Raw genomic sequence first — 72,089 nt, 5'->3', positions numbered from 1 at the left:
ACATTAAACATTTTTATGCGGAAACCACGGAACACCCCACCCCAAACAAATTTTTTACAGCAAGTAGAAAATTTGTTTTATGATGGGTCTTTACGGTCCAGTTCGAGACTTCCTAGATTACTATGTTTATTTTATTTTTATTTTTTATTTTATTTTTTAGAAGGAAAAACAATAAACAATAAAGACATAATTCACACCATAGAGAAACATGACTCAAAAATCCGAGAAAAACATGCAAGAGTGGAAGCGTGAACTATGTGAACCCGTGGACTTAGGATCCGGTACTTACAGCCACACAACTCCATAGGGAGGGCCGGTTTTCTTAATGGTGCACTCACCAATATATTAAAGTGAAAGGAAGTGCACCAAACACGAAAATTGAGTGGTTTTATAGTCGGATACTTTCGAGACTTTATCTAAAACATATGTATGAATGAATATCGCGGTTGATCATATATCAACAACGAAATAGTTGTGGATCATTCCATAAATAAATATCCGCAGAAAACATATCCAAACACAATGAAACACCAAATTTTCCCTATGACTCAACCTAGTGGAATCAAGCGTGGTCCGGATAACCACATTGTGTAACCTATCATGCACCTTCTTTTTCATTTTTGAATGAGTGGGTGTTCTAGTAAATAAGTGTGGAAAAGTGAATGGTTGTGGAGAATATGGTGGATATGGATAAGTTGTAGAAAGACGGCTTTTATTACCTGATGGGGATGTGGTTTTAGCACGAACTCATTCATTGTGTGTGTAGGGGGGTTCATCTCGATTCTGAAAATGAAGGTGTCAAATAGTTTGTCATACGAAGTATCTATTTTCTAGGAGGATTTAAAAATTATGAAAACCCAGGGAGAAACAAAGGATCGAGTGCAAACTTCGATATTCTTTTGAAAGGGTGGAAGGAGGGTCGAGGGTGGATGTTGTGCAAGTTAGTTCTTGATAGGGTGAATTGTCACCTACTCGAAAAAACTCATCAATTCCTCATCTAGATTGGTCATATCCACATTACTATGGTAGTCCTCTACATCTTTGAAAGTCATCTATCGATCCTCATCAATAATATGTGTATCGACTAGTGTAGGGATGAAAATGTTGGGTCGACTTTCCAAAGGAAAAGAATTTTGGGCATATGACTATCGGGGGAGCGTGTTGTTAAAATAATCTCGAACAAGCTCTCGATCATGCTTACCTCTCCATCCATAGAGCGAATCGGGTGCTGTGTCCTTGTTTTAAAAACATTGACTTCAACGACAAGATGGCCAAAAGACATGGACATTGAACCATCCGCGGCAATTAATGGCGCGTTGGCGGTTGCCAAAAAGGGCGCCCTAAAATGATCGGAACCCAAGTGGATTAGCGACTTCTACGTATCGAGGACTAAAAATCAGCGGATAGTAGAAATCCACGAACTTTTACCCGGCACATTTTCGACTACACCCTTAGGATGCTTAATAGACCGATCGACTAATTGCAAGCGTCATTTTAGTGGGTTGCATCTTGTCTAGACCTATTTGTCTATACAAATAAAATGGGAGTAAAGTTAACACTGGCCCCAAGTCTAATGTCTAATAGCGGTGCGTCGTTATAGGAATCTCTAAGGTGCATTATCTGATAGGGCGACCGGGTCCTTGTACTTAACAATTCCATTATTTTTCGGATAAGGTTGGGAATTGTTACATTAAAAATCTTTTGGTATATTTGTCTTCGCCTAGTAGTACCACAATTCCTTAAGAAACTTAGCATGATGTGGTAGCTTTTTAATAGCCGAGGAAGGAAGGTTTATAGTTAGATTCTTAAAAGCGTCCCTAATCTCCTCGTAATTTGTATCCCTAGTTAACATGGCTAATTTTTGTGGAAGCGGTGGTTTACTGTCTATATTTAGCAATGGTATCACTGGATGTTTAACCGTGGCTTTTACTGTTTCTTAGGTTGTGTTATGGCTGGTACCTCTCTCGATTGGTAGGCTCTTGAGTTTCTATTTAGGTATCTAGTAAAATAGTAGGTGTAGGGGCTCTTGGTGGGGGGATAACTATAGGCATAGTTACCTTGTTATCAACCACTCTGCCCGAGCAGTGGTGATGGCATTTATCTCCCCTACATTTTCATATTCATTACTAGTATTATCGGTTACCTCAAAAGCTGTGTTTGTTGTTTTAGGATTAGGTATTGCATGACACAGCAACACACCTTTGGTTTGGCTTTATCTTGAGCCAAGCTGTTGGGTTAAATTATTAGCGGATTGTAGAAGGCTGTTGGTTAGATTGAGCCATGGTTTGGAAAAGTTTTTGGCTCACTTGTATGAAGGTGTCAAAGGCGATCGGTTGTGTGGGTGTAGTAGTCCGGGTGGTGTATTTGGAACTATTTCCGTGTGAATTATTTATTGGTGGATTCTGATAATTATTATTGACGGAGCGATACCTCTATTAGCATTATAATTATTATAATTACCTTGACCTTGTGCTTGACCTTGTCGAGTTGCACTTGGTTGTTATAATTATTAAAATTACCACGACCACAATCCTTGTCGTAGTGGAGCTTGGTTAAAAGCTGTTAGTTAGCCCTAACATATTGATTATTGTACCGCTTGAGGTGTGACTTGTTGGTTATTTCTCCAACCGTGTTGGGATTTTGTCTCAAAAGCGTTAGGTTCACTATTAATGGAACAAGCCTGTTCATAGGCTATAGGGCCGATGAAATCGGGATGCTTTCGGGACTCAACCAGAAACTACATGGGTTTGAATTTACATTCATGGCGGGGATAGGCTTTTGTTGTCAGAAATGGCCTCTACCTTTTTAGTGAGTGATTCGATTAGAGTTTTAAGCTCGGAATCGTGTTTAATTTCAAACATACCGTGACTTTAAGCTGTTGAAGAAGAACTAGCGGGCCGGGAGTAATCGTCACTACCCCCATTATTATTTAAAACGTTTGGTCTTCTAAAATTTATAAGCCTCCTCGGGCTCCTTTGTAGAAACTACCCCATTCATTATGTCAAGGACTTCTTTATGGTGATGTTGAAGTCCTTTGAAAAAGGCACGAACTAACGCGTGTCTTTAAGCTAAGTTATGGTGTGGACACTCTATAAGCGGTCGGTGAAAAGCGATTCAAGCCTCTGAAAATGATTCATGAGGATTTTGTCGAAAAGAAATGAATCTTGGAAAGCATCTCATCCGTCTTTTAGGGGTGGGTAAAAATGTTCCATAAACAGTGAACAAGTTTAGCCCACGAGTCCACAGAATTAAGCTTGGGCGTTAACCAAAGGCGCCGCCTTATATCGGCTAAGGTGAAAGGGAATACCCTTAATTTAATTTGTTCCGTACCAACCGTAGGATGGTGGAATGTTGTTAGGACTTGTTCAATCCTACGCATGTGTTGATAAGGTTTTTCATGGTCTAAACCATGAAAAACGGGTAACAAATTAAAAATATTTGGAGGGATTCTGAAATCCCATTTGGGTCTGCTAGAAACGATGCAAGATTTGGGGCTATCGCTCAAGGCTTTGTAGAAGTCCGAGAGAGGAGTCTCTCTTTCTTCCCCCATTATATCAGGTGGTGTGTGTGAAATAGTAGTTAGAGGTGTAGTGGGTGGTATACTAGATAGATTTGATTGTTGATGTTGTTGTGTATTTACGTTCGGTGTTTTTGTTCGGCCGGACCTTAATCTCATGCAAGACTAAGTCGAGCTTAACTAAACATGCAACACTCCAAACAATTCTGATATACTAGTATAAACCTCTAACGAAGATCACGAGTATGGAAGAAAGGAATACGATAAGCGTCCTTGCTTAAGCTTATGAATAGCGTCTTGTTTACGCTTTGTTCGGTGTATAGAGCAGGTTAGAACACTGAAAAATATGAAAAAGATCAAAGTTTGAATCAAAGCTGTGGAAATCCGGAAATTTTATTATTGGGCTTTAAATCGCATAGAAGCCTTCGGTCGGCTCGGTAATTGTCAAATTACGGTGTGTTTTAGAGTCGCCCAAATGGGGACGCTTTCGGTGTGAAGTCGAGTTCGATGTTTGGGTCGGTTTGGTATGGTATGAGCGCTCGAGGGTTTGGTAAACGAAATTCCGGAACTTAAGCTGGTCGCTCCCTTGAAGCGCTGGTTCGCTCCGTGTATTTTCGCGAATTTGTCAATGCAGGCTGAACCAACCCGGTATGAAACAAACAAGGGTGGGTGGGTTTAATGGGACTTAAAAATGACTACTTCTACAAGGAAAACAATGCTAAAGTGTAACTAAGATGGCAGCGGTGCCATTTGATATAATGACAAATGTTTAGTCTACCTACGAAATGAGCGATGAATTCCTGGCGTAAGTAAACTAAAACTAGACTTTTACTATCTCAATTATCAAATCTTCTACTCTCGTCACGGTGCACTAAAGTGGAGTAGAGTGATTAGTTCCACTCTTAGTCCTTCCAAGTATGCTTGTTTTCTAGTCTCAATACTCTACTTAAAGTCAATGAGAGATTTACGAATTACGAACTAGACTACGATGCAACTACCCACGAAATGCAACTAGTCGATTATCAGACAACTAAGGGAATGCTACGTTGATTCGATGATAAGGAGTTAGAGGGGGATTGATTCCACCTTAACTCAACTTAATCCACTAACGGCGAAGTCGTTAAGTAATCGAATTGAGCTTCTACCGCGAACAATGGTTCTTCCTAATCCCTAATTACACATGGCATTTCTACCAATTTATAACTAGCATGTGAACAATTAAACCCATTCTCATGGTGAACTAATTATTTACAGCGTGGAATAGAAATTCACGACGACTCTCACGATAAAGTGGATCAAGCTTTCATCAAGGCTTGTCAACCCCCTCTAATGGAGTTTAGCCTTGAATCATTCCGCAATCATTCCCATTTAGATTAAAACTAAACATAATATAAAGCATTGAAATTTACTTAATTAAACAATAATGACATCTAAATTAATGACTAAAATGAAATAAGAACAAGAATTGAAATTAGATCTAGAAATGGAAGTGACAAAATCGAAATTGATAAAAAATACTACTTTATTGATCTAATTAAATGGAGAACAAGATTCAAAGGTTTAATCTAATAAAGGATTTGAAATTATTAAATAAAACAATTAAATCTAGATCTAGAAGCTATTTTAATGGCTACTTTCTATTCTAACCTATCTACCTAACCTAACTGCCATTAACTGCGATTCACACTGAGTCAAGCTTTTGTTTTTATACATCCAGATCAAAAAATCGTGCATGGGCTTGGAGCCATGTTTTGGGCGCCGGAGAATCGGGCCAAAAACCCAGTCTTCCATCCAAAAGGCCTCTTCAGCTGCAGTTGGCTTCCACAGACTTTTCGTCCACTTCTGCTCCTCTGATTGGGTCAAGGCTTGGACCATTGCAAAGCTCTTTCCGAGCCGGTCGTTTTGACATAAGGTAGGCCTCAATCCGAGGTCTGAGTCCAAAGATATGGCATTCGGAAGTTCTCAATGACTTTTGCTCCTTTATCTCGCTAAAGTGGCACATTTCTGCACATAATGGACTTTGAAGCCTGAAATGCATAAAAACACGTAATCGGTATTAACTCTTACTTATTATTCACATAATTGGTCTAACAGTATGATTATTAAGGGGTTAAAACTACAGTTTTGGGCTCTTATCAAACCACCCCCAAACAGCATTTTGCTTGTCCTCAAGCAAAGATGAGAAATTAGAATAAGTGACCAAAAATGGAGTTCTAACTACTCTCGTTTTGCTGAAAAGTCGCGATTGCATTGACCATATGCAACAAGGCCTTAAACCACTAGGAATTCCCTAGTGGATGAGTTATAACCTCGTGAGAGTTTTCGATGAAGGTACTCACAAACTTCATCTATACTCTGGCGACTAAGAAAATAAAACTATTGTTTCCTTATTCATGCTCAACTATCTATACATCTCTCTAGCAATTGAATAAGAATAACCAAGTCAAAACCTAAGTTAATATATGCATAATAATCTATCATCTACAATAAACATATACCTGATAGTAGTACTATAAAATGTTTAGCGGGTTTGTTTTAAACTTCGGAATAAGCGTCCTTAAGTAGGTTCTCACAATAATAGTCAAGAAACAACACTCTGATTTTTCCACTCAAGTTTAAGCTACTCCGATTAATGCAGTGGGCACACTTTACCTTACAATCTCAATGACACCGCAGAAGGCGGTCGATCAAACACATCTGCCACTTTACTATCACACTAACCTATTCCTAATTGAGCTAGAGGTCTTTATTAGGTGTTCTGAGGGGGATTAGGAGATGGTTTAAGAAGGAAGGAAATGGATATTCAAAAGGACAAGTCTGAGATAATAGAGTCTTCATATTATGTAACTAGAAAAACCTTGTTATTTACTTTTGCTTCTACACTTTGTTTCCATCCTTAGCCATATATATTTTTTTTTTTTCTTTGGCTTTTGACTCCTTTTATTCTATTTTTGGAGTTTTTATTTTATTTCTATTTTTATTTTTTCTTTTCTTTGGATGGAAACTTATTTTCTTTATTTTTAAAAAGCACTAACTAATTTTTGTTTTTACACAGGGTTTTCTCTTCTTCTTTCTTCATCATTCTATTCTCGGACTTATTCTAAATTGGGTAGGTTGATTTATTATATATATATATTTTTTTTTTTTGTTTTGTTTTTTGTAACGGGGTAAAAGGAATTGTGGTTTATGGAAGGCTAAAAAAAAAGGATTAGGGGCGACTAGCGGAAAATAATTCATAGGTTTGAATTTCTGGCTATATCGATCCAAAGAGGGCCTAAATTCTCGCTTAGGATATGGTTTAGTGATCAAGCAAGTGGACGTGTGATTTCTCTATCCGGATTTTACTTCTCCCTTGTGTCATTTCTCAAATGTTTCACTTTCATATAAGGCTTTAGGCTATATTCTCCACGGGATTTGTAGAATAAGTACTCTAGCCTAGATTTGAAAACTTCTTGCTAACAATCATAGATACTCATGTAATATATTTATAGATAGATGCTAAGATTATTATCTATATATTAACCTAAGTTTCTAACAATTATTACGATGCAAAAGCTATGTGAGACTTCTAGATTGTTAAGAGCATGGAGAAAGAAACAATACCAATATTCCTAAGTGTATAGCATAACTTATTTATTTATATTTTTAAATTTTTGAAATTTTAACTAGAAAACAAATGCATATTATATCTATCTATATCCTAACGGATGTCTTAATTACACGAGTTTCTATGCCCCAAACAAGAAGCATGCTTTGTCCTTAAAGCATTTAAATAAAGAGGGTAGGAAAAATACCATTGGGCTGCGTGAAATTCAGGAACATCTGTAAAACAAGGTTAGAACGCGTGCTAATATAGGAAATAAAAACTCGACCTGACTCTATCTGAGTTCTACCCATTATGGGGTTATCGAGAATTAAATTGCTTGGGACATAAGCGGACACTAACGAAAACTAAAACTTACATCCACTCCATTTGTTATTAAATCATCTTAGTCATCCTCTACTTCTATAAAGAAGTGAGGCTCCTTCAGCGATCTGCCATGCTATGATAATTTGCGGGGCTTCACGCCATTTATCATCTATGTTTGCTAACCTATTAAGTGCCACTTGGTCTGATGGGGTGTAGGGTGCAACCTTGGTGAGGTTGTATCCGCCACCCTTGCCAAGTCATTACCGCGGAAAGATCGAATAATACTATTGGTGGGTCGCGACCGTGTCTACCGTAATCCAATCCATGAAATGTGTACAAAAAAACAGGAAAGAAACATAGCATAATCATTGAAATTAGAACGGGCATAAGAAGGTACTTATGCCTCATGGTATGGGCTCGTGCTAAACTAGACATCAAAGTTAAGGGAAGGTCATAGAACCCGGCGTCCGTGGCTAAAGCAAGGAAAAGCGCTGCAAGTGGCGTCATTCACGAAAAAAGCGCCATTCCCCTAAAATGTTTAGCATAATCCAAAACATAACGGTTCCTATGTTCATGGACCCGGGCTACCAAAGGGCAACGTTATAGTCCCCTTGGTCCTCAATCTGGAAAAATGCCTGCCCCATAAGCCTCGTGCAAAACTTCATAAGTGTAGACATGCATATTATCGACCCAATAGCACCATGGGTCTTGTATCTCGGCGGGCATAGCAAGTCCAAGAACAAATGCTAGCAAGAACACGGTAATTTCCATTGGTTCATCGTCAATGTTGATGGAGAACACTTGTTCTCCATCCGGTCTCTCAAAGAAAATGCGGTTATTATAAAAATAAGATGCAAGTCTTTGGAGAATAAAGTTCAGCCGGTCTTACCATAAGAGGTTCCCAGCCAACGTATGTGATCACCTCATGAAACCAAGCACCGTAAGTAGTGCTTTGGAACAAATCTTGAAAAGACTGTTCGGTATCAATGTTGGAGATGTCATCTCAAAATTACGCTTTGGAATAGCTGCGAATGATCCGGATACTCTGGCGAAAAACTGGAAAATTTCTGGTCCACGCGGAGTCGGTAGCGGCCATTAACTAACTAGGCGCCGTTTCTTGTATTTTGGAATTCCGGTGTTTTTAGCGAAGTCGCTTTAGCTTGAAGCGGCGCTCTAAAAAATTTTTCGTCGAGGAAGTGTAGAGGGGCGGAGCCTCCGGTATCCGTAGTTCTTGATTTTGCAAAAAAATAAAGTCGAAAACGTGGGAATCAGCGGGTGTGAAGGGTGAGTGATGGAGTTTAGGTGTAGTGTGAGTTGTGAGGATAGTTTGTATCAAGTTTATATAGGTTTAAAGTTGCTAAAATGGATCGGAAAAGTTGCCAAAACTAATTCACGGCGGTTCAGGAAATCCTAAAATTTCCAAACTTCAGCGGAAACAACTTCATATCACGGATTGTAATTCAAACCCGGTATCTTTAGGTTGATTTTATGATAGAATGTACCTATTTAATCTAGATTTCATCCTACAATGATACTTAATCATATTTACGCCTAAACATCCATATTTTCACCTTGACTCCACAATTAATTCTAATCTGAGGGTTATACAAAAATAGTGCTTGAATTGATAAAACCACCCCCAACAAGTTGGGAAGGTGGGGTCAATATGAAACAACCATGCATAATGAAAATAAGCCCTTATATTAAAATTTCATTGAATTACCACTACAAAATTCAAATTACGAAATAAAAGTTACATTACAATAAAAACACAAAAATAAATAAAACAACAACCACTATCAAACCTCGGACTCTCTAAACACCTGCTTGCTTTGGTGGCGGCGAGGGCACTCTCTCTAGTGGTGGCTCACGGGCTCCCGAAGGTCCAGCCAGCGATCGTCCTTCGTCGGCGGCGCTCATGCCTCGTGAGGCTGTGTCCTCGAGCGAGTCCGTATGAGGTGGGAAGCGTGCAAGCATATCCATCTAAAGCGGGGCTTCCATCCATCCCTGCGCTGTTCCCATCTCTCATCCTCTCTCTCGGGTGCGGATCTCGAAGTTGTGATGAATAGTCGCCTCGAGTCCGGAGGTCTGTCTGAGATAGTGTTTAGTGAACGCGATGCCCCTATGAAGCACAGCCATGCGTTACGCATCGGACCAACACCTCTGAAGGCATCTGCATCAAAGCGGGTCAAGTCTTCCTCATCCTCGGAGGCATCCCGATGTCCCCGACCTCCTCTTCATTCTCGGCTCCACCATCCTCTTCTTCTTCTTCTCTATCCTCAGCCCTCCTCCAAACTTGTTGGACACACTCCCTATAGATCACGCGTGTTACGGTGCGGGGTAATGTAAATCCTCTCCGGGGGCCGAGGCTTTTTCTTCTTCATGATCTTGGTGATTAACACGGGGAAGAGGTGCCAAAGACTTTCCGACCCCCTAATCATGCTTCAGCAAAAACTCCGGGATCTGAGAAATCGTGCTTCTGCTCTGGAGTACCCATAAGACGATGGAGGCAGGTCGGACCGATGTCACCGACCTTGTCCTTCCCTAGGACATTCCGACCAATCCAAATGTAGCCACCGGTTGGTCCCGAGGGATTCTGGCGAACCAATGGGAGTTTATATTGTAGCTCCCATTGATGGCGATCCACGCCCATCGAGAGGCTCTACCCGTCAAAACCGGGCTCTGTGTAGAGTGACATCGGATGGATTCTAGGCGGAATGCCTAGAATCTCGACCAACAAATCGATGAGTCAACTCCTCCTCTTCTTCCTTACCATCACAAAATCCTACTCCCCTCAACTCCCCGGTGTTGTAGAACCGTCGGACCAAGTCTTCGTGTGGTAGAAGGCTTGGTCGAAAATACCGAAGACTATTCCAGTCTCTACTAGCCATTTCGTCACCGTAAAAACGGTAGCGAAGTGGTCGGCAGTGAAAACTTGCTCCGGTATAATTCGGCGTTGTTGAGCCATCTAGTGTTTGGAATGGAGTGAGGGTTTAAATATGATGTGGTGGTGGTGGTTTAACTTGACCGACTGAAAGAACAGTGGTGGTGGTGGTGGAGTGGTGGCGAGCAAGCAAAAATTTTGAATTTTTAGTTGGGTTTTGTTATTTAAATCGGTGGGGGTTGTGGTGGTTTGGTTTTAGAGAAGATTTGGGGTTAGGATTTGATTTTGGGCGTGGGTTTATTGTATTTCTTTTTAATTTTTATTTTTGTTAGGGTTTTGAAGCTTTGTTAATGGCGGTGGAAGATGAAAAAAATGATGAACTGTTGCTGAGAATGTAAAAGGCCGAAAGGCTACCGTCGATGGTGCGGGTTGGGCCCAAGCCCAAAATCGAAATTTTGATTTTTTTTTCGATTTTTTTTGAACTTCAATTCAAAATTCCCGCTTCGTTACCGGTCCGATTTTTGCGAATGAGATATGGAAATGATCAGGAGAGAATTTCCTATCCAATGATCCATAAAACACTCTATTCCGACTTCAGGTGACATACGAGATAGTGGAAAACGCCTCGAAGTGCGTGCATGGCGTAAGTTATCTTGAACGAATGAACTCTAAATTATTAGATTATGTCAATCCGAATCGTAATACATTTAAAACGGCCTAAGCAACTCTAATGGGACATAAAACATTTTAGTGCGGAAACCACGAACACCCACCCCAAACAAATTTTTTACAACGAAGCTTAGAAAATTTGTTTTTTAGCGATGGTCTTTTAAAGTCAGATTCCCGAGACTTCCTAGATTACTATGTTTATTTTTATTTTTTTTTATTTATTTATTTTTATTTTTATTTTTATTTATTTATTATTTATTTATTTTTATTTTTTTTTTAGAAGGAAAAACAATAAGCAATAAAGACATAATTCACACCATAGAGAAACATGACTCAAAAATCCGAGAAAAACATGCAAGAGTGGAAAACGTGAACTATGTGAACCGTGGACTTAGGATCCGGTACTTACAGCCACACACTCCATAGGGAGGGCCCGGTTACCTTAATGGTGCACTCACCAATATATTAAAGTGAAAGGAAGTGCACCAAACACAGAAATTGAGTCGTTTATAGTCAGATACTCGAGACTTTATCTAAAATATATGTATGAACATGCAGTTGATCATATATCAACAACCGAAATAGTTGTGGATCATTCCATAAATAAATATCACAGAAAACATATCCAAACACAATCAAGCACCAAGATTTCCTACGACTCAACCTAGTGAAATGAAAGCGAAGTCGGATTACCCTATTGTGTAACCTATCATGCACCTTATTTTTCATTTTTGAATGAGTGGGTGTTCTAGTAAATGAGTGTGGAAAAGTGAATGGTTGTGGAGAATATGGTGGATATGTATAAGTTGTAGAAAGACAGCCTGTACACAATGAGGATGTGGTTTTAGCACCGAACTCATTCATTGTGTGTGTAGGGACTGTCTCAATTCTGAAAATGAAGGTGTCAAATAGTTTGTCCTTCTGAAGTATCTGTTTGCTAGGAGGATTTAAAAAATTATGAAGCACAGGAGAAACAAAAGGATCGAGTGCAAACTCGAGATTCCTTTGAAAGGGTGGAAGGAGGGGAATCGAGGTGGATGTTGTGCAAGGTAGATCTTGATAGGGTGAATCGTCACCTACTCGAAGAAACTCATCGAATTCCTCATCTAGATTGGTCATATCCACATTACTATGGTAGTCCTCTACATCTTTGAGAAAATCATCTATCCCTTCCTCATCAATAATATGTGTATCGACTAGTGTAGGAATGAAAATGTTGGAGTCTGACTTTCCAAAGGAAAGAATTTTGGGCATATGACTATCAGGGAACGTGTTGTTGAAATAATCTCGAACAACGCTTTCGATCATGCTAACCTCTCCATCCATAGACGAATCGGGTAACTGTGTCCTTGTTTTAAAAACATTGACTTCTTCAAAATGGCCAAAAGACATGGACATTGAACCATCCACGGCAATTAATGAGCATTGGCGGTTGCCGCCGAAGGGCGCCCTAAAAATGATCGGGACCCAGTCGTTAGCGACTTACGTATCGAGGACTACAAAATCAGTGGATAGTAGAAATCCTAAACTTTTACCAACACATTTTCGACTACACCCCTTAGGATACTTAATAGACCGATCGACTAATTGCAACGTCATTTTAGTGGGTTGCATCTCGTCTAGACCCTTGTTTGTCTATACAAATAAAATGGGAGTAAGTTGACACTAGCCCCCAAGTCTAATAACGCGCGGTCGTCGATAGGAATCTCCTAGGTGCATTATCGATGGGGCGACTAGGGTCCTTGTACTTAACAATTCCATTATTTTCAGATAAGGTTGGGAATTGTTACGTTAAAAATCGTCTTTTGGTATATTTGTCTTACGCCTAGTAGTACACAATTCCATAAGAAACTTAGCATGATGTGGTAGCTTTTAATAGCTTCGAGGAAGGGAAGGTTTATAGTTAGATTCTTGAAAACGTCCTAATCTCCTCGTAATTTGTATCCCTAGTTAACATGGCTAATTTTTGTGGAAACGGTGGTTTCGTCTATATTTAGCAATGGTATCACTGGATGTTTAACCGTGGCTTTGTTTCTTAGGTTGTGTTGTAACGGGTACCTCTCTACGTGGTAGGCTCTTTTCTATTTCGGTATCTAGTAAAATAGTAGGTGTAGGGGACTCTTGGGTGGGTAACTATAGGCATAGTTACCTTGTTATCAACCACTCTGCCAAAATGGAGAGTGGTGATGGCATTTATCTCACCTATATTTTAAATTCATTACTAGTATTATCCGTTACCTCAAAGGCTGTGTTTGTTGTTTTAGGATTATGTATTGCGTGACTTGGCAACACACCTTTGGTTTGGGCTTTATCTTGAGCCAACCTGTTGGGTTAAATTATTAACGGATTGTAGAAGAAGTTGGTTAGATTAGATTGAGCTATGGTTTGGAAAAGTTTTGGCTCACTTGTATGAAGGTGTCAAAGGCGATCCGGTTGTGTGGGTGTAGTAGTCACGGTGGGTGTGGTGGAACTATTTCCGTGAATTATTTATTGGTGGATTCGATAATTATTATTGACCGGAACGATACCTCTATTAGCATTATAATTATTATAATTACCTTGACCTTGTGCTTGACCTTGTCGGTTGCACTTTGGTTGTTATAATTATTAAAATTACCCGACCACCTGTCCTTGTCGTAGTGGAGCTTGGTTAAAGTTGTCGTTGGCCTAACATATTGATTATTGTACCCTTGAGGTGTGACTTGTTGGTTATTTCTCCAACCGAGAGTTGGGATTTTGTCTCCAAAGGCGTTAGGTTCACTATTAATGGAACAAGCCCTGTTCATAGGCTATAGGACGATGGGAGTCGGGATGCTTTCGGGACTCAAACAGAAACTACATGGGTTTGAATTTACATTCATGAGGGGATATGCTTTTGTTGTACAATGAAATGGCCTCTACCTTTTAGTGAGTGATTCGATTAGAGTTTTAAGCTCGGAATCGTGTTTAATTTCAAACATACCGGCGGCCTTAACTGTTGAAGAAGAACTAGCGGAGCGGGGGATATCATCACTACCCCCCCCAATTATTATTTAAACTTAGTTTGGTCCTCTAAAATTTATAAAGCCTCCGAGGCTCCTTTACTTAAGAAACTACCCCCATTCATTATGTCAAGGACTTCTTTATGGTGATGTTGAAGTCCTTTGAAAAAGGCACGAACTAACGTGTCTTTTGCTAGGTTATGGTGTGGACACTCTATAAGCAGATCGGTGAAACGATTCCAAGCCTCCTGAAAAATGATTCATGAGGATTTTGTCGAAAAGAAATGAATCTTGGAAAGCATCTCATCCGTCTTTAGGGGTGGGTAAAATGTTCCATAAACAAATGAACAAGTTTAGCCCACGAGTCCACAGAATTAATTAGGCAGTTAACCAAGCAGCCTTATCGGCTAAGGTGAAAGGGAATACCCATAATTTAATTTGTTCCGTACCAACCGTAGGATGGTGGAATGTTGTTAGGACTTGTTCAATCCTACGCATGTGTTGATAAGGTTTTCATGGTCTAAACCATGAAAAACGGGTAACAAATTAAAAATATTTGGAGGGATTCTGAAATCCCCCGCTGGGTCTGCTAGAACGATGCAAGATTTGGGGCTATCGCTCAAGGCTTTGTAGAAGTCCGAGAGAGGAGTCTCTCTTTCTTCCCCCATTATATCAGGTGGTGTGTGTGAAATAGTAGTTAGAGGTGTAGTGGGTGGTATACTAGATAGATTTGATTGTTGATGTTGTTGTGTATTTACGTTCGGTGTTTTTGTTCTACCAGACCTTAATCTCATGCAAGACTAAGTCGAGCTTAACTAAACATGCAACACTCCAAACAATTCTGATATACTAGTATAAAACCTCTAACAGGGAGATCGAGGGTGTGGAAGAAAAGATACCTGATTGCGTCCTTGCTTCGCTTATGAATAGCGTCTTGTTTACGCTTGTTCGGTGTATATAGCGAGTTAGAACACTGAAAAATATGAAAGATCAAAGTTTGAATCAAAACGTGGAAATCGGAAATTTTAACACTTTCATCTTTCCATAGATAGCCTTCAGCTCGAGTAATTTTCAGATTACACGTTGTTTTAAGGTGGGTCGTCGCTCCAAATGGGGCGGGGTCGCTCAGTCCGATAAGTTAGGGCGGTCGGCGCTCGAGGAGGTAGCGGCATCGCTTCAAATGTAATTTTTTGGCGAATTTTTCAACTCTAAAATGGACAACCACAGTATGAATCAAACAAGGGTGGGTGGGTGAAATGGGACTTTAAAAACAGTACTAACACTACGAAAACAATACGAAAGTGAAACTAAGATGGCAGCGGCGCCATTTGATGTAATGACAAATGTTTAGTCTACCTACGAAATGAACGATGAATTCACAACGTAAGTAAACTAAAACTACACTTTTACTATCTCAATTATCAAATCTTCTACTCTCGATGCGAATTGCTCTAAGTGGAGTAGAGTGATTCGTTCCACTCTTAGTCCTTCCGTATGCTTGTTTTCTAGTCTCAATACTCTACTTAAAGTCAATGAGAGATTTACGAATTACGAACTAGACTACGATGCAACTACCCACGAAATGCAACTAGTCGATTATCGACAACTAAGGGGAATGCTACGTTGATTCTATGATAAGGAGTTAGAGGGGATTGATTCCACCTTAACTCAACTTAATCCACTAACGACGAAGTCGTCAGAATCCGAATTGAAACTGCTACAAGAACAATCGGTTCTTCCTAATCCCTAATTACACATGGCATTTCTACCAATTTATAACTAGCATGTGAACAATTAAACCCATTCTCATGGTGAACTAATTATCCCGGCGTGGAATAGGAATTACGGCGACTTTACGATAAAAACGGAATCAAGCTTTCATCAAGGCTTCTCAACCCCTCTAATGGAGTTTAGCCTTGAATCATTCATAATCATTCCCATTTAGATTAAAACTAAACATAATATAAAGCATTGAAATTTACTTAATTAAACAATAATGAAATCTAATTTAATGACTAAAATGAAATAAGGACAGGAATTGAAATTAGATCTAGAATTGGAAATGACAAAAACGAAATTGAATACTAATAACTATTTTATTGATCTAATTAAATGAAGAACAAGATTCAATGGTTTAATCTAATAAAGGATTTGAAACTAATTAAATAAAACAATTAAATCTAGATCTAGAAGCTATTTTAATGGTTACCTTCTATTCTAAGCTATCTACCCTAATTCTCTACTATTAATCTACCATTAACAATGAGTTAAGCTTTTGTTCTTATACATTCAGATCCAAAAATCGTGCATGGGCTTGGAGCCATGTTTTGGGCCAGAGAATCAGGCCCAAAACCCAATTCTTTCAGTCCAAAAAGGCCTCTTCAGCTGCAGTTGGCTTCCACAGACTTTTCGTCCACTTATGCTCCTCTGATTGGGTCAAGGCTTGGACCATTGCAAAGCTCTTTCCGAGCCGGTCGTTTTGACATAAGGTAGGCCTCATTCTGAGGTCTGAGTCCAAAGATATGGCATTCGGAAGTTCTGCTGACTTTTGCTCCTTTATCTCGCTAAAGTGGCACATTTCTGCACATAATGGACTTTGAAGCCTGAAATGCATAAAAACACGTAATCAGTATTAACTCTTACTTATTATTCACATAATTGGTCTAACAGTAAGATTATTAAGGGGTTAAAACTACAGTTTTGGGCTCTTATCAGCCGTCATGAACACAATAGACGAACGAGTAGTGACTCAGCCATCAACCAGAGTTGCACTGGGGATAGGTAATAAGCACGTAAATGTTACATTATTTAAACCCAATTTTATATCAGTTAGTCTGTTTAATTTATTCGTTTGACTTAATTAGTGTGTTTTCGGTGATTTTGTATGAATTGAAGCGGACTTGATTAATAGTGTCGATATTGGCAGGAATCAGAATGGTCAGTGCGGGAGTTCAGGATTTGGTTGCCTTAGATTCTTCAGTTTAACAGGTGCAAGTATTGGCGAATATATTTTCTTTGTTTGATATGGATCGGCTATGGTTTGGGTTATTAGTTTGGACGTTATTCTTTTGTTGCTTAGTTGGGCCCAAAATAACAAGGTCCAAACCAATAACCCAAACCATAGCCGATCCATATAAAACAAAGACAATATATTCACCAATACTTGCACTTGTTGAACTGAAGAATCTAAGGCAACCAAATCCTGAACTCCTGCACTGACCATTCTGATTCCTGCCAATATCGACACTATTAATCAAGTCCGCATCAATTCCTACAAAATCACCGAAAACACACTAACTAAGTCAAACGAATAAATTAAACAGACTAACTGATATAAAATTGGGTGTAAATAATATAATATTTACGTGCTTATCAAATACCCCCAAACTTACATTTTGCTAGTCTTCGAGCAAAACTAAATCTAAACTAATAACAAAAATCCTAACTCATTTTCGTAGGAATTACGATTACACTTAGCATATGTAACAATCCTTTTAAACCTCCTAGGTTTACCCTAGTAGACAAATTTAGTCTCGTGAGAGTTTTCAGATAAGTTACTCACAAATTTCATCTACACTATAACGACTAAGAAATAACAGTAATGTTTCCTTAATTTATCTCAGGTGTCTATACATCTCACTAGCAAGGAATAAAGAATATTCATTTTAAAACCAAAGTTAATACATCCATAATAATCATATCATCTAAAAATAAACATACATGCAATGAACAATACTATGAAATGCAGTGGCAAGTTCGTTTCTGAAACTTTTGGAATAACGTCCCTAAGTAGGTCCTTACAAATGTGTCAAGACAAAAATACTCTTATTTTTCCACTCAGGTTTCGCTCACTCTAGTGTGCAGTGGGCACACTTTTCCTCTCAATCTTAATGACGTCCAAAGGAGCCGAGGTCGATCAAACACATCTGCCACTTACTATCACACCAATCTATTCCTAATTGAGCTAAAGGTCTTTATTAGGTGTTATGTATGGCTTAGGTGATAGTTTAAGAATAAATGGAATGCAAAAACAAAATAGACAAGTCTGAGAAAATAAGGTCTTCAAATTATGTAACTAGAGAAAACCTTGTTCTTGGTTTTGCTTCTACACTTTTGCTTCCATCCTTAGCCCATTTGTTTTGGCTTTTGACTCCTTTGATTTTGTTTTTGGAGTTCTAACTTTTTATTTTATTATTTTGGAAACTTTCTTTTCTTTTCTATTTCTTTTGAAGCAACTAACCAATATTTGTTTTTGCATAAATTTTTCTCTTCTCTTTCACTTCACTTCATCCTATTTCTCAAACTTACCTGAATGGGTAGGCTATTTTTATTTTTATTTTGTTTTTATAAAGGGTAAAGAATGTGTGGTTTATGAAAAGGCTAATTAAAGGCTCAGTGGGGCAACTAGCGGAAAAAATATTCTTTAGGTTTGAATTTCTGGCTATATCGATCCAAAGATGACCTAAATTCTCTTTAAGGATATGGTATGGTGATCAAGCAAGTGGGCGTGTGTTTTCTCTACTGGAAATTAACTTCTCCCTTGTGTCATCACTCAGATATTAACTCGTATTTATGAGGCTTTTAGGCTAGATTCTCACAGGATATGAAAATTAAGCACTCTAACCTAGGTCTCAGAAAAGTACTGCCAAATATAACCATGATGTTCATGCACGACATTTATGAAAAGACGCAGAGACTATTACCTATATATTAACCTAACTTTTTAATAACTACTCTTAATTCAAATGCTAACTGAGATATCTAGACTATAATCATCATAAAAAAGGAAACAATACCACTACCCCTAAGTGCATAGTATAAACAAGTTTTATTTTTCGCTAAACAAAACATTTTGTTCCCACCCCCAAACTTATTTTAGGCATTGTCCTCAATGTTGACATAGATGCTCAATTCCCAAAATTAAACACATGGATAAGTAAAAGAATATGGAAAGAAGTTACCAATAGCTCCATGATGAAAAATAAAACTCGAGTCACCTGTAGAAATTAATACCTTACTAAAGATAGAACAGTGATAATATAGAAAAAGGAACCAATGTACTACGACGACTACAATGTGTCACGTATCTCATTCCATATAGTTACACGTCTCCAAAAAGGCGGAGAAAAGGTGCTTAAGTGGAATGCATGACATATGTGCACATAAGACACAACAAAAATAAAAACATGGGTTGCCTCCCACAAGTGCTATAGTTAACGTCTCTAGCAGACGAATGCTTCACACAATAACCGATCGATTAAGCTCTGAGATAAAGTCATCAACGGCCAAATAAATCGGGGTTTTTTTTTTTTTAGAAGCTCGAAGCTCCACACGCTCGGTTTTTTTTTGCATTAAGCGGGACCCGCACTCTAGCCTTTTTCCATGACAAAAAAACTTTTTACAGAAAAATCCATTGTTGGTTTCAAACAAATGCTATGACACGTGGCTTTTCTGGAAAAATTTCGACATAGTCTACTATGTATTTTCAATATTTTATAAATATAAAACCTTTCATAACTCAGCAGATAGCACTCAGATTTCAACCAGATAATAGTCAAGTATTCCAATCTCAAGCAAAAGATCATGCAATGTTCAATGTAGAAATTGCCACCCCCAAACTGAAATAAAACACACCCAACCATGTATCACTTAATAAGATATGCAAATGCAAGGAACGGTAAGTAAACATGAGACCAGGCAGCTAAGAAATAGTAATAATGTCATCAGATCTTCGCAAATCAGATAACACTTTCAAATCATCTTTTCTTACCCAAATAGCACGAACCTTAGCTAAATGGTATCTAGGTTGTGTATGTTTATATTTCACTCCCATTATCTTACTATGATTCCTAGGCAAATTATAATCACATCTCATAGGTCTATTAGATAGACTAGATGTAACAACATCATTAGCATGGTTATGAGATGGAGCACATGATTGTGGAACCTGGTTCAAAAATGATACCGGGTGGTCATGACTAGTAGACTTATGCCAAACCTGAAAATTGGTTTTCCTAACATAACAATGATACTTAATATGACCTACACCTCCACAATAATGACCAACAATGCGAGGCCTAGGACTTTCAATATGAGTAGTGGAAAGGACAGTAGTTGGGACACGTTCTAGAGAAGATGGAGTTGACTTAGGACAAGTAATAATACTATCGTGATCACCGGAACACTCCCCTGCACTTGGGATCGTATCCAAATTTTTAGCACCATTACATAGATTTTGAAATGTCATATCGGAGTCGAAATTCTTTTGTAAAAGATCAAAATAAGTTTCAATAGATTTTTGACTTTTCTTAATCATGCGAAACTCACTTTCCAAATATTTATTCATATCACTAAGAGATTCATTTTCCGCTTTCAATTTATTAGCAACACACATCGTCTCATTAGCGTGAGAACTCAAAACAATGTTTTCACTCTCAATAGATAGCATCCTCTCAGACAACTTCTCATTTTCCTCAAGTAATTGCTTATTTTTCTCTAACAAATCAAGATAATCCTTAGGAAATTTCTCATGAAAGTCATTCACTACAACAACACAGCTATGGTCAAAACATGGAATGGAAGTACTAGAGAGAGGGACGATGGAATTAGAACACGAAGAGTTAACTTCAAGAGTACTATCAAGAGAGAGTTCATCAGATAGAGTATGCACCACCGCTTGTAGTACATTATCATCATCACTACCAGACAACCAAAAATCATCATCCAAAATCGAACTAGCGTCATTATTATTGCTTAATTGTTTGCTAGCAGTCTCGACCATATTAACCTCATATATATTCTCTAACTCTCCAAGTTGTTTGCTCACATCAAAAACATTAAGCTCGACTATCATATTACCAAAATAAATTTTCATGACACCATTCTTACAATTTATAATGGCATTAGCTGTAGCTAGAAATGGTCTACCAAGAATCACAGGAATATTTCCTTTAGAATTTTGGACAGGTTGAGTATCAAGAACCACAAAGTCCACTGGAAAATAGAATTTATCCACTTGAATCAAAACATCTTCAATAACACCATGAGGGATTTTAATAGATCTATCAGCAAGTTGTAGTGTTATTGGAGTGGACTTAAGCTCTCCCAATCCTAATTGCACATAAACAGAATAAGGGAGTAAATTCACATTCACTCCCAAATTAACTAAAGCTTGCTCTATCCTATGGCTTCCTATAACACACGAAATGGTGGGACAACCTGGATCCTTAAACTTAGGAGGAGTTTTGTATTGAATGATTGAGCTGACTTGCTCTGTAAGAAAAGCTCTCTTTTGCACATGCATCTTACGTTTCACAGTACACAAATCTTTTAAGAACTTGGCATAGGCAGGAACTTGCTTAATAGCCTCAAGAAAAGGAATATTTATTTGAGCCTTTTTAAAAACATCCAAAATTTCATTAGATTGTGTTCCTTTCTTAGCCGGAAGCAACCTTTCTAGAAAAGCAACTTTAGGTATATAAGATGGCATATGGTTAGTCTCCACAGTAGTAGGAGGTTCTACACCCTTCTTAGAAGTATTATGACTATCCGATTCACTCACATCACTCTCCTCCTGCTCACACTCTATAGGATCAGATCTAACCTCTACCCTAGGCATCTCAACCTTATTATCAACATGTTTACCACTCCTAAGTGTAGTAATCGACTTTACTTGCTCATGGTGGTGCCCTTGGCTAAAGTTAGAGCCTACCTCATGTTGACCATTTGGATTAGCTACTGGTTGACTAGGAAACTTACCCTTGTCCCTCTCATTCAAAATATTAGCAATTTGACCCATTCGAACTTCCAACTTGGCAATGGATTGTGAGTTCGAGAATAATTGTTGTTTGACATCTTTTTGAAATTGAAAATTGGTCTGTGTTAACTGATTAATGGCTTCCTCCATAGGTGAAAGTTTTGGTGGTTGGGGTACATACTGTTGCGCTGGGTTGGAGTTACTAATTGGACTTACCTGGTGTATACCTTTAGACCAAGACAAATTAGGGTTATTACGCCACCATTGGTTATAACTATTATTAGAAAAGGAGTTGTTGCTTGGGTTCTGGTATGTGTTAAAGGCATTGACTTCTGCAGTCACACCAGGGCAATTATCAATAACATGATCAAAACTATTGCACAAAAGACAACCCGTGGTCTCAACATTATTAACTTGAGCTGGAGATTTTGCCTCCTTTTCTAGCTCAAGAGCCTCAACTCATCTAACTAAGGCAGCTATTTTGGCATTCGCGTCAAAATCCTTATCAACTTGAAACATAGCATTATTTGTAGTACTACTAGCCACTTTCTTAGGCTCACGACTAGTTTCCCACTGCTGAACCTTTTTAGCAACGTCTTCTGAAAATGACCATGCATCATCCACAGTCTAATCACAAAAATCTCTCGTACTCATGGTCTCAACCATGGCCTTAGAATTAAAATCAAGGCCCTCATAAAAAATTTGTACTAGTCTACCTTTCTCAAGGCCATGGTTAGGACACTACAAGAGTATGTCTTTGAATCTCTCCATACACTTCCACAACGACTGATATATCATAAAAAGATAAAGTTTACCTACGAAATGAACGATGAAACTCAAAACGTAAGTAAACTAAAACTTATTTATGTGCCTAAATTTATCAAAGATTGTTCTACTCTCGATCTATTGAACATATATAGTGGAGTAGGAAGTTCGTTCCACTCCTAGTCCTTCCGCATGCTGTGTTTTCTAGTCTAATTACTCTACTCTAAGTCTAATGAGAGATTTACAAAATAATAACTAGACTACGATGCAACTACCCACAAGATGCAACTAGTCAACTATTTAAACTACTATGAGAATACTACGTCGATTCTATGATAAGGAGTTAGAGGGGGGTTGATTCCACCTTAGCTCAACTTAATCTACTAACGACGAATCGTCGTAATCCGAATTGAACTGCTTCGCAGAACAATCTGGTTATTCCTAATCCCTAATTACACATGGCATTCCTACCAATTCATAACTAGCATGTGAACGATTACACCCATTCTCATGGTGAACTAATCATTTCTAGAGTGGAAAGGAAATTACGACTATTCAACATTAACACGAATCAAGCCTTCATCAAGGCTTCGCAACCCCCTTTAATGGAGGTTTAGCCGAGAATCATCACGCTATCATCAAATTCAAACAAGACATGATATAAAGATTTGAACTTTACTTGTTTAAACTCAAATGGAAACTACTCATGCAAAAATTATTTCAATCCAATAAAGACAAATAATTGAATCTAAGAATTGAACTAAATAAGTAAATGGAAAATGAAACTAGATTACCAAGAACACTATTTTATTAATCTAATGAATAATAAAACAATGATTCAAATACTAAATTAATAATCTACTTTGTTCTAAAGTAATTAATTAAACATGAAACTAGATCTAAAACAAGATATGAAAAACTAATTAATTAACTAATTGAAATTCTAAAACTAAGTTCTAAAACTAATTAATGGAGGCTAACTAATCCAATTTTTAATCTAGTTCTAACTATCTACCATTAAAAAAGAGCTAATCTTTTGTTTTTATACTTTCAGATCCAAAAATTGTGCATGGGCTTGGAGCCATGTTTTGGGCCGGAAAATCGGGCCCAAAACCCAATTCTTTCAGTTCGAAAAGGGCTCTTCAGCTGGATTTGTCTTTAACAGACTTTTCGTCCACTTCTGCTCCTTTAATTGGATCAAGTCTTATACCATTGGAAAGCTCTTTCCGAGCCGGTCGTTTTGACATAAGGTAGGCCCAATTCTGAGGTCTGAGTCCAAAGATACGGCCTTCGGAAGTTCTGCTGACTTTGTGTCTTTGTTTTACCCCAGCGTCGACTTTTCAGCTTTTGACCAGGCTTTACAAAGGCTTTGTCTTCTTGAATCTTGGCCTTTAATCACAGAACTCCTTAGCAACTGACCTTTGCTCCTTTATCTCGCTAAAGTGGCACATTTCTGCACATCATGGACTTTGAAGCCTGAAATGCATAAAGAACACGTAATCAGTATTAACTCTTAATTATTACTCACATAATTGGTCTAAAAGTATGATGGTTAAGGGGTTAAAACTATAGTTTTGGGCTCTTGTCAAACCACCCCCAAACAACATTTTGCTTGTCCTCAAGCAAAGATGAGAAATTATAATAAGTGACCAAAAATGGAGTTCTATCTACTCTCGTTTCGCTGAGTGCGATTGCATTGACCATATGCAACAAGGCCTTAAACCACTTGGAATTCCCTAGTGGACGAGTTATAGCCTCATGAGAGTTTTCCAGTGAAGGTACTCACAAACTTCATCTATACTACAACGACTAAGAAATAAAAATATTGTTTCCTTATTCATGCTATAAATTAACTATACCTCTTACTAGCAATGCATATAGAGTAATCAAGTCGAAACCTAAGCTAATATATGCATAATAATCAATCATCTACAATAAACATATATACAATGAGTAATACTATGGAATGCCTAGCAGGTTCGTTTCTGAAACTCGGAATAGCGTCCTTAAGTAGGTTCTCACAATAATAGTCAAGATACAACACTCTGATTTTTCCACTCAAGTTTATTTACTCCGATTAATGCGGTGGGCACACTTTACCTTACAATCTCAATGACAACAAGGAAGTCTGAGTCGATCAAACACATCTGCCACTTACTATCACACTAACCTATTCCTAATTGAGCTAGAGGTCTTTATTAGGTGTTCATGGGGGATAGGAGATGGTTTAAGAAGGAAGGAAATGGATATTCAAAAAGGACAAGTCTGAGATAATAGAGTCTTCATATTATGTAACCAGAGAAAACCTTGTTATTTACTTTTGCTTCTACACTTTGTTTCCATCCTTAGCCATATTTTTTTTTCTTTTTCTTTGGCTTTTGACTCCTTTTATTCTATTTTTTTTTTTGAGTTTTTATTTTATTTCTATTTTTATTTTTATTTTCTTTGGATGGAAACTTCTTTTCTTTATTTTCTGAAGCAATTAACTAACTTTTGTTTACACAGGTTTTTCTCTTCTTCTTTCTTCCTCATTCTATTCTCAGACTTATCTAAATTGGGTAGGTTGAATTTTTTATTTTGTTTTCTTTTGTAACAGGGTAAAGGAATTGTGGTTTATGAAAGGCTAAAGAAAGGCTCAGAGGGGCGACTAGCGGAAAATAATTCATAGGTTTGAATTTCTGGCTATATCGATCCAAAGAGGGCCTAAATTCTCGCTTAGGATATGGAATAGTGATCAAGCAAGTGGAAGTGTGATTTCTCTATCCGGATTTTACTTCTCCCTTGTGTCATTTCTCAAATGTTTTGCTCAGATAAGGCTTTAGGCTATATTCTCACAGGATTTGTAGAATAAGTACTATAGCCTAGATTTCAGAAACTTACTACTAACAATCATAGATACTCATGTAATATATTTATAGATAGATGCAAAGATTATTACCTACATATTAACCTAAGTTTCTAAAAATTATTCTAATGCAAAAGCTACGTGAGACTTCTAGATTATTAAAAGCATAGAGAAAGAAAACAATACCAATATTCCTAAGTGTATAGCATAACTTATTTATTTATATTTTTGAATTTTTGAAATATTAACTAGAAAACAAATGCATATTATACAAATTTATATCCTAACAGATGCCTTAATTACACATGTTTCTATGCCCCCGCCCCCAACCAAGAAGCATGCTTTGTCCTCAAAGCATTTAAATAAAGAGGGTAGAAAAATATCATAGAAACGCATGAAATTCTGGAACATCTGCAAAACAAGGTTAAAACATACTAATATAAAAATTGACGCAACTCTATAAGAGTTCCTCCCATTATGGGGTTAACAAGAATCAAATTGCTTGGGACATAAGCAGACACTAACTAGAATGAAAACTTACCTTATCTCCCGCTTTATTCATCATCCTCCTCATCCTCTTCTTCTATAAAGAAGTGAGGTTCCTTCGCGTCCTGCCATGCCATGATAATTTGCCGGGCTTCCCGCCATTTATCATCTATTATTGCTAACCTATTAAAGCGCCACTTGAATCCGACGAGGTGTAGGGTGCAACCTGATGAGGTTGTATCCTCCACCCTTGCCAAGTCATTGCACGGAAAGATCGAATAATACTATTAGTGGGTCGCACAGTGTCGACCGTAATCCAATCCGTGAAACGTGTACAAGAAATAGGAAAGAAACATAACATAATACGGGAAATTAGAACAGGCATAAGAAGGTACTTATGCCTCATGCTATGGGCTCGAGCTAAACTAGACATCAAGGTTCTGGGAAGGTCGTGGCACATACGTCTCGTGGCTAAAGCAAGGAAGATGCTGCAAGTGGCATCATTCACAGAAGAAAAACGCCATTCCCCTAAAATGTTTAGCATGATCCAAAACATAACAGTTTTTATGTTCATGGATAGGCTACCAAAGGCGACGTTATATTCCCCTTGGTCCTTGATACGGAAAATGCCTGCCCCATACGACTCATGCAAAAACTCATAAGTGTAGACATGCATATTATCTACCCAATAGCACCATGGGTCTTGTATTTCAGCGGGCATAGCAAGTCCAAGAACAAATGCTAGTAAGAACCTGGTAATTTCCATTGGTTCATCATTAATGTTGATGGAGAACACTTATTCTCCATCCGGTCTCTCAAAGAAAATACAATTATCATAAAAATAAGATGCAAGTGCTGGAGAATAAAGTTCATCAGGTCTTACCATAAGCGGTTCCCAGCCTACGTATATGATCGCCTCGCGAAACCAAGCACCATAAGTAGTGCTTCGGAACAAATCTTTGAAAGACTGTTCCGGTATTATTGTAGGGGATGTCATCTCAAAACGATGCTCTGGAACAGCTGCAAATGATCCGGGAACAACATGCAAAAAACTGGAAATTTTTGTGTTTACGGAGGTCAAGGCTCAGGTGCGCTCTGATGATTTTCGAGTTCCAGTGTTTGGGCTCGAGTCGTGCTCACCTTGAGCAGCAGGTGCTTCCATCAAGCGCCAGAAAAGCTCGAGGTGCTGATTTGTGAAAATGGTGAAGAACAACCGGAAACGTGGGAGTGAAAGGTGAGTGATGGAAGTTAGGTGTAGTGTGGGTTGTGAGTGTAGAATGACTGAAGTTTTTATAGGTTTAAAATTGCTAAAACGGATCGGGAAGTTACCAAAAAGTTTTTACGGCAATTTTCGGAAATACTAAAATTTTCAAACCCGAAACGGAAACAACTCATATTCTTTATTCTAAAATAACCCTAGTATCTTTTAGGTTGAATTTAGGATAGAACCTACCTATTTTATCGAGATTTCATCCTAACCAATATTTATTCATAGATATGCCTATATCGGCAATATTCTCACCCTAACTCCGAAATAACTTCTAAAAATGAGGGTCATATAAAAATCATGCTGGAATAGATAATACCACCCCCAAACAATTTGGGAAGGTGGGATCAATATTAAACAACCATGCACAATGAAAATAACCACATTATATTAAATTTTTCATTCAAAGTACATTTCACTACAAAATTTAAATTACCGAATTAAAACTGACATTAAAATAACTAACAATAATAAAACTACAAATAAAAATCATCAAGCTATACTATCCCTAAACACTTCGGTACTGGTAGCGGAGGGCACATGCTCAAGAGATGACTCCTGAGCGTCCGATGGGCCAGCACCATTCGGCTTTCGGCGACGACACTCGTGCCTCAATAATGTATCCTCGGAAGGAGAATCCCTGTGAGGTGGGAAGCGTGCAAGCATATCAGCTCGGAACTGGCGCTGAGCTTCTAGCTTAGTCCTCATCTGTTCCCACCGCTCATCCTCTCGCTGGGTACGAATCTCGAAGCTATGGTGGATAGTAGCCTGTCAAGTCCGGAGGTCTTCGCAGATAGTATTGAGTGAACGCATGCCACGATGAATCACAGCCATGCGTTCTGCATCTGACCAACACCTCTCCAAAACATCAGCATCAAAACAAGTCAAGTCATCCTCATCCTCTGAGTCATTCTCATTTCCACCATCCTCCTCGTCCTTTACCCTATCCTCAGGTAACCTCCAAACTCGTTGGACACAATCCTTATAAATATGAGGATTTCGGTGTAGGGTGAGGTAAATCCTATCAGACGTTGGAGTCACTCTCAACTTCAGCATGATCTTGGTTATCAAAACAGGGAGAGGTGCAATAGACTTCCCTAGTCCCCTAATCATGTTAAGCAAAAACTCTAAGATACAGAACTCGTACTTCTGCTCCTGGAGTATCCATTGAATGTGGAAGCAGTTCAGACCGATGTCGCTGACCTTCTCCTTCCCTAGGACGTTCCGACCAATCCATCGGAACGCAATGCGGCCTAGTTGGTTCTGAGGGATGCCTGGCGAACACAATGCGAGCTTGTATTGTAGTTCCCTTCGGTAACAGTCGCGTTCATCAATGGCTCTACCCCATTATATTGGGGCTCCTGTAACGTGGCATCCAGATGGATTCTAGGCGGAAATCCTAGAATCTCAGCCAACAACCCAGCAGTTACTTCCTTCCTCCTTTTTGCCACCGTAACAAAAATTCTAGTCCCCTCCAACTCCCTCGTGTTGTAAAACCGTCGGACTAACTCTTCGTGGTAAAAGGCGTCAGTCGAGTACCACAAGCTATTCCAATCTCTATTAATCATTTCGTCACCGTAAAACGGCGCAAAGTGGTCGCCAGTAAATGCTTGCTCCGGCAAAATTCGATGTTGTTGAGCCATTGGAGTTTGAACTGATTTGGGGTTTGTAGAAGGTGTAGGAAGCAATGAGGAACAACCTCACTGGAACAACAATGGTGGTGGTGCGGTGGTGGATCGGCAGTTCCAATCTTTGGATTTTTCGGTGGTTTTTGGTTTTGCAAAAGGATGGAGGTGGTGGTGGAAAGATTTTTGAGAAGATTTTAAATTGATTTGGATGTGTGACGTGGTGTAGTTAGGTTCTTTTTTTTTTAAATTTTATTTTTTAGTTAGGGTTTGAAGCTTTGTTGGTCGTTAATGGCGGTTTGGAGAAGTGAAGAACGCGACTGTTGGTATGAAGGTAAGGGCGCAGGTGCGCTGCAGGTGCGTGCGGGTTGGGCCCAAGCCCAATTCGAATTTTTCGAATTTTGTCGATTTTTAGCGCAACTTCAAACTAATATTGCCGCTTCGTTACCGGTCCGATTTTTGCGAATGAGATATGGAAATGATCAGGAGAGAATTTCCAATCCAATGATCTATAAAACACTCTATTCCGACCGTGGATGACATATAAGATAGTGGAAAATGCCTTGAAGTACGTGCATGACGTACATTATGCGAACGAATGAACTCTAAATTCATAGATTATGTCAACCCGAATCAAAATACAATTAAACGGCCTAAGCAAATCTAATGGGACATAAAACATTCTAGGACGGAAACACGAACACCCCACCCCCAAACAAATTTTTTTACAACAGAGTTTAGAAAATTTGTTTTTTTTTTTTTTAAAAGTGGGTCTTTTAAAGTCAGATTCCCGAGACTTCCTAGATTACTATGTTTATTATTTAATATTTTTTATTTTTATAAAGAAAAACAATAAGCAATAAGGACATAATTCACCCCATAGAGAAACATGACTAAAAAATCCGAGAAAACATGCAAGAGGGGAAAACGTGAATTATGTTAAACGTGGACTTAGGATTCGGTACTTACAGCCACACACTCCATAGGGAGGGCCCGGTTACCATAATGGTGCACTCACCAATATATGGAAATGAAAGGAAATGCACCAAACACAAAAATTGAGTCGTTTATAGTTAGATACTCGAGACTTTATCTAAACATATGTATGAACATGCAGTTTATCATATATGAACAACCGAAATAGTTGTGGATCATTCCATAAATAAATATCACAGAAAACATATCCAAACACAATTAAGCACCAAGATTTCCTATGACGCAACCTAGTGAAATGAAAACAAAGTCGGATAACCCTATAACGTAACCTAGCATGCACCTTCTTTTTCATTTTTGAACGAGAGGGTGTCCTAGTGAATAAGTGTGGAAAAGTGAATGGTTGTGGAAGATATGGTGGATATGGATTAGTTGTAGAAGGAAAGCATGGAAAAAATGAGGATGTGGGTTTAGCACAAAACTCATTCATTGTGTAGGTAGGGACTGTCTCAATTCTAAAAATGAAGGTGTCAAATGGTTTGTCCTTCTGAAATATTTGTTTGCTAGGAGGATTTAAAAAATTATGAAGCACAAGAGAAACAAAAGGATCAAGTGCAAACTCGAGATTCCTTTGAAAGGGTGAAAGGAGGGGAGTCGAGGTGGATGTTGTGCAAAGTAGTTCTTGATAGGGTGAATCATCACCTGCTCAAAGAAACTCATCGAATTCCTCATCTAGATTGGTCATATCCATGTTACTATGGTAGTCCTCTATATCTTTGAGGAAGTCATCTATCTCGTCCTCATCTATAATATGTGTATCGACTAGTGTAGGGATGAAAATGTTGGAGTCTGAACTTCCAAAGGAAAGAAATTTGGGCATATGATTATCAGGGAACGTGTTGTTGAAATAATCTCGAGCGAAGCTCTCGATCATGCTAACCTCTCCATCCATAGACGAATCGGGTAAATGTGTCTTTGTTTTAAAAACATTTACTTCAACAGCAAGATGGCCAAAAGACATGGATATCGAACCATCGCGGCAATTAATGAGCGCAATGGCAGTTGCCAAGAAAGGACGCCCTAAGATGATCGGGACAGAGTCGTTAGCGACTTCAGATCGAGGATGACAAAATCAGCCGGATAGTAGAAATCCCTGAACTTTTACCAAAAGACATTTTCGACCACACCCTTAGGATACTTAATAGACCGATCAGCTAATTGCAACGCCATTTTAGTGGGTTGCATCTCGTCTAGACCTATTTGTCTATACAAATAAAACGGGAGTAGGTTAACACTAGCCCCCAGGTCTAATAACGCGGTCGTCGAATAGGAATCTCCTAAGGTGCATTGTACAGTAGGACGACTAGGGTCCTTGTACTTAACAATTCCATTATGTTCAGATAGAGTTGAGAATTGTTCTATTAAAAAGGCGTCTTTTGGTATATTGGTCTTACGCCTAGTAGTACACAACTCCTTAAGAAACTTAGCATGGTGTGGTAGCTTTTTAATAGCTTTGAGGAGGGAAGGTTTATAGTTAGATTCTTGAAAACGTCCCTAATCTCCTCATAATTTGTATCCCTATTTAACATGGCTAATTTTTGTGGAAACGGTGGTTTCTCTCTATATTTAGCATATGTATTACCTAGATGTTTAACCTTGGCTATCTGTTTCTTAGGTTGTGTTGTAACTGGTACCTCTACAGTAGTAGGCTCTTCAGTTTCTATTTCGGTATCTAGTAAAATAGCAGGTGTAGGGGCTACTGGTGGGGTAACTATAGGCATAGTTACTTTGTTATCAACCACTCTGCCAGAACGGAGAGTGGTGATGGCATTTAGCTCACCTACATTTTCATATTCATTACTAGTATTATTGGTTACCTCAAAGGCTGTGTTTGTTGTTTTAGGATTAGGTATTGCGTGACCTGGAAACACACCTTTGGGTTGGGCTATATCTTGGGCCAACTGTTGGCTTAAATTATTAACGGATTGTAGAAGGCTGTTGGTTAGATTGAGCCATGGTTTGGAAAAGTTTTGGCTCACTTGTATGAAGGTGTCAAGACGATCCGGTTGTGTGGGTGTAGTAGTCACGTGGTGGTGGACTGGAACTATCTCGCTGAATTATTTATGGGCGGATTTTGATAGTTATTATTTACCTAACGATACCACTATTAGCATTATAATTATTTTAACTACCTTGACCTTGTGCTTGACCTTGTCGAGGTTTCACTTGGTTGTTATAATTATTATAATTACCCCGACTCGCCCTTGTCGTGGTGGAGCTTGGTTATAACTCCGTAAGTTGGCCTAACATATTGATTATTGTACCACGGAGGTGTGGCGTGTTGGTTATTTCTCCAACCGGTTGGGATTTTGTCTCCAAGGGCGTTAGGTTCACTATTAATGGAGCAAGCCTGTTCATAGGCTATAGGACAGTGGGAGTCGGGATGCTCAGGACTCTAACATAAACTACATGGATTTGAATTTACATTCATGACGGGGATAGGCTTTTGTTGAACAGAAATGGCCTACCTTTTAGTGAAAGTGATTCGATTAGAGTTTTAAGCTCGGGATCGTGTTTAATTTCAAACATACCGGCGGCCTTAACTGCATTAGAAGAACTAGCGGAGCGGTGGATATCGTCACTACCCCCCAGTTGTTATTTCGCTTAGTTTGATCCTCTAAAAATTTATAAGCCTCGAGGCTCCTTTTACTTAAGAAACTACCCCATTCATTATGTCAAGGACTTCTTTATGGTGGTGTAGACGCCCCTTTGAAAAAGGCACGAACTAACTTGTCTTTCGCTAGGTTATGATGTGGACACTCTATAAGGAGATCGGTGAAACGATTCCAAGCCCTCCTCAAAATGATTCATGAGGATTTTGTCGAAAAGAAATGAATCTTGGAAAGCATCTCATCCGTCCTTTAGGGGTGGGTAAAAATGTTCCATAAACAAATGAACAAGTTTAGCCCATGAGTCCACGAATTAGCGCTTTGGCGCGTTAACCAAGACGCCTTTATCGGCTAAGGTGAAAGGGAATACCCTCGGTTTAATTTGTTCCGCACCAACCGTAGGGATGGTGGAATGTTGTTAGGACTTGTTCAATCCTACGATAAATGCCGATAAGGTTTTTCAAGGTCTAAACCATGAAAAACGGGTAACAAATTAAAATATTTGGGGGATTCGAAATCCCCAATCGGGTCCGCTAGAACGATGCAAGATTTGGGGCTATCGCTCAAGGCTTTATAAAAGTCCGAGAGGAGTCTCTCCTTCGTCGGGCATTGTGGTCGCAGAGTATGTGGATTAGTAGCTAGAGGTGCAATGAGTGGTATACTAGATAGGCGTGCTTGTTGATGTTGGCGTGTAATTATGTTAGGTGTTTTTGTTCGACCAGACCTTAATCTCATACAAGGTTAAGACCAAACTTAGCTAAACACGTCAACACTCCAAACAATCCTGATATACTAGTATAAACCTCTAACGTAGGAGATGCGAGGTGTGGAAGAAAGGAATTCCTGATTGCGTCCTTGCTTCGCTTATGAATAGCGTCTTGTTTACGCGTGTTCAGTGTATATAACAAGTTAGAACACTGAAAAAACTTGAAAAATCAAAGTTCGAATCAAACCTGTGGAAATCTAGCAAAATTCAGCTCAGGGCGCGGGTGCGCTCACTTTGGGTGCAGGTGCACTCAGTGTAAACTTCGAGTTACAGTGTTTGAGCGCGGGTCGCGCTCAGCTTCCAGTAACTTTAGCGCAGTTGCGCTCCGTGAAACCGAAACTCTTGTGACCAACTTAGAGTTTCCATTCCAAATCAAACACTGCCCTAACCAAACCTCTATATATACAAGGGGAAACAAAGAGAAGAGGGCTGGAGAATATCCAGAAGACAGAACAGAACACCGAAGAATGGAGAGCTGAAGGGCGAGAATTGGAGGGAGAAGAAGTAAGGCGAAGCGAAACTTGCTGTCGACATGAGTTTTTCCTCACCTTACTTTATTTTCAATTCGATTATTATGTGCTACTAAACTATTAGCTAGGGCTAAGATGAAGCCTTAGCCTTGATGTTATTATTTTGAGTTTGGGTTTTGATGATTTCACTTAGATGTTAACCGATTAATCTTCTTTCAGTATATTCACGATTGATAGTAGTTTATTCTTTCACTTTGTATGTCATGCATTCTTAGTCGTTTGAATATATATTGTTATTGATCAAAGCTTGATTTCATTGCAAATATTAAATTTAGATATTATTCGTGCAGTAAAAAGACGAGTATTCTTTTACGTTTGATCTTTAGTGCTGAATTTTGAAAGATGCTTTTATGTAACAATAGTGTTGTCACGATAAAATCCTGAGAAACACTGAATTCTCATTCAGATGTTTCTCGTATTAATTTGAAACATTGAAACCTAATCTTAAAATATTTACTAAAAGATTTAGTGGCGGAATCTAAAGTCCTAGTATTTCTCTCCAATCGTTCGTTTAATTTTTCAATTGTTTAATTTATTATTTTCGTAAACATAGTTAAAATAATTAGCTTTAGTTAATAGTAATTCCAAATTTCTATAAAACAACATTGTTGAATTAGGTTAGGTAATATTTTAGTATTCAATTGTCCCTAAATAGCAATCCCTGTGGGATCGACCTCGTTCTTCCGCACCTATTACAATAGACCTTGTGCGCTTGCGAGTATTATTATTATTAAAGTAGGGTTTAATTAGCCTGTTAATTTATGCCGGTTAAATTCCTATCAGCAAGCAAGCCTTGTCCCCATCCTTGGCAGAGATGTATGTGGGGGCAGAGTTAGGTTGTCCCCAAACCTCGTGATATTCCACATACCTATTAGCTCTATGTTATCTAGGTGTCTATGGACAGAAATGGGTAACATGACCATACACCTCTGGGTAAGACGGGTTGTACATAGTCTTGAGCATATGAGCGTTGTTATTTCTTGTATGCATATACTTCTGTTGAATGTTCTTCATTATAACTCATGCATTATTTGAATAACACTCAAACATGAAAGTTTCAGGTTAGAGAGAAAGAAAAAGACTCGCAATACCGTAGAGCCGAGTTGAGATTGAGTTGGTATTGAAAGAGGGATCCATCTCACCCTGTTTAATACTATGTTTGCATGCATTTATTGCCATCAATGAACTTAATTTCAGCACTAAGTGTTTAAAACAATAATGATTGTATGATATCACATTGATAATAGATGTTAGCATAAATAGATGCGTCCTTTGGTAGGCCGTGGTAGTAGATAGGGAAGACTTTTGAATCAACTGAGAAAGTTGTTTCTTCCATTATTTGAGAGGTTAAGCAAATGGGTATTGTATATACCACAACTAATTTTAGTCGAGTTCTAGGAGTAGAGATGTGTTTAACTCCTTTTCAACCACACTCTAGGGCATGGTTGACTGGGAAGAGAAGTTGGGCTAGTTTTGTTTGCAGAGGAGAATTTTGAGAATTGCAGGTCGAGGACATGAGCAAGAGTTGCTTAGTGGTTTTACGAGAATAAGACCAGGGTCATGTGAGTACAAGCTACGGGAGCCTCGGAGGGTTCGCCGCTACTAAGTTGCACGGTTCTCGTAGAATAAAACTACAACAAGACTACAACACATGTGAATGGATAAAGCTATTGCACTTTCTGAAATAGCACGGAGGGGTTCGAGAAGACCCTTCACAGATATGCTGTTACACTTTCTAAATGAGAGCGGAGGGGTTCGAGAAGACCCTTTGCAGATATGCTCTTGTGTGTTTATGAATGAGAGAAGAGGGGATGAAACCCTTCACAAATACGTTGCTGAGTTTTATGAATGAGAACGGAGGGGATGAGAACCTTCGTGGCATGATGATGAGTTTTAAGAGTGCGAGCAATGAGGAAGAGACCTTTTGCAAAGAATATGAGTTTTATGAATGAGAGCAGAGCGGTTCTAGAATACCGTTCGCAGACCCTCGTGTCCAAATCAAACTGGATAGCTTGTCCCTGAATATATTTTGTGCTATCTGAATGGATGCGGGTGGGAGGAGTCATCTGTGGATCCTCGTGTCCAAAACAAACATGGGTTGGACACCCCCTTAACTTGTCACATGGGTTGGATGCTCCCTTCAACTTGTATGGGCTAAAAACTTCAAGGGATGAGCTGAGAAACTATTAATGTGAGCCAAAATGACATAAATAGAGACATGTTCAAACTAATAGACATTTCAAGTTGGCACACCTCCATTAAAACTAATTTCAAATGACTTTATATTACAGAGCTAGTGTCAGAGGAATACACAAAAATATGAGATCAACTCATATGATACCGCGAAGGTTTAGAATTCAAGTACGAATACAGGAGATATCAAGGTCTTCTCGGGTCCAATGTCTTCTTCAATGGACCCAAGAGGGGGCATCTGTAGTGGCTATATTTATGACAAGTGACATCACATGTATAAGAGGCCTAAAGCATAACACTTGCATGAGATGGGAGCATAGGAACTTAACTCAGAAGGGGTAGAGAGAGACAAGTGGGTAATTTTGGACCATGAGATGGGAAAGAAGGATCAAGGGCAATGAGAAGACTTAAGGAAGGGTATAAAGCCCATAAGAAATAGAGTTTGAGGAGGAGGGGTCGAGAAAAAAAGGAGGCTAAGCCACAAGAAAGAAAAGAAAAGAGAGGAGAGAAAAGGGAGAACCGTGGCTTGATCCCCCGGTAAGGGGGTACATAGGCAACCCAAATGGGTTTAACCCATCAATTCAAATCATGATTATTTCTTATCTTCCTCATAAAATTGAGGAGTTGAGACATGTAAGATTAAAGGGTATGAATTGGGTTTATATATATATACAGTAATTCTCTAAAAAGTAGTTACTTAAGTTAACTTAAAATAACTACGTACGCAAAACTTCACCTACAAAATGAATTCAAACCTAATTTTTTGTGGTTATGAAGCACTCACTATAATGATTATCTTCCCAAAATTTCAGCTCATTTGGAAATCTCTAATATAGATAAAAATTGTTGTCATCTTTAAAAAGAAATCTAACGGTCCAGAAATGTTAAATTTTTGTAATTGTTTTTTGCCAATGTTAGAGGTTTCCAAATGAACTGAAATTTTGTAGAGATGTTCTTAATATTGAGTATATCATATCCACAAAAAAATAGGTTTAAATTCATTTTGTAGTAAAATTTTACTTACGTACTTATTTTAAAGTTAACTTAAGTAGCTACTTTGACTATATATATACGGGCAGGCTACGTCGACATACAGAAATGTCATACAGAATTAACATACGCAATCCTACTTACCTACATAATGAACTAAAAGCCGATTTTATGGGGATGTGATCTCCACAAAAAATCAGCTCCTTTGAACATGTCTAACCCTACCAAAAATTGAGTTCAAATTATAAATTTATCTGACGGTTCAGAATTTTAACACTCTTTTGACACTCTTTTGATAAGACTAGACACATCTGATTGAGCAGAGTTTTGGTGGAAATATTATCCATGGTAGAGAAATAATATCTACCAAAAATCAGCCCTTAGAGCACTGTGCAAATCCTCTTTTGGATTGCGTATGTCATTTCATGTCATTTCAGATGTCGACGTATATATATATATATATATATATATATATATATATATATATATATATATATTCAACAAATTTTGGGATCCCAATGCTTAGTCGTTTGCAAAATTTTGGAACCAGTTGGAATGGCCTCTCTTCCTTTCCCTTTCAATTCTACTAATGATGATTCTTTGAAAATTTTCTTTTGTTTGACTATCTTACAAAGATACTCTCATAAAGAAAACACTTGCTAAAGCTGAAAAGGAGATACAACTTCCCCAAACAATGAACCCTTTTCCATACGAGATCAAACACGAGAGGGAGCTCCACAATAAAGTGATGGACCAACATTGTCTGATAAACGGCATGTGACGAAGTGGAAGCTAATTGAACCAAAAAGGTACGATAAAAACTCTGTAAATTTTCGATATTGATCATTGAATGAATTGTCTACATAACTTGTTCTCAGGGCCGGCCCTGGGCCTATGCTGTCTAAGCCCTTGCATAGGGCCCCCAAATTAAACCGAAACTAAAGGCCCCATTAAACTATACAAAGCCCACTATGGTATTAAAACCCCAAACAATAGCTCAGAAAAAGTAAACAAATAGGCCCCATGTTGTGGACTTTGCATTGGGCCTTTGGAAACTTAGGGCCGACCCTGCTTGTTCTCCTTTTATAGAGTTCTACATTGGAAGTAGAAATAATACTAAAAGAAAGTAATATATAAACTAGAACTAATAAGCTAATAAAAAATAAAATACTAATGTCCTGCATCAGTATGATCCAACTGTACCACTATAACAACTCATTTTCATCATTTTTCTCATTTTGGATTCCACTGGAGTGAAATTCTCTGGCCAACTCCAGTTGACAACAGCAATGCTTACTTTGTTCTCATGTTCTGCGATTTTATAATACTACTAAGACGAATCTGTTTCAGGATTTGTCTTCACTGCTACACTTGCTAGGATACGAGCAGCTTCTCGTAGCAATATGGAAATAGAGCGTCTTCTATTAGGAGATCAGGGTGTACACAAGAATTCGATTCCCCAGTGCTTATTATATGATTATGAAGGATTTCATTTAGATGGAGCCGTTTCTTATGTGATAGTGCGTACTAAGCTTGGTGGAAAATCGGTATGACTGAACATCAGGACATTGTCTGTTTATCAATTTCCAATAAAGTACTCTACCAGGAAGCATTATGTATTTGGCTCGTGTATGACATTACAAGCAAGTCATCTTTCAACAACATTAAGAACTGGATACAAGATATTGAATCTTGTGCTCGTGACAATGTGTATAAGATGCTGGTAGGAAACAAGACTAGCAACTTTTTCTCAAGAAGGGATGTGCCTTCTTCCAAGGGCCAGACACTTGTCGATGAGCATGGCATGAAGTTTTACCATACTGGCGGCTCGTCTAATTATGAAGTGCAAAATGTTCTCTTTACAGTCATGTCAGATATAGACCAAAGGCTTCTTGGGGCTGAGAAGGAGAACAATTTTCACCCCCTCCAAATCAGTTTTTATATGATGTCAACACCAGAGGGATTTCTTTGACACTCTCTAGTGCCTCTGATGAAAGGTATGATCACTAGCTATTTGATTTTTCTTTGACAAAATTAGCGAAATGATACTGGTACTAAAGCGTATTTCACAATTTGGTAACCAAACCATTTTTTTTTACTATTTAGATACTTTTGATTTGATGTGTGTTTCCCTCTAAATTCAGCTGATGTTCCCTAACGACATACTAATGTGGCCAAACGGATTTCAAATTCCCTCCCCCGCCTAAAAAAACAAAATAAAAATCTATTCTCAAGTTTCTAAATCTTGGAAAGTTTCCTCATCTGTAATAATCAATTCTATGATGAAAGTAAACTGAAATACGTTATAACTTTCAAATCCTAACCGACTTATACCAAGTTTTTTATTTTATGTTTTTCTTTTTTTTGGCTCTATCAATCGAATTTGAATGGACACATGGTGGGGGATCAAATTGTAAAAAAAATTCATTAGTTTAACGTCACAATTACGAATGACTTTTTTGTGTACAAAATTGAGAAATACGAAATAATCAGAGTACTATTTAGCAATTTAGGGGTCGTTTGTTTTTCTGAGCCTATGAATGCTGAATGCTGAATGCTGAATGGCTCATCCTCTGAATGCTAAATGCTGATTCTTTGAATTCTAAAAACATGTTTGTTTTCCTGTTAGAATAACGGCTCAAGGTCAATATAAATCATTCGGACAATTTTACTCATGCTATCTATTTTAAACACTAACTTGATTTCTTGTTAAACAAAATATATATTATATTTGAGGAGAAGAGATGGATTATCAAAAAAAATAAATGATAAATAAATTTATTTAAAATATGCTTTCACAAATATATTTTAACGGTTTATTTTCATATTTTGTTTATTTTCATAATATATATATATGTAATTCTATTTTTAACAAAGTGGATATCATTCACCAAAAAAAAAAAAAAACCCATTTGCCAACATCAAATTTTGAAGAACCTATTTTGAAACCATAAAAGTTAAGGTAGGAAAGTAGATGGGTTCTTAAGATTGGGTTCTTAAAAAAAGACAAGAAGAGACTTTTTTTGTTTCAAGTATTAGAATTCAAAGATTCTTTTGGTGTGTCAATGCTAAAAGTACCACTTAATGCTTAAACTACTTAAAAAAACAAACAAGTTTTGAGCCTCCTGAATGCTTAAAACTTAAGTTTAAGAGGCTCTGAATGCTGAATTCAAAAAAAACAAACAACCCCTTAGTCTCGCGGTATTGCATGGATACGTACACAGGCCCTTTAACGAGATTAGGTCTTCCTATAGGCTATATTAAACTGGTGTGGTTCAGCTGGGATCTCTCATGCAAAGACGTTTCTCAATTTGCCATCGTGAGATCCCCATTTGAACGATATACTTTTGTTTCCTTATTATTCCAGCTTTACGTGTCTAAAGTTCTCAATGCTTTCTCAACAGATTGATGAAAAACTGATCGAGTTGAACATCGAAAGTCTTCGGCAAAGGCTTCATGATAACATTTATTTTACGTATTCTAACTATCTATGCGTAAACACAAATAATTAAAATACGTAAATACGTGTTTATATCAATATTCCTACTCTCAATAATGAAGTAATATCAGAGAGTCAGGATTCGTTCCACTCTTAAACCTTCAAGACTTAAATAAAATTCAACTACTCGACACAAGGAACAATGGTGAGAGTAATGTGTTATATGAAATATCTATTCTATGATTATACTACGGATTCAATTTATACTAACAAGATAATGATAATTCAACTACGAAATACTAACTGACTCTATGATAAGGAATTAGGGGATTGATTCCTACTTTAACTCTACTTAATCTACTAACCAAGAACTAGTCACTCTAAAATTGAAATGCTATCGCATAACAATTGGTAAATCTAATCCCTAACTATTCATGGCAATCTCTACCAAGTAATAACTAGCATGTGAAGCATTAAACCCATTCTCATGGTGAACTAATTACTTTTAGAATTGAATAGATTATCAGGACAAATTCTAAGCTAACAAAATCAAGTTTTCTTCAAGGCTTCCTCAACCCCTCTAATGGAGGGTTAGCCTAGAGTCATTAAACTATCATTTCTCATGGAATCTAAACAAGACATAATATAAAGATTTGAACTTTACTTGTTTAAACTCAATTCGAAACTACTCATGCAATAATTGAATTAAACTAATAATGACAAATAAGTAAATCTAAGGATTTAAGCTAATAAATAAATGAAAATGAAACTAGATTATGGAGAACTAATTAACTTTATTTATATAATGAATAGCAATAACAATAATTTAATACTAAATTTAAGGCAAGAATAAAAACTAATTAATTAATGTAAAACTAGATCTAGAACTAAGGTTTAATGGCTACTTTTCTTATCCTAACCTAATTTATTTTCTAAGCTAACTATCTACCATTAACAAAGAGCTAAGCTTTGGTTTTTATATGTTCAGATCCAAAAATCGTGCATGGGCTTGGATCCATGTTTTGGGCCAGAGAATCAGGCCCAAAACCCAATTCTTTCAGTCCAAAAAGGCCTCTTCAGCTACAGTTGACTTCGACAGACTTTTTGTCCACTTTTTCTCCTCTGATTGGGCCAAGGCTTCGACCATTGGAGATCTCTTTCCGAGCCGGTCGTTTTGACATAAGGTAGACCCAATTCCGAGGTTTGAGTCCAAAGATATGGTCTTCGGAAGTTCTGTTGACTTTGTGCACTGTTTCTGCCCGCGTGGACTTTGACTTTTCATCTTTTGACCGGGCTTTACAGAGGCTTTGTCTTCTTGGAAATTGGCCTTTAATCACAGAACTCCTTAGCAACCGACCTTTGCTCCTTTATCTCGCTAAAGTGGGCACATTTCTGCACATAATGGACTTTGAAGCCTGAAATGCATAAAAACACGTAATCAGTATTAACTCTTACTTATTATTCACATAATTGGTCTAAAAGTACGATTGTTAAGGAGTTAAAACTACAGTTTTGGGCTCTTATCACTTCACTATACAGATGATTACTCCAAAACATGTATGGGCGTTATGCTGGTGTATGACCTTACAAAAAAGTCCACTTTGAACAACGTTAGGGACTATGTAGGGGAGTGATATTCTCTATCCAACACGCGCATAACATGGTGGAAATGACACATCGACCTGTGGATCCAGGTCGCATCCATGAGCTAATAGAACGATACAGACAGGTCGCAGTAGCACACGAACTACGCTAGGAAAGTGACTCAGATACCCCTTCCAGAAGCAATCATGACTAAAGGTGTACTTGCACATATCTTGGCCGTCAGCCACTAGTCACGGCCGCAAGCTACTTATACAGACTGACACTCCACATCATTACAGCAGACCTATGAGGACAGTTCTCACATGTTACCCTGATTTCCACCCCTCGTTTGAGATACCCTTTACATGTGGAGGGCAAGGATACACTCTCGATATCTATAAATACCTCTCCTATGAACTACGCCAGACCTGATTCTACTCTCCCCACAAGAACCTAGAGTAAGATACGTAGGCAGTTCGCTCCCAAGACGAACTCGGTCCATCCAACAACCCATTCCAATCACCAATTGACTGTGTGTAAGGGAAAGCTAAATCACACATTTACATTGGCACCATCTGTGGTCTCGATTACTTGAGAAACCAAACCACTTCCAAACAAATCAGTAACCAAAACTCTCAAGCCCACGAAGCATGGCAAGCTTCGAAGCCCATCTCCACATGCTAGTAGGACAATTAGGCACAGTTAACGAGCAAATAGCTCAGCTCAGGCAGGAAAACATCACACTACGTGCACAAGTGGATACACAGAACCCACTAGGCGCCACTGCTGAGAACGACGTCATCAACGTCAGTCAATAGATCAACGAGCTGAGCCAAAGGCTCGACAAAAATGCAGTAAAGAAAGACTCCACCCTGATAGTGCAAAAGATGTTGAAAACCTACCGCGTATCTCCATTTGCTGCTGAGCTACTCCCCAAGATTTCTCCTTCATATTTTGTCCAACCACGGTTCCCAATGTACGATGGTCGTACACGTACATGCCCAGGTCAGCATATAGCTCGGTATGTTCAAAGTCTCGCACTCTACAGTGCATCAGAGTTCGACCACCTTCATTGCAGACTATTTCCTGCTAGTCTAAAAGATGGCCCACTCGACTGGTTCTTCTCCCTCGAGGCCGACTCGATAAAGAACTTCGAACCGCTCACCGACCTATTCGCAAGCCAATACGTCCATAACAAAAAAAGGCGATCTCAATTCACTCTTTCAGCTTACACTCGGCAAGGAGGAACCCTTCCGCTCCTTCTTAAGTCGGTTCAAAACCGAACTATTAGACATGGAGAGTGGCCTCAAAGAGTCATTCGCCGCAGTGGCTTTCACAAACGCCTGCCGCACCATGCAACATCAAGCTTCGCTAGGTCGCCCCGAAAGAACGGCCCGAACGCGTTGCCGAAATGCGCCGAGTCGATAGGTACAAAAGTTACAAGAAGGTTTGAAAAATCAGAACCAAGATGAAGAAGAAGTAAAAGAAGGAGAAGTTTACGAGGTATCATCATCCTCTAAAAAACGACCCCGACAACAAGGGCAGCCCCCCAAACTCAAAGCGAGCAATGACCGAGAATTCGCCGTACTCACTAGATCTCCTAGTTACATACTAGAGAAGATCAAACGAAATTACCTACTACCGACCGAGATCGGACAACCGGCGATCGCCTCGCCCACCCGCCCTATCAAGCGCTTTCCACCGAGCTAGGTGCCATGAGACCGATGTATGCTGGGGGCTAAAGTATTACTTGCAGGATCTCATAGAAGCCGGACACATCAAGCAATACACCAACATACCCGACGGCGACCTGCGCCACAAGCTCATGGCCCGCAGAGTACGAAGTAGATCCCCACCTCGACGTAACGATCAGAGGTCCCAAGGTCGCTCTCACAGCAGAAGACGTCTCCGAGACCGCTCTCGTCAAGATCGTCGCCAACCGTCAACAGGTCGGGAATAGGACAGAACCATTCACATGATCACACTTCAGGATGATTCTGTTTCCACATCTAGAGAGAAGAGAAGGCGCGTTGGCGCCCTTCATGAAGTTTACAACTTTTCTTCACAAGCCGCACCCGCACCACGCAGTTCAGGACGCAGGTCAGGAGATATCACCTTCTCGGAGGCCGACCTCAACAAGGTTTGCCTCCCGCACAACGACGCACTCGTGGTCCACGTCAAAATCAGTGATTGGAGCGTCAAGTGAGTTTTGATAGATCCTGGCAGCTCGTGCGATATTTTGTTCTACCATACCATCCAAGAGATGAACCTGCCAAATCGGTCTTCATAGACCCGATCGCGCCTCTCTTTGGATTCAATGGTTCCAGGGCAGACCCAATGGGAGACATCATACTCCCAGTAGAGAGCATCCCGCGCAAACAGAGCCAAGAGATCGCCCCGCCAGCTCTCATACCCGATTACCATCGCGAACAAACCATTCCAGCTTTCGTTTGTCACGTACCACGGTCACACGACTCGTTGTCGTAACCACAGAAGACACTCCAGCGCCTACAGCTACTACAGCTACTCACCAGACCAGCACAACATCTACAAAGTGCAATCCTCCAGAGAGCACTCAAACAGCACAGGTCTCAGCATCGACCGAAGAAAGGCAGCAAGTGAATCTGGGAACAGAAGACGACCCTAAACTCGTCTATGTCGGGGCTAACCTCGACCCCACACTTAAAGCTCATCTTGTAAACTTTTTGTCCATGAATAAAGATGTGTTCGCTTGGTCGTATATCGATGTACCTGGTATAGATCCTAGCGTTGCATGCCATAGATTAAACGTCAACCCTGGTGCCAAACCAGTTCGACAACGGCCTAGAAGATTGTCATTACGTTTTCAAAAAGCAGTGAACGACGAGGTCGACAAACTCAAGCAAGTCAGTTTCATACGGAAGGTCGATTACCCAGATTGGGTAGCAAACATTGTGGTGGTTCCGAAGAAGAACGGTATAGTCCGCCTGTGCGTCGACTTCACCAACGTCAACCAAGAAACACCTAAAGACAGCTTCCCACTACCTAGAATCGACCGACTAGTCGACCAGACTTGTGGGCACGAGCTGTTATCATTTATGGATGCATACAGTTGGTACAACCAAATACCACTCGCTGAGGAAGATCAGGAGAAGACCTTATTCATCACCGAGCAAGGAATTTATTGCTACAATGTTCTCCCGTTCGGACTCAAGAACACCGGGGCGACTTATCAATGACTGGTAACTGACATGTTCTAGGACATGTTAGGTGACACCATGGAGGTCTACATAGACGACATGGTCGTCAAAAGCAAAAAAAGCAGGAGACCACCTCACTCACCTTGAGCAAGCGTTCTCCAGATTACGCCAACCGGAATGAACCTGAACCCAGAGAAATGCCTCTTTGGAGCGTCCTCCAGAAAATTCTTAGGATATCAGGTCTCACAGCAAGGTATCGAAGCAAATCCAGACAAAATTCGGGCATTCTTAGACATGCCCGACCCACAAACAAAGAAACAGATACAAAAACTGTCAGGCATGGTCGCTGCACTCAACCGATTCATATCGAGAGCGTTAGACAAGTGTTGACCGTTCCTACAGATCCTAAAAAAAGGCGAGCAGTTCTCATGGAACAATCAATGTCACCAAGCATTCTCCACCCTCAAGGAATACCTCACAACACCTCCCGTCTTAGCCAAACCAACAGACGGAGAAACACTGGGGCTCTATCTGGCAGTATCAGACTTCGCAATCAGTTCGGTTCTCTTCACAAGTAAGACACTCACTCCAGCCGAGAAGAATTATTCCCACGTTAAAGAGCAATGCTTGCTTTATTATACTCGGCAAGAAAATTCAGACCTTACTTTCAAGCTCATCCAATCAGAATACTTAGCGACCTTCCATTGAAGCGGATCCTTCACAAAGAGAATAAGACTACTAGGATGGCGATATAGGTCGAAGAGCTGGGGGAGCACCACATGGACTTCGTCCCCTGCACGTCGTAGAAGGGCCAAGTCGTCGCAGATTTCCTAGCAGATTTTCCAGTCGACGACCCCAATTGGGAGCCAGAAGCAGAGGTCGCACCCACAAAAGCAAACAAAAAAACAGTCTGGTCCCTCTATGTTGATGGTTCCAGTAACCCAGGAGGCAGTGGTATCGAAATCATTTTAGTATCCCTCGAAGGAGCTATGATAGAAAAGGCAGTTCGCATAGACTTTGCAACCTCCAATAACGAAGCGGAGTACGAGGCATTAGTAATGGGGTTGCGTGCGGCAATCCAACTCGGTGTAAAGGAGCTCCAAATCTTTAGTGACTCGCAACTGGTCGTTCGCCAGGTCACAAAAGAGTACACTACCAACGAAGGTAACCTTTCCAAATACCTTAAAATTGTTAATGATTTACTTCCTTCTTTCAACAGAGCTACAGTACACCATTTTTTGCGTGACGAGAACTGTCACGTAGATAGCTTAGCATACCTAGCCACGCAGACACCGAACTGTGCCCCTAGACAACTGACCATTGAAGTGGTCGACCGACCAGCTTACCAAGCGGACCATGTCTAAGAAATCAGTGACCTGTGCCCACTCTCTGGAGACTAGATGAGTCAAACATGGATGCAACCTATTATATAATACATCCAACACGGTACGCTCCCAGATGAGCGTACCAAAGGCAGGAAGGTTCCGCACCAGGCACGTAGCTATTGTTTGGTAAATGACAGGTTATTTCGCAAATCTGCTGGGGGACCTCATCTGAGATGCATCGATCCGCAACAAGGTCGCTTAATTTTATTTGAGATTCATGAAGGAGAGTGTGGAAACCATGCTGGAGGTCGCTCATTGGCCCATAAAGCGATCTCCCAAGGATACTTCTGGCCCCGTATGCAGATCGATGCCAAAACATATGTCCTCAAGTGTGTCAAATGTCAAACATTTGGGCACAACATCATTCAGCCAGCCCGCAAACTGATCAACATCGCGAGCCCTTGGCCGTTCCACATGTGGGGCATGGACATAATGGGACCATTCATCCATCAGAAGAGCACCAGCTTCCGCTTTGTCCTGGCGGCCACATATTACTTCACTAAGTGGGTCGAAGCAGTTTCGTTGGCACACGTCAAAGAGTCACATGTCAGGAATTTCATTTGGACTCATATCATCACCAGATTTGGCTTACCACACACACTAGTGATGGACAACGGTTCCCAGTTCAAGGGCAAAACAGTCAAAGAGTTCCTAGCCAAGTGGAAGATCGTTCATACATTCTCCACTCCCCAGTACGCTCAAAGCAATGGACAGGCAGAGGCCAGCAATAAAGCCATTCTAAAGAACTTGAAGAAAAAGATCGAAAAGAACAAGAGCCAATGGCCAAACCAGCTCGAGAACATAGTATGGGCTCACCGCATCACCCGCTGCTCCAAAGACAGGCCCGAATCACCATTCTCCTTATGTTATGGCACGTAAGTCGTAATCCCCACCGAAATGACAATCACGCACAACTCGATCCAACTTGTCGAATCAGGTCATAATGACTCAGTACTAGCTCGAGAGGTCGATCTGCTGGAAGAGCGACGCGACCTAGCAGCTAGCAGAGTAACATCTTACCAACAGATCCTAAAGCGGTCCTACAACAAACGAGTACATCCTCGATCTTTTCAACCTGGAGATCTAGTCTTGAAAAAAACTCAAGATGATTCTAAACTAGCACCAACGTGGGCAGGCCCCTACATTGTGGAACGCGTCGTTGGCAATGGAGCGTACTGGATTAAAACCCAAGAGGGGAAGTTATTGCCACGGCCTTGGAACACGTACTTGTTAAAGAAGTTTTACCATTAGTTTCATAATGTTTTGTAATTTAGGTTTGCATTTGCTACAAATTCAAGTGCAAGATACTCAAGATTGTTATTATAATCTACGGTATTTACTCGCATCTCCAAGCCACGCCACTCGCACCGCAAGCACCATCAGTACATATGCACTGACAACAGGCTCATATCCTCTCCGAGTCTCGCTAGTCGTGGACCTATACTCCTAGGATCAACTCAGCGAAACGCCTCCGAGCAAAGACGCCCTCGGGGGCTACACGCCTCAAGCGAAGCGTAACGCCTCTCAGGGGCTTACAGGCTCATAGCCTCTCTGAGTCTCGCTAGTTGAGGACCTATACTCCTAGGATCAACTCAGCGAGAATGCTCTCAGGAGCAGCACGCCCTCAGGGGCTACACACGCTCTCAAGTGAGCAGAACGCTCTCAGGTGCTTACAGGCTCATAGCCTCTCCGAGTCTCGCTAAGTTGAGGACCTACACTCCTAGGAACAACTCCGCGAGAACGCTCTCAACGAGCAACACGCCCTCAGCTGCCCCTCACAGATGATCACCCCATGATTTGGTGGGCGTACCTATCGCTATAAACCAGAGCGTTCTGGTCAGGTTCATGGATCTCCAGACCGCTTACGGTTATCCCATATTTCTCTCTCAGATATGGGAACACCCTCAAAGCATGTCTATCCACAGCCCTAGGCGGCAGCCCGCTCGAAGACAACCTCTCACAGTGACCTGAAGTGCTAGCTTCAGCAACTACAGACGCAGATCGAGCCGCATCTTCCTCACTACTAGCCCCCTCAACCGCCTCATCTTCATCATCACCCTCAACCACCCCACACACAGACTCATCTTTCTCATCATCTTCGTCATCCCAGCCAAGAGAAACTTCACGGACCTCATTAGATCGAGTGTCATCGGAGTCAGACATTTTTCTCCTAACCCTAACGGGTCTAGCTACTAAGTAACTAACAGGGTATCCTAACAACTCTAGAACAGAGGCTAAGCAGAGGTTCAACAATGGCATAGAACTAACCTGAAGGATGATGCGGTAATGAAGTAGTGTCTACCAGACGAAGCAGCCAAATGAAGTTTCAAAAGAGCCAGCAAAATTTTTGAACAACCGCCCCTCCAGTTTCCAAGGCATCATGATTACACCCCAGCCCTAGCTGCCCACGACTTCCAACCAACTGTCCTGTCTTTTCACATCCCAAAAAAATGGGGCGGCACGTTTTTTCTCTGCAACTGCTCAGATCCTGTCATGTGCTGGACACGCGTCAAACGTTTGCACCCACCAGCTAGCATGGTTAACACGAGCCGCTCCTCACAGATCGTTGGAAATTTCCACCTCTAGTATGCTCCACGCGCGCGACCGATCTCTCTCAGCAAGTCATTTTCACAACCTACTGAGAGGGGGCTGTGTAGGGGAGTGATATTCTCTATCCAACACGCGCATAACATGGTGGAAATGACAGATCGACCTGTGGATCCAAGTCGCATCCATGAGCTAATAGAACGATACAGACAGGTCGCAGTAGCACGCGAACTACGCTAGGAAAGTGACTCAGATACCCCTTCCAGAAGCAATCATGACTAAAGGTGTACTTGCACATATCTTGGCCGTCAGCCACTGGTCACGGCCGCAAGCTACTTATACAGACTGACACTCCACATCATTACAGCAAACCTATGAGGATAGTTCTCACATGTTATCCTGATCTCCACCCCTCGTTTGAGATACCCTTTACACGTGGAGAGCAAGGATAAACTCTCGATATCTATAAATACCTCTCCTATGAACTACGCCAGACCTGATTCTACTTTCCCCACAAGAACCTAGAGTAAGATACGTAGGCAGTTCGCTCCCAAGACGAACTCAGTCCATCCAACAACCCATTCCAGTCCCCAATTGACTGTGTGTAAGGGAAAGCTAAATCACACCTTTACAGACTGGATTCGTAATGTTGAAGAGTATGCTATGAATGTATGTATGATACTGGTCAGAAATAAGGTTGACGTGGTTGAAACCAAAAGGGTTGTTTACTTCCGAGGGCCAGGCCCTGGCTAATGAGTATGGTATGGCGTCTATGAAGCACGGATACATCTGTATAGGTGAAGTATCTATGTCCGATACGTATCCGACATGGATACGCCTCGGATGCGTGTCGGATACGCGATTTAGAGTATCCGATTTTTTAATTAATTTGTTAATTTCCGATATGCGGGGGATACACGGGAATAGTAATCTCACAAAAAAAATTTGGAACTTGAACAAAAAAAAACAAGTGAAATAAAATCCAAGATAAAAAGAGATGCAAGAGAATAAAGATGAAGTGAATTAAGATGTACAAGATGACAAAGTTGAAGTTGGACAACTTGATTGACAAATCCATTGTATTGTTTTGAACTTTTTTGTTGACATTTGTTTGCAGTGTTATACACTTATACAAAGTTGCTGCTTAATGTGTTTGAATTGGTCATTTTATGAAGTCGAATGAATTTCTATTTTAATTTTAATTTGGTGAAAAATGCTCAATTACATAATATTTATATATATATATATATTATTCAAACGTATCCATGACGTATCTGTAAGAACCTAAACTAAGAAAACAAAGAAGATAAAAATAATTGTCAATTACAACAGTCAAGACCCAGATCTCTCTCTACTTTTTTTCCTCTCTTTTCACTCCTTTTTTCTCTCCTTTTCCGCCCCATTATTCTATCCACCTCCACTTCTTTATATACCCCTTCCTCCTTGATCTAGACCATCCATCCATTCCTCCATCTGACGGCCTTCCCTTTGTCGTACCTCGGCCACGTCTGCCCTTAGGGGTCCACGACACTGTCCCGCTGCTCCCCAACCTACCCACTTACCTTGCCTTGCCTCGTCCTATTTGACTTAGTCCTCTGGCATATAATGGGCCACTACAAATGCCCCTTCTCGACTTTGCGGTCATATTATTGGCCTGAGGTCGAGAACCTCCACCGTTCTATCTCTTTAGCATTGCATATCTGTCACTTTGGGACGCGTGTGATGGGACAGACACTCATCACGCGCGTATTTTTCTGGCGGCCCCTGGTTTCCAGTGCGTCCACGTGTCATCCTCTGGCTGGAGTCTTCGTTGATGCTTCGGTTTCCCCACTGCCCAAAATTACGGTTTTGCCCTCCACCTATTTAAACCCCTCTCCCTTCTTCTTCTTCCCTCACTTTCCCTTTTCTTCCTTTACTCAAACTCCCCATTTTTCCTCTCCTCCAACCTTCACCAGCGCACGCGTAGCTCCCTGTGGTGGTCTCCCCGGTGCTTTTCTTTCTCTTCGGCTGTCTTTTACGACTTCCCTATCTCCTTTTCGTCAGTGATCGGTACATTATCTTGATCCCTCTCTTTTTTAAGTGAACTATTTTCCCTTTCTCATTTTAAAATATTTCGATTCCTGGAGTCCGTTCATCTTCCTTCCGATGACGGACCGCGAATCTGGTGACTCTTCCTCTTCCCATTCAGCGGGCGTGTCTTCTTCCCCGCCCCCTGCTTCTACTGCCGTGCCCTCCACCTTCGGTCACCCCACCACTTTATTGCCGCCTCCACCCAGATCTCGTAAACCTAATTTGGACGCCCTTAGAGTCGCCTACGGTGTTCCAACCGACGTCGTACTAGAACACGTGCCCTTTGTCACCCACTACCGGGCTCTCTTGTCATCACCATGGGTCAAATGGTTGCCGGTCTGCGGCTTCCCCTCACTCTACTGGATGTTGAAGTTTGCAACCACTTCAACATTCCCCCGTGCCAAGGTATTGGGAATTTCTGGCTGATAATGTATGCCGCGAATTCCTATAACAAGTCCCATGACCCCAAGATTATCAGCCGCGACATCTACTCCCACTATTATCTCAAAACCAGCACCAAGGACGTCATTATAGGCTATCAGTCCTTCTGCGTTCGTCCTAAGAAACAATCTTTTCTCCTAAAGCTTACCATCTCAGATAAAGTGTGGCACCACTATCCGCTCTATGTATCAGGCAACTTTCTGTCCGCGGACATACCTCCTACCCTGACTCTTAACCACCTCGCACCTTCAGACTCCGCGGTGAGTATAATAACTCTTTCCCTTTTTTCGAATTGTTTTCTCTCTAATCTACTAACTCACCTCTGTTCTTCTTTGCAGGTTGGCGCCCAGATTCCAAATCCGGAATTTATGATAGTATCTCCTGTCCTATCTTTGCTCAAATCCGCGACCTTTGCCCTGCCCAAGCTGCCATTTTAGGTATTCATCCCACCACCGCTACTCCACTGCTGCCCATCCCCACCCTTAACACCTTCCACGGCTTAACAGGTCCCTTTTTGTCCTCCCCCTCCCAAGGAACGCAAGCCCCGTGCATCTCCCCCTTCCAAGAAGCGGTCTCGTTCCCATTAATCCCTTCGCCCCTCCCTCGATCTTCCTCCCATTCTTTTGCCTCCCGTGAACCTCAAGATCTCCACCCCTCCTACCACTCTATCTACCATTGGGATGACCAGTTCACCTCTCGCCCTTCACCTGCTGCAGATATGGACGTCCACAAGCAAAAATTGTTTGGTAGTGACTCTGATGACTAGGTGATGGAAGTTCCCCCCACCGCCATGCATGCTCCCGCCGATCAACCACCAGCCAAGAGGCCACGGCCATCCACCTCTGCTGAGCCTGTCCCCCCAACCCCTCAGGCTCCCCTGCCCGAAGGACCCACCCCTTCTTCTCCACCCTCTCATCTGGCTGCCTCTCCTCCCAGCACCCGCCGACTTGGCAAGGAGCCTACCTCCACTCTTGCTCCAGTTGAGGACTTATGTCCTATCTTCAATGTGTGAAATCAGAAGGTAAATGTCGCGGACTCCGCTCTGACAACTCTTCCGTGGCCTCCTCCTTGTTCTACAATGCCCATCTGCCCAAGGATATTGCTTATGCAGATGGAGGTTCATTTGATTCACATCGCACGTCCTTGTATACCAACTGGGAACGGGTACAACTTCTTCTCCATTTTCTCTTTTTTTTTTAACCCCTCTCCCTTTTTGACTCAGGTGAGCCTTGACGTCTCATTTATGATCCGCAGCCTTCTCCGCACTAGGAATAAGGTGACCGCTCTAGAGCAAGAACTCAACGACCCCTCGGGCTTGCGAGCGTCTTATGCCGGTCTTGAGTCAGACCTGGCAGCCGCCAATTTGGCCAAAGTCCAAGCTCAGGATGAGCTGATAGCGGCAGAATCTTCCCATCAGCAGTACATGGACTCCGTCAACGAACTCCTGCGCTGTCAAAGGGAAGAACTTCTCCAACACCATCTACTTGACTCGAATGCCTGCACCCAACAACACCAGCAGGCTGTGGACGCCCTCACCCAGGCCCACAAAGATGAAATCGCCAAAATTTTGGAGCAGCACCAAGGGGATATGACGATTCTTCGTGATCGTTTCAAAGCTTTGGCTGATAAGCGGGTGGCCCAGAAGGTTCAGGAGGAACTCGACCGGCTTACCCAAGAGGGCTGCCTTCTACCCCTTCAACCTACTGTCCTGGTGGCTAGTTCCCTTGAGGCCGCCGACCCCTCTATAGCCGCAGATCCCTCTGGAACCTCAAAACACCTTGAGATGGGCGCAAACCCCTTCCAGAAGCCATCCTCGAAGACCCCCATAGGGCCGTTACTGATGATGCTGTTGGAGAAGCCAACCTTGAATCGTCCACCTAGGGAATGCCCTAGTTTTTCTTATGTGTACAAAACTATTGTTAACTTTACAATTTTGCTCGCCTTTTCTGTTTTTCCACCACACTATTATTAACTTGCGATATGGCTCGCCTTGATTTAATATATTTTGCTATGTGATTGTGAGTTATATTCCTGCCGTCTTCCCTCCTGCCCCCTCCTTTCATTTATTATATTTGATTGTGTACCTCTCATCCATGTCTACCTCTCATCCCAATGTTGGCGACAGGCTTATCCCACTCTACAGGCTTGATATTCCTGCTGGGACAACTCCCCTGGCTCATGATCTGTTCCATAACTAATGTCAGCGAAGGGCTCACCCCCTCTGCTGCTTCTCTCTCTCTCTAGGGGCCAAAGAGGGTCCCTCTCATTGCCCCATGTATCTTTTTGTCTGAGGTCTACGAAGGACTCATCCCGCTCTGCTGGATCGCTCATTTTGCTCAGGTCCCCTTCCAAAGCTCTCTCTCTCCCGAAGCCAAACGGGGTTACTCTCGTTGCCCCATGTGCTTCTCAAGTTCGCTGTTTAAGGAGGGCTCATCCTGCTCTGCCGACTCCATCCCCCTGCTGGAGCAGCTCATCTTGCTCAGGATCCGTTCCCCAACTAATGTCAGTGAAAGGCTCATCCCCTTCACTGCTTCCCTCTCTATAGGGGCCCGATGGGGTCCCTTTCATTGCCCTATGTGCCTTTCAAGTCCGCCGTCTACGGAGGACTCATCCCGCTCTGCCGACTCCGTCCTCCTGCTGGAACAGCTCATCTTGCTCCGGGTCTGTTCCACAACTAATGTCAGCGAAGGGCTCATCCCCTTCCCTGCTTCCCTCTCTATAGGGGCCAGATGGGGTCTCATTGCCCCATGTGCCTTTCAAGTCCGCTGCCTGCGGAGGGCTCATCCCACTCCATCGACTCCATCCTCCTACTGGAGTAGCTCATCTTGCTCAGGATCCATTCCATAAGTAATGTCAGCAAAGGGATCATCCCCTTTGCTGCTACCCTCTCTATAGGGACTAGATGGGGACCCTCTCATTGCCCCAGGTGTCTGTTATGTTCACGTTCTCATTCCACAATTTTCGAATAATAAACATATTTTCTTTTCACAAAAGTGTTGTAGTTTTATATATTTACAAACAACTATAGTCCTCCGCTCGGGACCCTCTTTACATTGCTCTGAACTTCAGTACATTTACTCGTAAAACTTTTTCAACATTCTTACATTCCAGGGCCTTGCTATTAGCTTTCCTTCTATTGTTCGAAGCTTATAGGTTCCCGACCCCCCTTCCTCTATCACGGTGTACGGTCGTTCCCAGTTTGGACCCAACTTCCCGTCCTTTTCCTCCTTCGTGCTTGGCATCACCTGGCGAAGCACCAGTTCCCCTATCTTGAACTTTCACGGTCTAACCCACTTGTTGTATTGCCGCTGTAGTCTCTGATGGTACTCTTCCAGATGGATGCAAGCTAAATCTCTTCTCTCCTCTGCCAAATTCAAATCTCTGGCTAAAATGTGCCAGTTTGTTCCTTCTTTCACCGCCCTTGTTTTCCTAGTGGTCGCTACTAGTTCCGCGGGAATTACCGCCTCAATGTTGTATGCTAAGGCAAATGGGGTCTCTTTGGTGGTGGTCCTCGGGGTGGTTTTATAAGCCCACAGAACATGGTTCAGCTCGTCGGCCCTCGCGCCATTCCTATCTTCCAACTTCTTTTTCAGATTGTTTAATATTGTCTTGTTGGAAGATTCAGCCTGCCCGTTACCTTCTGGGTTGTAAGGTGCTGAAAACCCTTGCTTCACCTTGTAGGCTTCAAGGAACGATGCCACCTTTGCCCTTGTGAATTGTGTCACATTGCCTGCAATGATGGCATATGGCTGCCCGAACCGACATATAATATTCTCCCATAAAAACTTAATCACTGAACCTCCTTTATTTGCTGCAACGAGACGACTTCTATCCATTTTGTGAAGTAGTCCGTGGCTGCCAACATATACCTTCTTTTGTCGCTAGCCATGGGCAGTGGCCCCACGATGTCTAATGCCCACATGGCAAAAGGCCAAGGGCTGGACACGTTATGCAAGGGTTCCACAGGTGCAAATATCCGCTGTGCAAATCTCTGACACTTGTCACACTTTTTGGCAAATTCGACCGCATCCCATTTCATATGAGGCCAGAAGTAACCCTGTGTCAACAACTGATGTGTCGTGGTCCTCCCCGCGGAGTGACTCCCACAATACCCTTCGTGCAATTCTGCCAATACCTCTGATGATAATCGCGGCCCCAAACACTTCAGCAACGGTCCATTGAAATTCTTCCTATACAATTCCCCTTCCATCAGCATATATCTCCGAGACACTTGCTCCAACCTGATAAAACATAAAATTGATATAGTTTACCAACAAAATGAACGATAAAACTCAAAACGTAAGTAAACTAAAACTAATCTATGTGCCTATATTTTATCAAAGATTCTACTCTGAATCCTATGAGATATAGTGGAGTAGAGTGATTCGTTCCACTCCTAGTCCTTCCGCATGTTAATGTTCTCTACGTATAAGTACTCTTAACTCTAAAGTCTAATGAGAGATTTACGAAGTGGCAACTAGACTACGATGCAACTACCCATAAGATGCAACTAGTCGATTATCAAAATAACTATGGGAATGCTATGTTGATTCGATGATAAAGAGTTAGAGGGGGATTGATTCCACCTTAACTCAACTTAATCTTATTAACGACGAATCGTCGAAATCCGACTTGAACTGCTTCGCAGAACAATTGGTTCTTCCTAATCCCTAATTACACATGGCATTCCTACCAATTCATAACTAGCATGTGAACGATTAAACCCATTCTCATGGTGAACTAATCGTTTCTAGAGTGGAAGGGAAATTACAACGACTCTACGATAATCGGAATCAAGCTTTCATCAAGGCTTCTCAACCCCCTCTAATGGAGGTTTAGCCGAGAATCATTAAGCAATCATTTCCGATTAAATTAAAACTAAATATAATATAAAGAATTGAATTTACTAATCTAAATTAAACAATAATTAAAATCTAATTAATAACTAAGAATTGAATAACAAGTAATAAATGAAATCAGATCTAACACAAATGTAAATGACAATAATCGAAATTAACAAACTAGCTATTTTATTAATCAAACTAATTAAGAGTAATGATTCTAAGAGTTTAATCTAAAACAAGAATTGGATTTGAAACTAAACTTAATTAAAAACAATTAAATCTAGATCTAGAAGCTATTCTAATGGCAACTTTCTATTCTAAGCTACTTTTATTTTCTAACCTCCTATCTACCATTAACAAAGAGCTAAGCTTTTGTTTTTATATTTTTAGATCCAAAAATCGTGCATGGGCTTGGAGCCATGTTTTGGGCCAGAGAATCAGGCCTAAAACCCAATTCTTTCAGTCCAAAAAGGCCTTTTCAGCTGCAGTTGGCTTCAACAGACTTTTCGTCCACTTCTTCTCCTCTGATTGGATCAAGGCTTAGACCATTGGAAAGCTCTTTCCGAGTCGGTCGTTTTGACATAAGGTAGGCCCCATTCCGAGGTCTGAGTCCAAAGATATGGCCTTCGGAAGTTCTGCTGACTTTGTGTGTTGTTTCTGCCCGCGACGAATTTTCAGCTTTTGACCGGGCTTTAGAAAGGCTTTGTCTTCTTGAATCTTGGCCTTTAATCACGGAACTCCTTAGTAACCGACCTTTGCTCCTTTATCTCGCTAAAGTGGCACATTTCTGCACATAATGGACTTTGAAACCTGAAATGTATAAAAACACGTAATCAGTGTTAACTCTTAATTATTACTCACATAATTGGTCTAATAGTATGATATTCTGAGGGGTTAAAACTACAGTTTTGGGCTCTTATCAAACCACCCCCAAACAGCATTTTGCTTGTCCTCAAGCAAAGATGAGAAATTAGAATAAGTGACCAAAAATAGAGTTCTATCTACTCTCGTTTCGCTGAGTACGATTGCATTGACCATATGCAACAAGGCCTTAAACCACTAGGAATTCCATAGTGGACGAGTTATAGCCTCGTGAGAGTTTTCCAGTGAAGGTACTTACAAACTTCATCTATACTACAACGACTAAGAAATAAAGCTATTGTTTCCTTATTCATGCTCTAAATTAACTATACCTCTCACTAGCAATGCATATAGAGTAATCAAGTCGAAACCTAAGCTAATATATGCATAATAATCAATCATCTACAATAAACATATATACAATGAGTAATAGTATGAAATGCCTAGCAGGTTCGTTTCTGAAACTCGGAATAGCGTCTTTAAATAGGTTCTCACAATAATAGTTAAGATACAACACTCTGATTTTTCCACTCAAGTTCCGCTACTCTAGTGTGCAGTGGGCACACTTTACCTTACAATCTCAATGACAACAAGGAAGCCGGAGTCGATCAAACACATCTGCCACTTACTATCACACTAACCTATTCCTAATTGAGCTAGAGGTCTTTATTAGGTGTTGCAGGGATTAGGAGATGGTTTAAGAAGGAAAGAAATGGATATTCAAAAAGGACAAGTCTGAGATAATAGAGTTTTCATATTATGTAACATAGAGAAAACCTTGTTATTTTCTTTTGCTTCTATACTTTGTTTCCATCCTTAGCCATATTTTTTTTCATTTTCTTTGGCTTTTTACTCCTTTTATTCTATTTTTTTTTTTGGAGTTTTTATTTTATTTCTATTTTTATTTTTCTTTTCTTTGGATGGAAACCTCTTTTCTTTATTTTCTGAAGCAATTAACTAACTTTTTGTTTACACGTTTTTTCTTTCTTCTTCTTTCCCTCATTCTATTCTCGGACTTATTCTAGATTGGGTAGGTTGAATTTTTATTTTGTTTTGTTTTTGTAACAGGGTAAAGGATTTGTGGTTTATGAAAGGCTAAAGAAAGGCTCGAGAGAGGCTTAACTAGCGGAAAATAATTCATAGGTTTGAATTTCGGCTATATCGATCCAAAGAGGGCCTAAATTCTCGCTTAGGATATGGTTTAGTGATCAAGCAAGTGGACGTGTGATTTCTCTATCCGGATTTTACTTCTCCCTTGTGTCATTTCTCAAATGTTTTTCATATAAGGCTTTTAGGCTATATTCTCACAAGATTTGTAGAATAAGTACTCTAGCCTAGATTTCAGAAACTTATTGCTAACAATCATAGATACTCATGTAATATATTTATAGATAGATGCAAAAATTATTACCTACATATTAACCTAAGTTTCTAACAATTATTCTGATGCAAAAGCTACGTGAGACTTCTAGATTGTTAAGAGCATAGAGAAGGAAAACAATACCAATATTCCTAAGTGTATACCATGAATTTATTTATTTATATTTTTGAATTTTTGAAATTTTAACTAGAAAACAAATGCATATTATACATATCTATATCCTAACAGATGCCTTAATTACAAGTGTTTCTATGCCCCCTCAAACAAGAAGCATGCTTTGTCCTCAAAGTATTGTAAATAAAGAGGGTAGGAAAAATACCACTGAAACGTGTGAAATTCAGGAACATCTGCAAAATAAAGTTAGAACGTACTAACATAGGAAATAAAAACTGACGCAACTCTATACGAGTTCTACCCATTATGAACAAGAATGAAATTGCATGGGACATAAGCAGACACTAACTAGAATGAAAACTTACCTTATCTCCCGCATTACTCATCATCTTCCTCATCCTCTTCTTCTATAAAGAAGTGGGGTTCCTTTGCGTCCTGCCATGCCATGATAATTTGCCAGGCTTCCCGCCATTTATCATCTATTATTGCTAACCTATTAAGAGCCACTTAGTCTGACGGGGTGTAGGGTGCAACCTGATGAGGTTGTATCCTCCACCCGTGCCAAGTCATTGCACGGAAAGATCGAATAATACTATTGGTGGGTCGTACAGTGTCGACCGTAATCCAATCCGTGAAATGTGTACAAAAATAGGAAAGAAACATAGCATAATACGGGAAACTAGAACAGGCATAAGAAGGAACTTATGCCTCATGCTATGGGATCGAGCTAAACTAGACATCAAGGTTCGGGGAAGGTCATGACACATACGTCCCGTGGCTAAAGCAAGGAAGACGCTGCAAGTGACATCATTCACAGAAGAAAAACGACATTCCCCTAAAATGTTTAGCATGATCCAAAACATAACAGTTCCTATGTTCATGGACAGGCTACCAAAGGTGACATTATAGTCCCCTTGGTCCTCGATACGGAAAATGCCTGCCCCATAGGACTCATGCAAAAACTCATAAGTGTAGACATACATATTATCTACCCAATAGCACCATGGGTCTTGTATTTCAGCGGGCATAACAAGTCCAAGAACAAATGCTAGCAAGAACCTGGTAATTTCCATTGGTTCATTATCAATGTTGATGGAGAACACTTGTTCTCCATCTGGTCTTTCAAAGAAAATGCAGTTATCGTAAAAATAAGATGCTAGTGTTGGAGAATAAAGTGCATCAGGTCTTACCATAAGCGGCTCCTAGCCAACGTATGTGATCGCCTCGCGAAACCAAGCACCGTAAGTAGTGCTTTGGAACAAATCCTCGGAAGACTGTTCCGGTATCAATGTTGGAGATGTCATCTAAAAATTACGACGACCGAAATTTTTAAGGCCCCGGAAGTCGTGATGCCGAAAAGCCTCAAGATTTGAATTTCCAATGTTGAGCCGGTCGTCGCGCTCACCTTGGCTGAAAAGGCCCGACAAAAAATCTGAAAAAATTCGTGCGAAAGGCGCTTCTCTGTGTAGAAGCCCTGAAAATCTTTCGGAGTTAGTGAAACTTCGGAAAATGAGACTAAAACGGGGAATCGTGGGAGTGAAAGGTGAGTGATGGAGGTTAGGTGTAGTGTGAGTTGTGAGTGTAGAATGTATGAAGTTTATATTGGTTTTAAGTTGCTAAAACGGATCGGAAAGTTGCCAAAAAGTTTTTACGGCAGTTTTCGGAAATACCAAGATTTCCAAACTCGAAACAGAAACAACTCATTTTCTTGATTCTAAAACAAACCTAGTATCTTTTAGGTTGAATTTATGATAGAATCTACCTATTTAATCGAGATTTCATCCTACAATAATACTTATTCATATATATGCCTAAACGACCATATTTTCACCTTGACTCCGCAATAAATTCTAAGACGAGGGTCATATAAAAATCATGCTGGAATAAGTAAAACCACCCCCAAACAATTTGGGAAGGTGGGATCAATATTAAACAACCACGCATAATGAAAATAACCGCATTATATTAAAATTTTCATTCAAAGTACATTTTACTACAAAATTCAAATTACGGAAATAAAACTTACATGAAAATAAATGACAATAATGAAACTACAAATAAAAATAGAACATCAAACGATACTACCCCTAATCACTCCTGTACTGGTAGCGGAGGGCACACGCTCAGGAGATGGCTCCTGAGCTCCCGATGGGCCAGCACCATTCGTCCTTCGGCGACGACGCTCGTGCCTCGATGGTGTGTCCTCAGAAGGAGAATCCCCGTGAGGTGGGAATCGTGCAAGCATGTCGGTCCGGAACTGGCGCTAAGCTTCTAGCTCGGCCATCATTTGTTCCCACCTCTCATCCTCTCTCTGGGTACGGATCTCGAAGTTATGATGGATAGTTGCCTGTCGAGTCCGGAGGTCTTCGCAGATAGTGTTGAGCGAACACATGCCACGATGAATCACAGCCATGCGTTCTGCATCTGACCAACACCTCTCCAGGGCATCCGCATCAAAACAAGTCAAGTCCTCCTCATCCTCCGAGGCATTCTGATTTCCCCCATCCTCCTCGGCATTCTTGTTTCCACCATCCTCCTCGTCTTCTTCTCTATCCTCAGGCAGCCTCCAAACTCGTTGGACACACTCCTTATTGATGCAAGGGTTTCGATGTAGGGTGATGTAAGACCTATCAGACACCTGAGCTGCTCTCAACTTCAACATGATCTTGGTTATCAACACAGGGAGAGGTGCAATAGACTTCCCTACTCCCCTAATCATGCTAAGCAAAACTCCAAGATACGTAACTCGTGATTTCGCTCTGGAGTATCCATAAGATGTGGAGGCAGTTCAGGCCGATGTCGCTGATCTTCTCCTTCCCCAAGACGTTCTGACCAATCCACTGAGCTGCAGCCACCTGGTTGGTTCTAAGGGATGCCTGACGAACACAATGCGATCTCGCATTGTAGTTCCTTCGAATCGCCACGTTCATCAATGGCTCTACCCCATTATATTGGGACTCCTGCAACGTGACGGTTAGATGGATTCTAGGCGGAATGCCTAGAATCTCCGCCAACAACCCAGTAGTCACTTCCTTCCTCCTCTTCACCACCGTAACAAAAATCCTAGTCCCCTCCAACTCCCTCGTATTGTAGAACCGTCTTACTAAGTCTTCGTGGTAATAGGCTTCAGTCGAGTACCACAAGCTATTCCAGTCTCTACTGATCATTTCGTCACCGTAAAACGGCGCGAAGTGGTCGCCAGTAAAATCTTGTTCTGGCAAAATTCGGCATTATTGAGCCATTGGAAGTTTGAATACGGTTTGAGGTTTGTAGAAGGTAGGGGGAAGCAATGAGGGATACCTCACTAAAAAGAACGATGGTGGTGGTGGTGTGGTGGCGCGGCAGCACCAATTTTTTTTTATTTTGATTTTCCGGTGGTTTTTGTTGATGGAAATTGGTGGAGGTTGTGGGCGTCCCGGTTGGAGTCGATTTGGGTTGGGTCTTGGATTGTGGGCGTGGTAATTTGGTTTTGTTTTTATTTATTTTTTTTTTTAGGTTTTTGGAAGCTTTGGTGGGTGCTAATGGTGGTTCTGAGAAGATGAATGCGACTATTGGCCAAAGGTAAGGGCGTGAGTGCGCTGTCGGTGGGCGCGGGTTGGGCCCAAGCCCAAATCGAAATTTGTGAATTTTTCGATTTTTTTGCGAAACTTCAAATCAAAATTGCCGCTTCGTTACCGGTCCGATTTTTGCGAATGAGATATGGAAATGATCAGGAGAGAATTTCCAATCCAATGATCCATAAAACACTCTATTTCGACTGTGGATGACATATAAGTTAGTGGAAAACGCCTCGAAGTGCGTGCATGACGTACGTTATGCGAACGACTGAACTCTAAATTCAAGATTATGTCAACCCAGATCGTAATACAATTAAACGGCCTAAGCAACTGTAATGGGACATAAAAATTCTAGTACAGAAACACGAACACCCCACCCCCAAACAAATTTTGTTTTATAACGAAGCTTAGAAAATTTGTTTTTAGCAGTGGGTCTTTTAAAGTCAGATTCCCGAGACTTCCTAGATTACTATGTTTATTCTTTATATATATATATATATATATATATATATATATATATATATATATAAATATATATATATATATATATATACTTTTAAAAAGAAAAACAATAAACAAGAAAGACATAATTCACCCCATAGAGAAACATGACTCAAAAATCCGAGAAAAACATGCAAGAGTGGAAAACGTGAATTATGTTAAATGTGGACTAAGGATCCGGTACTTACAGTCACATACTCCGTAGGGAGGGCCCGGTTACCTTAATGGTGCACTCACCAATATATGGAAATGAAAGGAAATGCACCAAACACAAAAGTTGAGTCGTTTATAGTCAGATACTCGAGACTTTATCTAAACATATGTTTGAACATGCAGTTCATCATATATCAACAACCGAAATAGTTGTGGATCATTCCATAAATAAATATCACAGAAAACATATCCAAATACAATCAAGCACCAAGATTTCCTATGACACAACCTAGTGAAATGAAAGCGAAGTCGGATCACCCTATTACGTAACCTAGCATGCACCTTCTTTTTCATTTTTGAATGAGTGGGTGTTCTAGTAAATAAGTGTGGAAAAGTGAATGGTTGTGGAGAATATGGTGGATATGGATAAGTTGTAGAAGGATAGCATGTAAAAAATGAGGATGTGGGTTTAGCACAAAACTCATTCATGGTGTGTGTAGGGACTGTCTCAAGTCTGAAAATGAAGGTGTCAAACGCTTTTGTCTTCTGAAGTATTTGTTTGCTAGGTGGATTTAAAAAATTATGAAGCACAGAAGAAACAAAAGGATCGAGTGCAAACTCAAGATTCCTTTGAAAGGGTGGAAGGAGGGAAGTCGAGGTGGATGTTGTGGAAAGTAGTTCTTGATAGGATGAATTATCACCTACTCTAAGAAACTCATCGAATTGCTCATCTAGATTGGTCATATCCTCGTTACTATGATAGTCCTCTACATCTTTGAGAAAGTCATCTATCTCATCCTCATCCGTAATATGTGTATCGACTAGAGTAGGGATGGAAATGTTGGAGTCTGAACATCCAAAGGAAAGAAATTTGGGCATATAATTATCAGGGAACGTGTTGTTGAAATAATCTCGAGCAAAGCTTTCGATCATGCTAACCTCTCCATCCATAGACGAATCGGGTAACTGTGTCTTTGTTTTAAAAACATTGACTTCAACAAAGAAGATGGCCAAAAGACATGGACATTGAACCATCGCGAAATTAATGAGCGCATTGGCAGTTGCCAGGAAAGGGCATACCCTAAGATGATCGGGACAGAGTCGTTAACGACTTCTGTATCGAGGATGACAAAATCAGCCGGATAGTAAAAATCTTGACCTTTTACCATAACATTTTCGACCACACCCTTAGGATACTTAATAGACCGATCGCCTAATTGCAACGCCATTTTAGTGGGTTGCATCTCGCCTAGACCTATTTGTCTATACAAATAAAACGGGAGTAAGTTAACACTAGCCCCCAAGTCTAATAACGCGTCGTCAGATAAGAATCTCCTAAGGTGCATTGTACAAAAGAGGGGATCGACCGGGTCCTTGTACTTAACAATTCCATTATGTTCAGATAGAGTTGGGAATTGTTCATTAAAAGCGCCTTTTGGTATATTTGTCTTACGCCTAGTAGTACACAATTTCTTAAGAAACTTAGCATGGTGTGGTAGCTTTTTAATAGCTTCGAGGAAGGGAAGGTTTATAGTTAGATTCTTGAAAACATCCCTAATCTCCTCATAATTTGTATCCTTAGTTAACACGGCTAATTTTTGTTGAAACGGTGGTTTCTGTCTATACTTAGCAATAGTATCACCTGGATGTTTAACCGTGGCTTTTTGTTCCTTAGGTTGTGTTGTAACTGGTACCTCTACAGTGGTTGGCTCTTCAGTTTCTATTTCAGTATCTAGTAAAATAGCAGGTGTAGGGGCCACTGGTGGGGTAACTATAGGCGTAGTTACTTTGTTATCAACCACTCTGCCAGAACGGAGAGTGGTGATGGCCTTTAGCTCACCTACTTTTTCATATTCATTACTAGTATTATCGGTTACCTCAAAGGCTGTATTTGTTGTTTTAGGATTAGATATTTCGTGACCTGGAAACACACCTTTGGGTTGGGCTTTATCTTGAGCCAACTGTTGGGTTAAATTATTAACGGATTGTAGAAGCTGTTGGTTAGATTGAGCCATGGTTTGGAAAAGTTTTTTGGCTTACTTGTATGAAGGTGTCAAGACGATCCGGTTGTGTGGGTGTAGTAGTCACGGGTGGTGTGACTAGAACTATTTCACGTGAATTATTTATTGGTGGATTTTGATAGTTATTATTTACCGGAACGATACCTCTATTAGCATTATAATTATTATAACTACCTTGACTTTGTGCTTGACCTTGTCGAGGTTGCACTTGGTTGTTATAATTATAAAAATTACCCTGACCTTGTCCTTGTCGTGGTGGAGCTTGGTTAAAACTTTGTGTTGGCCTAACATATTGATTATTGTACCCTGGAGGTGTGACGTTTGGTTATTTCTCCAACCGAAGTTGGGATTTTGTCTCCAAGGGGCGTTAGGTTCACTATTAATGGAACAAGCCTGTTCATAGGCAATAGGACAGTGGGAGTCGGGATGCTCAGGGCTCCAACAAAAACTACATGGATTTGAATTTACGTTCATGACGGGGATAGGCTTTTGTTGAATAGAAATGGCCTCTACCTTTTTAGTGAGTGATTCGATTAGAGTTTTAAGCTCGGGATCGTGTTTAATTTCAAACATACCGGCGGCCTTAACTGTATTTGATGAACTAGCGGAGCGGTGGATATCATCACTACCTCCCCAGTTGTTATTTCGCTTAGTTTGATCCTCTAAAAATTTATAAGCCTCCGAGGCTCCTTTGCTTAGGAAACTACCCCCATTCATTATGTCTAGGACTTCTTTATGGTGGTGTAGAAGTCCTTTGAAAAGGCACGAACTAACGTGTCTTTTCGCTAAGTTATGATGTGGACACTCTATAAGGAGATCGGTGAAACGATTCCAAGCCTCCTGAAAATGTTTCATGAGGATTTTGTCGAAAGAAATGAATCTTGAAAAGCATCTCATCCGCCTTTAGGGGTGGGTAAAATGTTCCATAAACAAAATGAATAAGTTTAGTCCACGAGTCCACGTAATTAGGCGCTTGGGCAGCTTAACCAAGACGCCGCCTTATCGGCTAAGGTGAAAGGGAATACCCTAAGTTTAAGTTGTTTCGCACCAACCGTAGGATGGTGGAATGTTGTTAGGACTTGTTCAATCCTACGCATGTGCTGATAGGGTTTTTCATGGTCTAATCCATGAAAAACGGGTAACAAATTAAAATATTTGGGGATTCGAAATCCCCAATCGGTCTGCTAGAACGATGCAAGATTTGGGGCTATCGCCAAGGCTTTGTAGAAGTCGAGAGAGGAGTCTCTTTTTTCGCCGGGGCATTGTGGTCGTGATGTGTGTGAAATAGTAGCTAGAGGTGTAGTGGGTGGTATACTAGATAGACTTGTTTGTTGATGTTGTTGTGTAATTACGCTCGGTGTTTTTGTTCGCCGGACCTTTAATCTCATACAAGGCTAAAACCAAATTTAGCTAAACACATCAACACTCCAAACAATTCTGATATACTAGTATAAACCTCTAACAGGAGATGCGAGGTGCGGAAGAAAGGAATACCTGATTGCGTCCTTGCTTCGCTTATGAATAGCGTCTTGTTTACGCGTGTTCAGTGTATATAACAAGTTAGAACACTGAAAAACTTGAAAAATCAAAGTTCGAGTCAAAACTGTAGAATTCCGGAAAAATTAGCAAAGGGCGCGGGTGCGCTCTCATAAGGCGCGGTCGCGCTCCGAGTAATTTTCAAATTACAGTGTCTTTAGGGGGTTCATACCCACACACGGGGGTGGTCGCTACTCAAGGTTCCAGCTATAGAGGCGAGTGCGCCTCTTATAAGCGCCGTCGGCTTCGTGTATTTTTTGTCCGGAACTTTTCAACGCTGAATCGGAAAACCACAGTATGAATCAAACAAGGGTGGGTGGGTGAAATGGGACTTTAAGAAAAGTACTTACTCTACGAAAACAATGCGAAAGTGAAACTAAGATGGTAGCGGCGCCATTTGATAAAACATAAAATTGATATAGTTTACTTACGAAATGAACGATGAAACTCAAAACGTAAGTAAACTAAAACTATCCTATGTGCCTATATTTTATGAAAGATTCTACTCTCAACCCTATGAGATATAGTGGAGTAGAGTGATTCGTTCCACTCCTAGTCCTTCCGCATGTTAATGTTCTCTACGATAAGTACTCTTAACTCTAAAGTCTAATGAGAGATTTACCGAAGTGGCAACTAGACTACGATGCAACTACCCACAAGATGCAACTAGTCGATTATCAAAATAACTATGGGAATGCTACGTTGATTCGATGATAAAGAGTTAGAGGGGGATTGATTCCACCTTAACTCAACTTAATCTTATTAACGACAAATCGTCGAAATCCGACTTGAATCTGCCCTTCGGAAACAATTGGTTCTTCCTAATCCCTAATTACACATGGCATTCCTACCAATTCATAATTCTAGCATGTGAACGATTAAACCCATTCTCATGGTGAACTAATCGTTTCTAGAGTGGAAGGGAAATTACGACGACTTTACGATAATCGGAATCAAGCTTTCATCAAGGCTTCTCAACCCCCTCTAATGGAGGTTTAGCCGAGAATCATTACGCAATCATTTCCGATTAAATTAAAACTAAACATAATATAAAGAATTGAATTTACTAATCTAAATTAAACAATAATTAAAATCTAATTAATAACTAAGAATTGAATAACAAGTAATAAATGAAATCAGATCTAACACAAATGTAAATGACAAGAATCGAAATTAACAAATTAGCTATTTTATTAATCAAACTAATTAAGAGTAATGATTCTAAGAGTTTAATCTAAAACAAGAATTGGATTTGAAACTAAACTTAATTAAAAACAATTAAATCTAGATCTAGAAGCTATTCTAATGGCTACTTTCTATTCTAACCTACTTTTATTTTGTAACCTCCTATCTACCATTAACAAAGAGCTAAGCTTTTGTTTTTATACTTTCAGATCCAAAAATCTTGCATGGGTTTGGAGCCATGTTTTGGGCCAGAGAATCAGGCCCAAAACCCAATTCTTTCAGTCCAAAAAGGTCTCTTCAGCTGCAGTTGGCTTCAACAGACTTTTCGTCCGTTTTTGCTCCTCTGATTGGATCAAGGCTTAGACCATTGGAAAGCTCTTTCCGAGCCGGTTGTTTTGACATAAGGTAGGCCCCATTCCGAGGTCTGAGTCCAAAGATATGGTCTTCGGAAGTTCTGCTGACTTTGTGTGCTGTTTCTGCCCGCGTCGACTTTTCAGCTTTTGACCGGGCTTTAGAAAGGCTTTGTCTTTTTGAATCTTGGCCTTTAATCACGAAACTCCTTAGTAACCGACCTTTGCTCCTTTATCTCGCTAAAGTGGCACATTTCTGCACATAATGGACTTTGAAACCTGAAATATATAAAAACACGTAATCAGTGTTAACTCTTAATTATTACTCACATAATTGGTCTAATAATATGACTGTTACAGGGTTAAAACTACAGTTTTGGGCTCTTATCACAACCGCCTTTTCTCGTTCCTATCCGTCACCAGTCCTCCTTCTAGAAAGCGTTTGATGGGCTCCATCCATCCACCCTCTTCCTCTGCAACCTGGCATACCTCCATTATTTCCTCTGTGCTTGGCCTCCCCAATCTTCTTACTTTTATAATCCTTTCCTCAGACCCCGGCATGGCGATGACCACATAAGCCAGAGCGTCTGCGTGTCTATCCACCCCCTGCCCTAGGTGTATAAACTGAAGCTTTGTGAATTTGCTAGCTCTTTGATGCACCACCTGCAAGTATTTGGCCATTCTTGGACATCGGGCCGCGAAACCCCCATTTGCCTGGCACACCACCAGGTTTGAATCTGAATATACTATCAAATCTTTCAGTCCCAGATCTTCTGCCATTCTCAATCCTGCTATAACGGTCTCGTACTCTACTTCATTGCTAGATGCCATGAACCCCAATTTCATGGTTATTGTCCGGCGTGACCAACACCACCCCTATACCGCTGCATGCATCGGTAGCTGACCCATCCGCAAACACTCTCCACCCATTCCGCTTATCCCAAGGATCCAGTTGATCAGGAGTCCTGTCCTTGTCTGACTCCATGACCATCTCCTCTGCCCACGTTGGGTCCTCTGCTGGGAATTCTGCCAAGAACTCTGCAATGGCCTGTGCTTTCTCTGTTGTCCTAATCTGATAATGTATCTCGTAAGAACTAAGCATCACTGCCCATTTCAACATTCGGCCCGACTTCTCCGCCCTTAACGCTTGTTTAAGTTGCAAGTTGGTCACCACCACTATCGAATGGGACTCAAAGTATGGTTTTAGCTTCATGGTGGAAAAGATCAAGGCCAAGGCATATTTCTCCATTTTGCTATACCGCGTCTCTGCGTCCAACAATGTCTTGCTTTGGAAATACACCGGTCTCTCCACTCTATCCGCTAGTCTGACCAAAATAGAACTTACCTCATACTAGGTGGCCCCTAGATACAGGTACAATTTCTCCCCCTGCTCTGGCCGCTAAAGTAATAGAGCTTTACCCAGATACCTCTTCAGCTCTTGAAATGCCTCCTCGCATTTCGGCGTCCATACGAAGTCCGGCGTGCTTCTCAACAACCGGTATAACGGCCTACACTTGTCCGATGATTTGGAAATGAATCTGTTCAATGCCGCAATCCTCCTAGCGAGACGCTGAACCTCCGTGATGTTCTGTGGCGACGACATCTCTATCAATGCTCTTATCTGTTCTAGATTAGCTTCTATTCCCCTATGAGTAACGATGTAGCCCAAGAACTTCCCAGTGGTCACCCCAAATGTGCATTTATCTTGATTCAACTTTAGATTGTATTTCTGCAGTATCCTGAACATTTCCCTCAATCCGTCTAAATGCACCTTCTCCGACATGCTCTTCTCTACCATGTCATCGATGTATATTTCCACCCCCCTCCTAATCTTGCTTTCAAACATTTTCTCCCCTAACCGCTGAAACGTGGCTCCGGCATTTTTCAACCCAAACGGCATCCTTGTATAGCAATATGTGCCGCTTTCTACCACAAATGTTGTTTTCTCCTGATCTGGCCCGTACATTGCAACTTGATTGTACCCCATCGACGCATCCATAAATGAGAATATTTTAAACCCTCCTGTCTTATCCACCAATTCATCCACCAGCGGCATGGGATAACTGTCCTTCGCGTACTCGTCATTCACATTCGTGAAATCCACACACATCCGTTACCTTGCCATTCTTTTTGGTACCGCCACCACATTGGATAACCAAATCCGTGAACTCTACCTCTCGTATATTCCGCTCCCCTTCAACCGCACCACTTCCTCGCGAATACCCTCTGCATACTTCAGTCTAATGCTCCGCATCTTTTGCCTTACCGGCTTTGCCTCTTCTCTCATGTGTAACCGATGACAGGCGAACTCAGGGTCTAACCCCGTAACCTCTTCAATGGTCCATGCAAACACGTCTTGATTTTCTGATAAGAACTGGATCAATTCCCTCTTCCATTCACCCGTCAAGCTGGCCCCTATCGCGGTAAACCTCTCCTCCTCTCCTCCCACATTTACCACTTCAATCTCATCCAGCGTCTTCGGACATGTTGCCGCCTCCCCCTTCTCTTCAACCGCAGCATTCTGTAATTGCTATGCCTACCTCTTCCTTGGATTGGAATCCTCCTCGTTAGGCCCTCAGATCAACCGTTTTACTATTCCCCTATGACTGTTATTGGTCGTCACTTGGTCTCCCCGAACTTCACACATACCCTTGGGAGTGGGAAACCGTATCACTTGATAGTAAGTTGATGGGACGACCTTCATCTCATGAATCCACCGCCTTCCTAGAATAGCATTGTATTGGGAAGACGAGTCCACCACCATGAATTGCGTGAACACAGTAACGGGGCCCGTCATTACTGGTAATAAGAGCTCTCCCATTAGCTCAGTCATGCTCCCATTGAATCCATATAAGTTAGTCCGTGGCAGCCTCAACTGTCTATGATCAATCCCCATCTCTTCCAATGCCCCTTTGAACAACAGGTCCACGGCACTGCCGTAATCCACCAATAACTGTTTCACCATATAATTGCCCATCGCCACCGTGATGACCAATGCATCTTCATGGGGGGTGTCCACCGCCCGCAAATCTGCACTGCTAAAGACTATCCTATCTCTGTCCTCTGCTTTCCCTGACCTTGCCCGCGATCTATCAGCCCGTTCGTTAACCTGCTGAATGCTCACAGTTCTTCACACTCTATCCCTGTGGGCATTATGGATTAACACTTCTCTACTGAAGATCACGTTAATGGTTCCAAGGATTCGATCTTGTTGCACTCTCATCCTTCCCTTTTCTACCGAACGCTGAACCATCCATTTTAATGCGTAACAGTCGTCGGTCTCATGATTGTGTATCTGATGATAAGCGCAGAAAGGTTTACCAGGCAACTCCCCGGATGTGTTCCGCGGCCTTTCATATCCCTGCATGTTATTTATCAACGGTAGTATTTTACTCAAGGACCTATTCAGCGGCGTAACTTCTACCTCACGGTACGATTTCCTCTCTTTGTTCTCCCTTCTAATCCCTTCGTGGTTTCTTTCATCCTTAGGGGGGTATCCGCGGTATCCCTCCCTTCCTTTCCCGGTCGCTTCCCCTTTCCTAGGTTCCCTATCTTTCTCCAAGAATAACATTGCCTTACCGGATCTCTTGGATTCCTTCTACATGCTATCCTCATATCGGATGTATTTCTCGACCTGTGGATATAGCTCATGCAATGTTACAATCTCATTCTTCGCCACCGACTGGTGTACTCCTGTCCCTGGCCGCAGTCCCCTTTCAAATGCAATCACAGCGGTCCTTTCATCTAGGTTTTCAACCTTTAAAGTCTCAGCTTTGAACCGACATAGGAATTCCCTCACAAACTCGGTGGATCTTTGTCAAACGTTGAACAATGCCGCGATATCCACAACCCGCTTTTTCTGATGAATGAAATGATCTATAAACTCTTGTTCTAGTTCTTGAAAGCTCCTTATACTTCCCACTAGTAACCGATAATACCAGTCCGATGCCCCCCCTTTCAGGATAGCCGGGAACATCATACACCGCAACCCGTCATATCTAGACTCTTGCCAGAGTGGCATTTGCTGCCGGAAATGGAGGATGTGGTCTCCTGGGTCACCTTTTCCGTTGTACCTCTCGAATCTAGGCTGGTTGAAACGCTTTGGGACTTTCGAAGCCCAAATACTATCCACCAATGGGTTGCGACTCCACCGCG

The 72,089-nt window shown here is 40.7% G+C and overlaps 2 protein-coding genes and 1 pseudogene across 2 annotated transcripts; 1 reads left to right on the top strand and 2 right to left on the bottom strand.

The window, feature by feature from the left end:
- The first annotated feature begins 38,335 nt into the window (after positions 1 to 38,335).
- On the top strand, positions 38,336 to 38,758 carry LOC147525040 (ras-related protein RAB1BV pseudogene; annotated as a pseudogene).
- A 29,563-nt stretch (positions 38,759 to 68,321) lies between these two features.
- Positions 68,322 to 68,714, bottom strand: LOC147525039 (uncharacterized). Its single transcript, XM_086577873.1, has one exon. It carries the CDS (start codon positions 68,712 to 68,714, stop codon positions 68,322 to 68,324), a length of 393 nt encoding a protein of 130 aa, XP_086433999.1.
- Positions 68,715 to 70,104: 1,390 nt separating this feature from the next.
- Positions 70,105 to 70,899, bottom strand: LOC147525038 (uncharacterized). Its single transcript, XM_086577867.1, has 2 exons — positions 70,584 to 70,899; positions 70,105 to 70,439 (listed from the first exon to the last, which is right to left on the bottom strand). The coding sequence occupies exons 1-2, from the start codon at positions 70,897 to 70,899 to the stop codon at positions 70,105 to 70,107; spliced, it is 651 nt and encodes a 216-aa protein (XP_086433993.1).
- Positions 70,900 to 72,089: the final 1,190 nt, after the last annotated feature.

This window comes from Coptis chinensis, chromosome 1 (assembly GCF_015680905.1).
Source record: "Coptis chinensis isolate HL-2020 chromosome 1, ASM1568090v1, whole genome shotgun sequence".
Taxonomy (NCBI): Eukaryota; Viridiplantae; Streptophyta; class Magnoliopsida; order Ranunculales; family Ranunculaceae; genus Coptis; species Coptis chinensis.
Note: the sequence above shows the minus strand (reverse complement) of the source record. Positions and strands in the feature narration are given on the sequence as shown.

What these genes read in the sequence shown, in the direction of transcription:
- LOC147525038 (XM_086577867.1), bottom strand. Translation starts at nt 70,899, where the DNA reads ATGGTGAAACAGTTATTGGTGGATTACGGCAGTGCCGTGGACCTGTTG. An exon ending in ACGGTTTCCCACTCCCAAGG is followed by an intron (nt 70,440 to 70,583) that starts GTATGTGTGAAG and finishes CTGCGGTTGAAG; the next exon opens with AGAAGGGGGAGGCGGCAACA.
- LOC147525039 (XM_086577873.1), bottom strand. Translation starts at nt 68,714, where the DNA reads ATGGCAGAAGATCTGGGACTGAAAGATTTGATAGTATATTCAGATTCA.